Below are 72,089 nucleotides of genomic sequence, written 5' to 3' on the forward strand. Positions count from 1 at the left end.
AATGTCTGAGTGTTGGGAGTGTGACCCTGGCGCTCTGGAAGAAAGAAAAATAACAAAAAAAACTGGTGCCTTCTGCTTTGCTTAATATAACACATTTTAAATTATTTAAACTTTTACTTTTGATACTTAAGTAAATTTTTGCAATTACATTTACTTTTGATACTTACGTATATTTAAAATCAAAAACTTTTACTCAAGTAGTATTTTACTGGCTGACGTTCACTTCTACTTCAGTAACTTTCCCTTAACGTCTCTATATTTTTACTCAAGTATGACATTTAGGTACTTTTTCCACCACTGGAACATGTGCTATGTATGCTGGATGGAAGACTGATGTCACCGTCTGACCCTCATAGAAAAACACTAGGTTCAATCGGATTCTTGATGGATAGAAGTTTTCTGTCAGTCGGGCTCACCTACGTGAGCTGTATCATATTTTATTATGTTATGTGAACAAATGACAGCACCTGATTTGTTCTGCACTTAAACCAGGAAGCAAGAAAGTAAACAAAAACATTAATACATCCCCACATGGACACGGTATATAGAAAAGTTAATGTAAAGTACCAGGATGTAACCTGTATTGTTTTAAAGCCTATGAACCAGTCCATTTACAGAGTAATGTCATTTACTCACAACCCATCTTGATCATTGTCTTTAAACTGCAGCAGATTTAAAACATTTACATTTGAATCCTTTAGCAGCCACTCTCATGCAGATCGACTTTATGGTTGGTGCGCCCATGTTAATTAAGATGGCTCGGTGACACAACACACATCACAGTCATAGGAAGTCCATTTTTCCTCAATAAAGTAACTATCGGCAGTCAGAGCTAGTAAGACAGGTGGTAAGGCAAAGAAGAGGCCGTGGGATTCATCAACATACTCTTGTTCAAGTTGACATGCAATGAAATACCCTGAAAATGTAGGATTTGTCCGGCAAAGCCCCACTTCTTCTAATCTTCCAATTCTAATTGAAGTGTTCTGACAATCCCCTTCGACCTGTAGTTTACACATAGTGATGTACATCCACTGAAAAGGGAGAAAAAAAACTGCGTTGAGATTTGAGTCATAACACAATTCATTGGTCATATAAAATTGAAACAGTGAATTGACATCTTAACATATTGACGTTGCTCTGGATAACTGCATATCAGACCGTTCGATCCAGCAGGCGGTGTAATCATGTACTTGTTGGGTGCCCATTTAGATAAGAAAATACTGCCTAAACACAAGTGACCTTCGGTTAACACACAGTTTTATGATGTTTGACATCAAAAGAAGCAAGGCTTTAGGGCATTAGGCTTTTATTCCTGCCGAACGCAGCCCGGCACTAACACACCTGATTCAGATGTTCAACCATAGTCTTTAGTCTGGACCATGACTAACAGAATCAAGTGGGTTACTGCAGGGTTAGAGAGAAAGCCTGCACAACTAGTACTGCAGGGTTGGAGATAAAGCCTGCACAACTAGTACTGCAGGGTTGGAGATAAAACCTGCACAACTAGTACTGCAGGGTTGGAGATAAAGCCTGCACAACTAGTACTGCAGGGTTGGAGATAAAACCTGCACAACTAGTACTGCAGGGTTGGAGATAAAACCTGCACAACTACTACTGCAGGGTTGGAGATAAAACCTGCACAACTACTACTGCAGTGTTGGAGATAAAACCTGCACAACTGCCCACAGATTTGAAATGTGTTTTTCCTCATCCCTCTGTTAGGTTCTTATTTTTCAGAGTAAATTACTAACGGACACTAGAGAAGCTTAGAAACCAAGTTTAATTCTTCCCAAAAGGTTCGACATAGCTGTATTCAGAAAAAAAATGCACACAAGCACTGATATTTATCGATGTTTAACCCTTTCTCCTAGGCTGAGACTCCTCTTCCACAACCGAACAGATAATGCATCCCTGTTGCTAGACAGAACCTTAGTGATATCTGTTCTTCCTCACTTCATTTTAACTGACCTCTACCCCAAAGTGCTCACTCCTCCCCAACTCAAAGCTGTTATGGTTATTGATACTGTGTCTCTTCTCCTCCCAGAGGATCCCTGATGTCTGACAATAACATACCCTGACATAATGTAAACGGTAGTGACATTGTTAGTTTCTAAGATCTCCACCCGTCTCCCCTTATCAATGCCTGCCACATGTAATCACTTCCCTGCACTCAACACATTCCAAGCTTAGTGCTACACTATATACCTTCCTCCTATAACCCTTAACCTCTGGTGTAGACCCTCCACTATATACCTTCCTCCTATAACCCTTAACCTCTGGTGTAGACCCTCCACTATATACCTTCCTCCTATAACCCTTAACCTCTGGTCTAGACCCTCCACTATATACCTTCCTCCTATAACCCTTAACCTCTGGTGTAGACCCCCCACTATATACCTTCCTCCTATAACCCTTAACCTCTGGTCAAGACCCTCCACTAACCTCTGGTCAAGACCCCCTCCTATAACCCACCTCTATATACCTTCCTCCTATAACCCTTGACCTCTGGTCTAGATAACCTTCCCTAACCCTTGACCTCTAGTCAAGACCCTCCCCTATATACCTTCCTCCTATAACCCTTGACCTCTGGTCTAGACCCTCCACTATAAACCTTCCTCCTATAACCCTTGACCTCTGGTCTAAACCCTCCCCTATATACCTTCCTCCTATAACCCTTGACCTCTGGTCTAGACCTCCCCTATATACCTTCCTCCTATAACCCTTGACCTCTGGTCTAGACCCTCCACTATAAACCTTCCTCCTATAACCCTTGACCTCTGGTCTAGACCCTCCACTATATACCTTCCTCCTATAACCCTTGACCTCTACACTCCATCAGTGACATGAAGTAACATTTCATATTCTCAGAAACTAACACCTCTCAAACATAACATTTCATATTCTCAGAAACTAACACCTCTCAAACATAACATTTCATATTCTCGGAAACTAACACCTCTCAAACATAACATTTTTTTAATTCTTCATCAATTTAACATTTAACAGGATTTAACAGTTTTTACTTATGGTTATTAGTAACTTCATAAATGCGTCATTTGTTTTCTCTGCTACCGCACAGCAAGTGGTACTGGAGCGCCAAGTCTAGGACCAAAAGGCTCCTTAACAGCTTCTACCCCAAGCCATAAGACTGCTGAACAATTAATCAAATGGCCACCAGACTATTTACATCGACCCCCCCTCCCTCCATGTGTTTTTAAACTGTTGCTACAGTGTTTATTATCTATGCATAGTCACTTTACCCCTACCTACATGTACAAATTACCTCAATTAACCGGTACCCCCTGCATACAGCCTCCACATTGACTCTGTACCGGTACCCCCTGTATATAGCCTCCACATTGACTCTGTACCGGTACCCCCTGCATATAGCCTCCCCATTGACTCTGTACCGGTATCCCCTGTATATAGCCTCCACATTGACTCTGTACCGGTACCCCCTGTATATAGCCTCCACATTGACTCTGTACCGGTACCCCCTGTATATAGCCTCCACATTGCCTCTGTACCGGTACCCCCTGTATATAACCTCCATATTGCTTCTGTACCGGTACCCCCTGTATATAGCCTCCACATTGACTCTGTACCGGTACCCCCTGTATATAGCCTCCACATTGCCTCTGTACCGGTATCCCCTGTATATAGCCTCCACATTGACTCTGTACCGGTATCCCCTGTATATAACCTCCACATTGACTCTGTACCGGTTTCCCTTGTATATAGCCTCCACATTGACCCTGTACCGGTACCCTGTGTATATAGCCTCCACATTGACTCTGTACCGGTACCCCCTGTATATAGCCTCCACATTGACTCTGTACCAGTACCCCCTGTATATAGCCTCCACATTGACTCTGTACCGGTACCCCCTGTATATAGCCTCCACATTGCCTCTGTACCGGTACCCCCTGTATATAGCCTCCACATTGACTCTGTACCGGTACCCCCTGTATATAGCCTCCACATTGCCTCTGTATCTCTGTGTGTGGAGTAAAGGTGGTCTGGAGTTTTTTTTCCTTTGGTTGCACATGTGACATGCTGGTAGAAATTAGGTAAAATGGATTTAAGTTTGCCTGCATTAAAGTCCCCGGCCACTAGGGGCACCGCTTCTGGATGAGCATTTTCTTGTGGCCTTATAGAGTTGGTTGAGTGTAGTCTTAGTGCCAGCATCGGTTTGTGGTGGTAAATAGATGGCTACGAATAATATGGATGAGAACTCTCTTGGTAGATAGCGTGGTCTACAGCTTATCATAAGGTACTCTACCTCAGGCGAGCAATACCTCAAGACTTATTCTGTTATTGACAAAAAGACACACACCCCCACCCCTCGTCTTACCAAATGTAGCATCTCTGTTCTTCCAGTGCATGGAAAATCCCTCCAGCTCTATATTTTCTGTGTCGTCGTTCAGCCACGACTCGGTGTCCCGTTGGTAGGATAATCGTAGGTCATCAATTTTATTATCCAATGATTGCATGTTAGCAAGTAGAACGGAAGACAGTGGCAGTTTACTGGCTCGCCTACGAATTCTCAGAAGGCAGCCCGATCTGCGTCCTATTTTCCTCCTCTTCTCTTCACGTAAGTGACATGGATTTGGGCCTGTTTCCGGGAGAGCATATATCCTTCTCGTCGGACTCATTAAAGGAAAAAGATTTTTCCAGTTCGTGGTGAGAAGTTATTTTCGTCATAAGAGACGGTAACAGCAACATTATGTACAAAATAAGTTACAAAATAAGTTACAAACAATACAAAAAAAATAACAAAATAGCACAATTGGTCATGGGGCATGTAAAATATCAGCCATCCTCTTCGGCGCCATTTTGTGACACACCTTGTGTGTTAGTGGCGGACGGCTGGCTTGGTTCTCCAATCTATTCCGTTGTCTGTTCTCATCCACAACACCCTCTTGCAGGTACTACCTTCTTCATCTTCTCTGCTTCCTAAAGCAGGATAAGTGGAAAAAAGAGAACGAGTGGGGGTAAAAAGAGGCAGGGGTGTTAAACTGTACAGGCCGTGCTGGGAGTCATGATTCCTGTCCTGAAGGGCAAGTGGGCAGGCATCGCCACAGACACCTACGGCATAACGTTATATGGGCTTCTGTTGTTAATTTAAACTACCTCTGCAACTACTTATTGCCATACTTGAGGAACACCTTGTTTCCAAAAGGTTGTGTTTCACTTTGAGGACCCTATCTATGAGTGGCGATGGCCTCTAGTTAAGTAGACTGTGGACATGGGCTATAAATCTAAAGTAAGTGATTCCTTCTCGACATGGCTCCTCGTGTTTAACTCTGAAATAGAAGAAGTTACATTTCTACACACCTTTTATAGGAAGAGTGTTAATGTTCCCACAGGGCCATATCTCCATGTTACGTCGCTTGTTTTTGGAAGACAGACGGAAGATATAGGCCAACGCCTGTGCTAATTAGCTATCTTGGGTGTTCTGAACACCTCTGTGCAAGCCAACTGGGGAGGAAGCCATCTGGGGAGGAAGCCAACTGGGGAGGAAGCCAACTGAGGAGGAAGTCAACTGGGGAGGAAGTCAACTGGGGAGGAAGTCAACTGGGGAGGAAGCCAACTGGGGAGGAAGTCAACTGGGGAGGAAGTAAACTAGGGAGTAAGTCAACTGGGGAGGAAGCCAACTGGGGAGGAAGTCAACTCGGGAGGAAGCCAACTGGGGAGGAAGTAAACTGGGGAGGAGGCTAACTGGGGAGGAAGTCAACTGGGGAGGAAGTCAACTTGGAAAGATTATTTCTCGCTGACATGAAAGGGGTATATTAGCATTCGTTTTGAAAACTGTTTCGAAAGCGATGATTTATTGACGTTTCTAAACGTTAAAACACACAACGTCAGAATTGTAGTTTTCACAGAGCCAAATGTGGGCGAATGTAATGACTGAAAACCTTACATAAGAAGATGGTTCTCGAATGTTACCTGTCACCCAGTCATTTATGATGCAGGTCTACCACTTTATTTAGGCTTTTCAATGTCTTATAGGCCTATCATGCAAACATACAAAAGTTTCAATCAATCATTCACTTGTGTGTCATGCCTATAATTTCCACTCGGACATCACAGTGCCACCTCTCCCTGTCTTCTCTACCCCCTCCCTGTCTTCCTCAACACACCTCTCTCTGTCTTTCCCATTCTGAGACTGACTGATCTACAAATCACTTTGCATCATAAATAACTACTCAATATTTTTGTTTAGATCAGTCAGTCAGTCACAATTTACTCATGATACATCACGGCTTTGATGCTCTCAAACATGGCCACAATTCGCCTAAAACTGGGGATTTGTGCAGAATCAATGAGATAATAAGATACAGTTAATCATAACAGATAAGAGCTTAATATTTGATCTATTGTATAAACTATACAGCCAACATACAACTCAAACTTTGGCATAAAATAAACTACATGTCCACATCCTATCTTTTAAAGTGGGTTGATAGTCTGTGTTAGTTGTTAGTCTTTCAAAAATAGAAACCTATTTACAGAACATTTGGAATTGATGTGGACTGTTTCCAGGCAGCACAGTCACATTCATGCCTGATTATTTGAAATTTATTTTTTAAAGAAAAAACTATTGTGGACAGAGAGACTCATTGGACTGCACTGCGGAGCCGGAGTTGTCGAGTAGCTGAAGGGGCCCCTTGTCCCATTTCCTGCAATTGAAGTTGTGCCCTTCCATTCTTTAAACAAACACAGGAAGTGCTCTGCAGCCACATTTATTTACATACCACAGGAACTAAAGAACAATTCACTGACCCTGCTCAAGATCACTCCAATGGTACACTCTTAGAAAAAAAAATTGTTGTTTCCAGGTAGAACTCTTTAGGTTCCAAGTAGAACCTTTTGGGGTTCCATGTACAACCCTTTTGTCACGTCCTGACCTTAGTTCCTTTTTTATGTCTCTATTTTAGTTTGGTCAGGGCGTGAGTTGGGGTGGGCATTCTGTGTTTTGTTCTGTGTGTTAGATTTCTATGTGTTTGGCCTGGTATGGTTCCCAATCAGAGGCAGCTGTCAATCGTTGTCTCTGATTGAGAACCATACTTAGGCAGCCTGTTTCCCCACTATGGGTTGTGGGTTGTTGTTTTTGTGTGTATTGCACCTTGCAGAACTGTTTGTTTGTTGTGTTGTTTTTTTGTTCAACTATTCATATTTATTAAAAGTATTATGAATACTTACCACGCTGCACCTTGGTCCTCTTTCTCCTTCTCACGACGACAATCACCTTTCCACAGAGGACAGCAGGGTAGCCTAGTGGTTAGCGCGTTGGACTAGTAACCGGAAGGTTGCAAGTTCAAATCCCCGAGCTGACAAGGTACAAATCTGTTGTTCAGCCCCCGAACAGGCAGCTAACCCACTGTTCCCAGGCCGTCATTGTAAATAAGAATTTGTTCTTAACTGACTTGCCCAGTTAAATAAAGGTAATATAAATAAATAAAAACATGTAACCCAAAATGGTTCTACCTGTGACCAGAATGCTTTTTTACCTGGAACCAAAAATGTCCTCCAATGGGGTCACCCGAAGAACCCCTCTGAAACCCTTTTCTCTGAGAGTGTAGTAGACAGCAACCTCAAATGACTATATAATAAACTACACACCTATGGGAATCGGTTGAAATATCAGCGTTTACTTTTCTCAACCACATAAAACCATGGACACATAACAATAACAAGACAGCTAATACCACTAACAATATAGAACAAAATGACATATAGACACATTGAACATCTGTCAGTGGTTGGTTTTAATCAGTTATTCGGGTATAACAAAAACATAAATGCTATCCTGTCTGCCAAGGGTAAAAACAGCATTTAAGATGTTGGTGAGACTGACTGGGCCTCCACCAGTAGCACTCAATAATTGCCTGACAGTATGTCCCCTTGCTGTACATACACAACCTGACCCATGAACCAGCATGGGTGTGAACTTCCTAGCATCTCTTCCCCATCCTGTCTATCTATTGTTTTAGAAATGAACTATTGTGCTTTTTCCGGGCTTTCATGTCAGCAAGAGGTTTTAAATGAGTTAGAAAAGGTTGTCTGGAAAAGGGCCCAGTTCTCTGTCACAAATTGGAACCTATTTTTTTTTTTCATTTTTATTATTGCTTTTTGGGGAAGACATTTTTGTCCGTCCATTTAAAATGTAAATGAAGGCTTTATTCTCTCAATTTAAATGATATTAGTCGTTTCACATAACAAAATTAGTAACCAAATCAACAACTATAGACTATCGAAAATGAAAGAAATATAATATGACAAATTATTACAAACAAATCGTTATTTTCATATGAATTAATACATCGGGAAATCATTAAATGCCATGTTTTAGCGCTTTCATGTTTTTTGCGAGCTATACACTATTTGATGCAGGTCGGTTGTTGTTGTTTTTCAGCTGGAAGATGATTACCTGACTTTGTATAGGACAAACAAGCAGTCTGATATTACGTTTACTCAGCACGGGAGCCATCTGGAGAACAAGTCAAAACAATGAGGGTGCTGCTATTGTTTTGGTTTTCCACAACGGAACTTGCTTCAGCAGGAGACAAAAACCAACTGGGGGAGAAAAAAAAACGTTTTAAGTGTATATAGAAAACAGGATGCAGGAGCTTAATTGTACAATTCAAAGTCGCAACACGTTGTACTTTGGCAGGGAAAAGAGAGCTTCATTTGTCATCCGTTTGCCAATACGGCATAAATGTAGCATATCAAATATTTAAATCAATGGTTGTTGTTGGATTATGTGGGAATGATGCTTTTGCTAATTTTACTGCAAATCTCTGTCTGGGGAGCCACTGGAGCAGACACTGGCGGAGAAGAAACCGTGTGCACATCCCATGCCTGTTTCACTTTTCATATAGAGGGAGTCAGCTTCGAAGACGCTCGTATGAAATGTGTAGATAACGGGGGTTACTTGGTAACAACGAAAGACAAAGCTGAGGAAGCAGAGCTTCAATCAATCCTTACACAGATCGCCTTAAGGAATCGCAATTTGGACTACAAATGTTGGATCGGACTGCAATTACAGAAGGGGGACTGCATTATAACGGGCTTGAGTCTCAGAGGTTTTAAGTGGATATCTGGAAGTGAAACATCCCAATATTCCAACTGGGAGAAGGAACCTCGCAGCACATGCACAGAAGAGCGTTGCGTATTGGTATACTATTCTTTATCCGGTCGCAATGATTTAAAATGGACGGATGGATCTTGCAAAGAAAAGGCTTTTTACGCTTGCAAGTTCTACTTCAAGGGAATGTGTAAACCTTTGTTGTTGGCAGGAGGAGAGCAAGTGAATTACAAGCTCCCGTTCTCAGCAAATCCATTAAATGGGGATAATAACTTGACCGCGTTTCCATTTGGAACATATGCTGAAATAAGATGTAATGGCAATGACCACTTTTCTATTTGTAAGTTAACGGATGGTGTCTATGGCTGGACTATCCCCGGTCCGTTTTGCGCCACGGATAAACCGAGTTGTGGCTATAAAAACGGTGGATGTGATCATGTGTGCTTTGATAGTGACCCCGGTGGTATTCGTTGTGGATGCAAGGACGGTTATGTGTTAGGACAGGACAGAGTATCTTGTGACTTAAAGGGATATTGTCACAGTTCTCCATGTCAATACCAATGCGTAACAGGACCAACGGGGTTCTCCTGCGTATGCCCAAGCGGCTTCCAATTGGATAAAGACCAATTTGGTTGTATCGATGTCGATGAATGCCAAATGAATGCCTGCGACGGTAATCATTGCGTCAATACCCAAGGTAGTTACACTTGTAAGTGCAATAAAGGCTACAGAATGGTTGAGGGCAAATGCCACGATATAGACGAGTGCACTGAAACTAGATGTCCACAAATATGTCTTAACTCAGAAGGATCCTTCTCCTGCCATTGCATCGCGGGGTTCACTGTGTCTGAGGACGGTCATACTTGTATAGATATAGACGAATGCCTCAGTAATCGATGCGAGGACAAATGCACTAATACCATTGGTAGTTTCATGTGTTCCTGCCATCAGCACTTCCGGTTACACCCTAATGGAATCACCTGCATTCGAGATGTGACTGTTGTTTCCACTGTTGAAACGTCAAATGTTTATAGAGACAACGACCAACACGACGAGACCATTGACACTATAACCTTAACTAAGGTTCAATTACAGAACGAGCCTCAGTTCACCGACGGACCACCTCAAGGCACTATTACGCAGGACATTACGCGCGAGGAGCCATCCAGCAAAACCACTGGAACGAGTTGGTTTACGCATAATGGCTCTTTTTTGAGCTCGTGGTTGTTTATTGGCATTATTGCTTCTCTTGTTCCACTACTTCTTCTAATTGCAGTAACCTCTGGTATTGTCATGTTTCGATGTAGTCGTTCAAAAAGAGAAGCGAGGAAGAAAATCGCCACTGCTGACAGTTATTGTTGGGTGGCTTCTGGTATAGAGACTCAGTTAGAAAAATTTGACGGGTCACTTGAAAGCACGGCGTGAAATAGTGTCAACTCGGGAATGTAAAAACAATATAATTCTGACATTGCATTATTTACGAATATATAAATAAAACGTGTTCATAAAATAATGTTTTTTTTTTAAAGTATGTCTGAGATCCTTGACTGTGCTTCAAAAAAGCACATATTTTATAGGATCATTCATAAAGGTTACAAGGCATGTTTTTCATTACATCTGAAATGTTTGGTAGGCCTAATTTACTTGAATACTTCAAAGTCTTCAATTTACTTGAAATTATATGATACAATGTTGTATTTGAGCAATAAGGCGTGGGTGGGTGTGGTATATGGACAATATACCATGGCTAAGGGCTGTTCTTATGCACGACGTGGTATATTGACCATATACAGTACCACAAACACCCGAGGTGCCTTATTGCTATTATAAACTGGTTACCAACATAATTAGAGCAGTAAAAATACAAATGTTTTGTCATACCCCTGGTATACTATCTGATATAGCAGGGCTTTCAGCCAATCAGCAATCAGGGCTCAAACCATCCAGTTTATAATATTCTATATTAATATTATAATATTACACTGCCACATTTTAATAAAGTAGGCTTATCAATGAATGATTAGAATTATATTATTATATAATTCTATATATATAAAATATGAATACAAATAAACAAAAACCCCTCGTGTGCCAAAGGTCAATGCCAGTGGCAGTGAGCCACGCATGATAAATTTCACCTTCAATATTTGAGGAAGTGAAGTCACTTGTAATCTGCAATTGACAATAAATAATAACTCCAAAAGTTAAATAAAAACATTAAATTCAAGGCACATTTAAACCGTGTTGATGTCTTCACTATTATTCTAAAATGTAGAAAATAGTAAAAATAAAGAAAAACACATTTGACTGGTACTGTATATATAGATCAACTCAGGACCTGTGTGGTTAGAGTGTCCGCCCTGATATTGGAAGGTTGTGAGTTCAACCCCCTGCCGAGTCTTCACTTGGTACTCAACATTAAGGAGATAATGTAGATTGGAAGGTTGTGAGTTCAACCCCCTGCCGAGTCTTCGCTTGGTACTCAACATTAAGGAGATAATGTAGATGGGAAGGTTGTGAGTTCAACCCCCTGCCGAGTCTTCGCTTGGTACTCAACATTAAGGAGATAATGTAGATTGGAAGAAAGGCCCTGCAATAGGCTAGCGTTCTGTCTAGGCTGTGCACTTGTACATCAAGCTGTCTCATGCTACAGAAACAGGAGATAAGGCAGGAGCCTATATGAGCCGCTCTCCCACAAGCCAAGGCTACATACTAGCATACCTATGCTAACTATGGCCCCTGCTACATTGTTTACGATGAAATTATGTCCATTTACTTTGATGATTTGACTTCCTAAAAAACAGCAGTGTGCCTGACTGCTTCGCTACTGAATATGTGATGCTCCATAATATTGGCAATTAACTAACCTGTTCTTGGCAATACTTTCTTCATTCTCTATTCAGTAAAAAGTGTATGTTATAAATGTCAGTGTCCAGTTGCAGGTGGACATGGAGATTAGCCAAAAAACTAAGAATATTTAGAAAGATATTAAATCCACATTTTGTATTGAGTAAGAAATGCCGCTTGCATGTTTGTAGATAGATCTCTGTTTCGGTCGCACTGTGTGACAGTTATCACAGCTACAAAATTGGCTATATTGGCTATATCGTAAAAAATCATGAATAAAACATAAAAAAAATGTTTGGTCTTAATTTAAAGTAAAGCATAAGGTTATCAGTGTAGTTAAGGTAAGGTTTAAATCCAATTTTATCAAGATAAATTATAAATAGGCGGGGTTTAGACATTATCATGACTTTGTGGCTGTGGTAACGGGTGTATCGCATAGACATGACTAGTTCCTGCAAAGATGTTGGGAAATGCAAGATGCCAAGCAGCTAAAATCGGAGGGAACTCTTCACTTGATGGAAACGTGGATTTAATATCTTTCTGAATATTTTCATTTTTGGGGGAGAACCACCTGTAAATGGACAAGGACATTTATAAGATACACTTTATAAGAAATCGAGAAAAAAACCCACCAAGAACAGGTTAGTTGAACAATTCCTTGCGAGGCTTTCCATAGCAAATCTGCAACGGGTATATGTATTTATTATGGATCCTCATTAGCTGCTGCAGCTACTTCTCCTGGGGTCCAGCAAAATTAAGGAAGTTTATACAATTTTAAAAACATTACAATACAAGGCAAAGGGTGGCTACTTTGAAGAATCTCAAATATAAAATATTTTGATTTGTTTAACACTTTTTTTTGCTTAATACATTATTCCATATGTGTTATTTCATAGTGGTGTTATTTCATAATTTCAATGTAGAAAATTGTCAAAAATAAAATGTTAAAAACCCTTGAATGAGTAGGTGTGTCAAAAACTTTTGACTGATTGTAGGAAGGCTAACTGAAATGTAAATCCTCCTAACTAGCTGGCTAACGTTAGCTAGCTATGAGTAATGAGGTGTAGTGAGTAACTACCTCTTCCTAACTGAGGTCTTTACTTTGCAACTTCAGCGTAAAACAGGTAGAAAAATTATTTGTTTCCTATAGGTTCTGTGTGCTACAATCCAATTTAAAATGAGCTAGTTGATTCAGCAGCACCAATTATGATTGAACTTTTGTATGTTAATGAGTAAACCTTCAAAATAAAAGCCCGCATTTCAACACATTGTAATTTAAATAACTGATTAAAAATATTGCACTTTAGTCAGAATCCACTTTTATTGTGCTAATAAAACAATGCAATTAGTAATTGATGAAAAAAATGTATATGGTTTTAAAAACATTTTCTAAGAACAATAATAAAAAATACAATGTTGAGACTGGTATGTTGAGAATATTGGGCTATGGAGAAAAACCTTACTACCTGTCTCAGCCTCAGTGGGGTGGAAAATACTTAATATAATAATAATATATGCCATTTAGCAGACGCTTTTATCCAAAGCGACTTACAGTCATACTTGGTAGGGTCTCTACAAATCAAGCATGAACCCAATGTCACGTTAGCCTGTATTACCTTCTCGACGAATGTTCCCCTAGGAGGAATGTTCCCCTAGAGTCTGTCCAATGATATTGATTTCAGCAGTGCCCACGGGGAGATTTGAATTCAGCTTTCTCCAAACTTCTCCTTCTTCTTCCAGCAGCCCGTTTCACTTCCGAGAGAAATATCGAATTCCCCCGGAATAGCCTTGAACACTTTAATTATAATAAAAATTAAGAATTGTTGAAATACCATCCTGTATTAGTACAAAAATACACCTTAATGCAATATACACGCTCTCTGATGTGTCTTCATCATTATAGGTTTTACATTGGAGCTAAAAATGACAATCCATTTTCTTTGACAAAATAACAATGTTACAGTACTGTATAGTGAGCTGTTTAATGACATTTCACCGTTTTACAGTGTATTGACACCTCTGTAAACCAAACTGAAACACCATCTGATAGGCTCAACGCTCAGTGGGTTTCACATTGTCGTTTAAGAGGAACATCAACCCAAATGGTCTTTGGCACGTTGGGTGTGGCTTCTGATGTAAAATATATCACTAGCCACTTTAAACAATGCTACCTAATATAATGTTCCCTACATTATTCATCTCATATGTATACGTATATACATGTACTCTCATCTACTGCATCCTTATGTAATACATGTATCACTAGTCACTTTAACTATGCCACTTTGTTTACATACTCATCTCATATGTATATACTGCACTCAATACCATCTACTGTATCTTGCCTATGCCGCTCTGTACCATCACTCATTCATATATCTTTATGTACATATTCTTTATCCCCTTACACTTGTGTCTATAAGGTAGTAGTTTTGGAATTGTTAGCTAGATTACTTGTTGGTTATTACTGCATTGTCGGAACTAGAAGCACAAGCATTTCGCTACACTCGCACTAACATCTGCTAACCATGTGTATGTGACAAATAACAGAGGAGGAAAATGTAGAGAGGAGGGAGGAAAGGATGCCAGGAGGAACCCCTGTTCTGTGAATGAGTCATCGAGCCACGGAGCGGGAGGGGAGGACCGAGCCGGCCTGGAGGATAGGGGACATAGAGAGTCAAGGGATGCAGAGAGGGAGGAGAGGGAGGGTTGAGGAGGCAGAACTTGATTTGATTTGTGCATTGGATTTTTGCTCTCATTTAGTCTACAACCCTGCTGTCCACTTGTGTATGAGGACCTCTAGTGGTATACATTGGTACTGTTCCATTCGAAGTTGGCTTGTTCAGTCATTTGAAATTAGAACAAAAAAACGAATGGGGGAATGAAAACCTTATAGAATATGTACGTCTCCCAAGTCATTATATATTTGGAACTAGGTGATAAAAGCATAATAATATCATAAAACACTTTATACTGTTTTGATGGAAATCATTTATCTTAATAAATAGTTTGACAGTTTATCAATATGAATCAATAAAAACGATAGGATGGTTGATCAATAAGACGACACGTCATTTTTAATCAAGCTGTTCATTTATAATTCCAGTGACACAAAGTTATTGACGCTAAAATAAAGTGTAATTTAATTAAAATAGTGATTTGTTTCTCAGTAAACCGTTGAAACACAAAGCAGAGGACAATGTTCAATGTTGTTAAATGTGCAGTGTGTTCAATCAAGGAAGAATGTCGTGACAGAAGCAAAGCAAAAGTATCCTCTTGACTGAAGCATGTAGATCCAGCCATTTCACACGCACTGACGCAATCTCCCTCTGCCACTGTTGAAACAGACTTCTCCACATAGCCTCCTAGGGGAACATTCTTCGACAAGGTTGCCAAGTGGTCAGAGCGTTGGGCCGGATCGAATCCCGAGCTGACAAGGTACACATCTGTCGTTCTGCCCCTGAGCAACACTGTTCCCCGGGCGCCGAAGACGTGGATGTCGATTGTAGCAGACCCACTGCACCTCTCTGATTCAGAAGGGTTGGGTTAAATGCGGAAGACACATTTCTGTTGAATGCATTCAGTTGTGCAACTGACTAGGGATCATTCTTTCCCAGGATGATACGACAGCTGTCGTCAGTCTTTGACTGATAAAGCGTTATAGCTACAAACTCAAAATTGTGAGCAGTTTGGCGAGCTATCTAAACTCTTTTGCGAAACTTCGCTTGATGGCTATTTATTGATTTTAATATGAATTAGACGCACGCTTGCTAGTTAGCTAAATAACAAGTTGGTAAACGTTAGCATTTATTGTGAGCAAAACTATGGGGGACATGCTTCATTATTTAGTTTTGTATAAACATAAGGACATTTTTGTTAACAAAACAAAAATATGTAAAGTGTCTGTCACATGTTTCATGAGCTGAAAAAAAAGATCTCCGAAATGTTCCATATGCTCAAAAAGCTTATTTCTCTCAAATTTGGTGCGCAAATGTGTTTACATCCCTGTTAATGAGCATTTCTCCTTTGCCAAGATAATCCCCCCACCTGACAGGTGTGGCATATCAATAAACTGATTAAACAGCATGATCATTACACAGGTGCACCTTGTGCTGGGGACAAAAGGCCACTCTAAACTGTACAGTTTTGTCACACAATGCCACAGATGTCTCAAGTTTTGAAGCGCGCTGCAATTGGCATGCTGGTTACAGATAATTTAATGTTCTTTTCTCTATCATAAGTCTCATCCAATGTGTTTTTAGAGAATTTGGCAGTACGTCCAACCGGCCTGCTAAAAGTGAAAAAGGTTCTTCATGGGGCCATCGCTATGAACAGATATGCACCTCAGTCCATCAGGTAAGGGGTTGTCTATTTTGCGGGCAATGGTAACGTACTTAAGTACAAATATTTTAAAGTACTACTTAAGTAATTTTGGGGTATCTGTACTTTACTTTTACTCCACTACATTCCTATAGAAAATATACATTTTCCCCGACATCCAAAAGTACATTTTTATATTTTGAATGCTTAGCAGGACAGAAAAATGGTTCAATTCACACATCCCAGGTGCCCTACCTATCCCTACTGCCTCTATGGTGGACTCACTAAACAGAGAACATCCCAGGTTATCCCTACTGCCTCTATGGTGGACTCACTAAACAGAGAACATCCCAGGTTATCCCTACTGCCTCTATGGTGGACTCACTAAACAGAGAACATCCCAGGTTATCCCTACTGCCTCTATGGTGGACTCACTAAACAGAGAACATCCCAGGTTATCCCTACTGCCTCTATGGTGGACTCACTAAACAGGCATGTTTTATTTGTAAATTATGTCTGAGTGTTGGAGTATGCCCCTGGCTATCCATAATTACATTTTTTTTAAACAAGAATGGTGTCATCTGGTTTATTACTATAAGAATGTTAAATTATTTATACTTTTAATACTTATGCATATTTTTGCAATTACATTTACTTTTTTTTATACTGAATTACATTTTAAAACGAAATACTTAGACTTCTACTCAAGTAGTATTTTACTGGGTGACCTTCACTTTTACTTGAATCATTTTCTATTTGTAACATTCCTACTGATATTGCCCTAAACAGAAATACTTTACCCAAGTTCCCATTGCCATATCATAGTTCTTCAGATCCCCTAACAATACAGTTTGCAGGTCCACCTGAACCACGTTATTATGAAATGACACATCCATTCCTGGAACCGGAATCCAAAAGTGAGCCACCGATGGACAGTACCAGAAAATATGATCTCTTTATTGACTCGGTTTCCTTGTGGCAGTCTGCACAAGGCTGACTGTTCAATGCCCCCCAACACACTGAGTGGACAAAACATTAGGAACACCTTTTTAATATTGAGCTGCACCCCTTTTACCTTCTGAATAGCCTCCGTTCGTCAGGTCATAGACTCTACAAGGTGTCGCAAGCATTTCACGTAGATGCTGGCCCATGTTGACTCCAATGCTTCGCACAGTTATGTCAAGTTGGCTGAATGTCCTTTGGGTGGTGGACCATTCTTGATACACACAGGGAAATTACTGAGCGTGGAAAAACCCAGCAGCGTTGCAGTTCTTGATCCACTCAAACCGGCATGACTGGTACCTACTACCATGCCCCATTCAAAGGCACTTACATCTTTTTGTCTTGCCCATTCACCCTCTGAATGGCGCACAAGCCATTTCTCAATTGTCTCAAAGGCTTAAAAATCCTTCCCGTCTCCTCCCCTACTTCTACCCTGATTTTGAAATGGCTTTAACTGGTGTCATCAATAAGGGATCCTAATTTTCACCTTGTCAGTCTGTCATGGAAAGAACAGAAGTTCCTAAATGTTTTTTTAAATTATTTTTTGTAACAAGTTTGTTAATATAATAGCTTAAATTGAAACGGATTGATGTGTCATCTGTTTTCTACGTCTGTTCATAGACCCGAGGTATTCAGACATCAAAGACCTGTTCCCAACTCACTTTTACTTCATATGACATTGTTTTCAAACCTTTTGACTTGAAATAAAACAAATTATATTTATTTATACTGAATCATTTTCAGCCATTTATGATTTTAACGGACTAATTATTTAATTTCTTTAATTGTCTCGAACTTTTGTGGCAGAGCTGCGACGAGTTGGTTATAATTTGGTATTGAGCGTACACCTCCACATACACTGTTAGTTGCTTGTGTGACAATTTTTACCATCCTTGTTTACAATGTCCTTCATAAATATTATTCCCTTGTACATTTTCTTCCAATAATGTTTTTTTTCTTTTCTCTAGCAGTACATTGAAGTTGAACCATAATATTTGCTGCAATATTAGATCTGACTTTTCTGGAGGATGGAATTTAACTGTATAGAAAGGAGAATCATTTAAACAGAGATCCATTGTCAATCCACGACAATGTCAGGTTTTAATCTGTAGAAAGGCAAAAAGTCAGTGTTGCCCAGTAACAGCCCCAAAACATCACTGCTCTAGAGGAGATCTGCATGGAGGAATGGGCCAAAATACCAGCAACAGTGTGTGAACCTTGTGAAGACTTACAGAGAACGTTTGACCTCTGTTATATACCCTTTGTTGGCAATGACAAAGTATTGAGATAAACTTTTGTTATTGACCAAATACTTATTTTCCACCATAATTTGCAAATAAATGAATTAAAAATCCTACAATGTGATTTTTCTGGATTTTTATCATTTTGTCTGTCATAGTTGAAGTGATGAAAATTACAGGCCTCATCTTTTTAAGTTGGAGAACTTGCACAATTGGTGGCTGACTAAATACTTTTTTGCCCCACTGTATGATCTAAATTGATATTGTTTAAAGATAACATCTATCTTTTCATATTTATGCAAACCTGTCTAAAACTAAATTTAAGAATGAGAGTACTGTATGTTGAAGGCTAGGCGCAAATAACTGAACTGCTCACTTTTGTGTCTGTACGTATACAGACAAGGAGGCATACAAAGGTATGTCTATTGGTATATTATGCAGATCACATTTACCATCCCTTACCTCTTCAATGACTCCCATAGGCCTCTACACTATGGACAAGGTGAATGAAAACCATAAATCAGGACTTTTTTCACCACAAAAACCTATTGTGAAGGCCAGCATCCCAGAGATGCCTCTTCACTGTTGACCTTGAGACTGGTGTTTTGCGGATACTATTTAATGAAGCTGCCAGTTGAGGACTTGTGAGGCGTCTGTTGGTCAAACTAGAAACTCTAATGAACTTGTCCTCTTGCTCAGTTGTGCACCAGGGCCTCCCACTCTTTCTATTCTGGTTAGTCAGTTTTCTCTGTTCTGTGAAGAGAGTAGTACACAGCGTTGTAACAGATCTTCAGTTTCTTGGTAATTTCTCACATGGAATAGCCTTCATTTCTGTACACACCGGGATCTGCTGGCTGGAGCTAGTTTACAATGTATGGACTTCTAGAAAGAATAAGTCCTCAGACATCAAAAAGGAGGACCAAGGCACTTTTCATATACTTCATCAGAATGCTTTTGAGTGCTCCCTGACGAAGGCCATGCAGCCGAAACGCATCAATTAAAAAAAAACTTTTTCCATTGAACATGCCATAAAAATAAAGGCATTTTAATTCATTATTTGAATAGTGCCTTAGTCCTTTCATTTTTATGATCAATTTGCTCCTTTTACCAAAGAGCACACTGTCTACCAAAACCTACTATTGTGTACCTTAGCGGCACTTCACGTCCTCAACAGTGGTCCTGGTCCTCTGTCGACATGCCACACCACCTCCCATTGCACTGTATGTATCCTCTGTCGACATGCCACACCACCTCATTGCACTGTATGTATCCTCTGTCGACATGCCACACCACCTCCCATTGCACTGTATGTATCCTCTGTCGACATGCCACACCACCTCCCATTGCACTGTATGTATTAACACGTTTTAAAAAACGGCTGCAGGGCTTAGAACACAAAAGGGAAGGTTTCGGTAGAGCTGTGAACTCGCTCCTTTCATATTGAGCATCTATGTCAATGATTCTGAAAGATCTATTTGCATAAATAGTTAATTGATTTACTGTTGACCTCCAGTGAGTGTTTTTATTGTTGGGATTTATCCTAAATCGAAGAGGGATAATTGGATTCAGCATAAAGACAAATTCTTACTCGTAGCCAATAGTTAGGCCTACATAAAATAAATATAGGCACAGAATTGACCAAACAGTTCCATATCTTTAATAGATTGAATTCAAATATGTATCAATACTTATGTCATTTTACACAAATGTTAACAATCTCCTAACCATTGATGATACCATTGTCTCTGCCTCAACCCAGGTGTTATCCTGGACTGAACCCTCTTTCCACCACTACGTCTGTCGCTGAAACCCGGATCCATGCATTTATCATCTCCCGTCTCGACTACTGCAACTCACTAGTCTCCAGGCATCAACGCAAGCTCCCTCCATATGCTCCAAACGGTTCAGAACTCTGCAGAACTCCTCCCCCACACTGACATCACACTCGTTTCCCTTTAAGCCCCTCCCCCTTAGTTTCATTTGTCTTGTTTTCTGTTTAGTTTCCACAATGGTAAAAGCGACATTTATAATAAGTCCCATGTATTATTATAATAAACAGGGACACTATCAATCTCACCATCCAATGAATATATATATATGGATAAAACATCAAATACATTTAAGTGTTTTTGAAAATAACATACACCTGGTTACCTGCATTAAGTACCAACTTCAGTTCAGCAAAGGCTTTCTGCAAAACATAAGGCAGATTGTAGTTCTGGATGAGCCTTGTGAACAGAATACACTACAGTATCGTCCACATACAAGTGGAGGTTACAATTTCTTACAAACCAATAGTGTTTATATAGATAGTAAAAAGTACAGGGCCCAAAATCGACCCTCGGGGGGGCATCTTTAGTACTAAAGGAAACTTGTCAACACAATCGAAAGACTTCCACAGGTCTATAAAAAGGGCAGCACAATGTAATTGATCAGCAAAGACGTAGCAGATATAGTGCTATGATGAATCAGTTAAGTGTTCAATGAGGTGAAGCACTTCTCACAGTCGGGACAAGAGTACTACGACTTCTCTCCTGTACTCATTCGCTGGTGGTGTTTGAAGCTTCCCACATTCAGAACATTGATAAGGCTTTTTTTCCTGTGTGCACTCTCTTATGAACGGTTAGATGACTTGGTGAGGTGAAATCCTCCCCCACGGTTAAAGCAGGAGTGAGGTTTTTCTCCTGTGTGTTTTACTTGCGAAGGTTCAGGCTGTCCAGATGAGATTCTTCCACACCCGTCAGATCATTAGTAAGGCTTCTCCCCTGTGTGCACTCTGATGAAGTGTTAGATTGCTTGATGTGGTGAAGCATTTCCCGCAGTCAGAGCAGCAGTAAGGCTTCTCTCCAGAATGTTTCCGCAGGTGTCTTTCAAGATATGATGGGAATGGGAAACTCTTCCCACAGTCAGAGCAGGAGTAAGGCTTCTCCCCTGTGTGAGTTATCCGATGAGAGGTTAGATGACTTGATGTTGTGAAGCATTTCCCACAGTCAGAGCAGGAGTACGGTTTCTCTCCAGAATGTTTCCGCAGGTGTATTTCAAGATATGATGGGAATGGGAAACTCTTCTCACAGTGAGGACAGTGGTGAGGCTTTTCACCAGTGTGTGTTCGCTGGTGCACGTTCAAGCCACTCAGTTGCGAGAAACTCATCCCACAGACCGAGCAGGAGTACGGTTTCTCTCCAGAATGTTTTCGCATGTGTCTTTCAAGATATGATGGGAATGGGAAACTCTCCTTACACTGAGGACAGTGGTGAGGCTTCTCTCCAGTGTGTGTTCGCTGGTGCACATTCAAGCCACTCAGTTGAGAGAAACTCATCCCACAGTCAGAGCAGGAATAAGGCTTCTCTCCAGAATGTTTACGCAGATGTCTTTCAAGATACGATGGGAATGGGAAACTCTCCTCGCAGTGAGGACAGTGGTGAGGCTTCTCTCCAGTGTGTGATCGCTGGTGCACATTCAAGCCACTGCGTTGAGAGAAACTCATCCCACAGACAGAGCAGGAATAAGGCTTCTCTCCAGAATGTTTACGCAGATGTCTTTCAAGATATGATGGGAATGGGAAACTCTCCTCACAGTGAGGACAGTGGTGAGGCTTCTCTCCAGTGTGTGTTCGCTGGTGCACATTCAAGCCACTCAGTTGGGAGAAACTCATCCCACAGTCAGAGCAAGAGTAAGGCTTCTCTCCAGAATGTTTTCGCACGTGTCTTTCAAGATATGAAAGGAACGGGAAAATCTTCTCACAGTGGGGACAGTGGTGAGACCTCTTCACTTTGCTCACTTTCCGACGATGCTTGACTGAAGCAGGAAATGTCTCAACTTTGTCAGAGGAGTTAGGGGTCTCTCCTGTGTAAATGACAACAGAAGATCAAGTGAGCTGGTGAAACACAAATGCTTAATTTTTGCATCAAATTAAAAGAAAGTAATGTGCCCAATAAAGCAGTCCTGAAATGGTTTACTTACAGTAGGTTTCTCTGCTTTGGAACTAATGAGCAATCATTTTGACTGCATTCTAACAGTGTAATTTAATCAATTTCATATATGCTTTCACAATAACAACAACTTGGTTGTGTTTATGAACGTCTAAGGTAACATTAAAATATATTTACTTTATTTCAAACACAATAGCATATTCCTTTGTCAACTCTGTAGGAAATATATAATAATAAATAATAATATATGCCATTTAGCAGACGCTTTTATCCAAAGCGACTTACAGTCATGTGTGCATACATTCTACGTATGGGTGGTCCCGGGGATCGAACCCACTACCCTGGCGTTACAAGCGCCATGCTCTACCAACTGAGCTACAGAAGGAAACAAAACCACTAAAAACGTGTTCAATCAATTTAATTAACGGAGCGCCCTTTTGTTATGACTATGAAACAGTGTGTGTGTGTGTGTGTGTGTGTGTGTGTGTGTGTGTGTGTGTGTGTGTGTTGGAACAAGGTAAAAGCTTGTTTTTATAACGACAAAAACAACAAAATGCCCAAGATGCGCAGTCAAATGATAAACAATTTCCCGCTCACACAGTGTACTTTAAGCAGGTTAGAGTAGACTGATAGAACTGCTTGGATTGGGTGGACTGATATTAGGTTACATACCATTTTGAGATTTATAATTAGAAGATGCGGCCTAGTTTCCTGAAGCGGGTCACATGTCGCGGGTCACAACTTCACAGGAGAGCTGTTTGAACTTAAACTTTTTTGGGGGGGGGTAGAAATTCCTTCTTGAACGTGAACTTTCATGTGCCTTAAACTTGTATGCCATCTGTAAATACGAATAAAATTGTTAAATTATGAGCCTAGTTGGTTAAGCCACAGAAAAAGGACAGCAACCTTCCCGCTAGCCATGATTGGCTGAGGTAATAAGTGGGCTGGACATGCCGAGAGATGAGTTTGGATTGCTTCTGTCCATTTGAGCTGGTCAGTATGTGAAGGTAATCCTGTCTAACGCGGCTTTAAAAATAAAATTAAATGTATTGTTTATTAAAACTTAAGACTATGCAAGTATCCATTTCAATAGAACGTCACCACAACAACTATTTCAGGACACTCTCGTCTGAGTACCAAAGCGCAGAATAACGCTGGAGGGGATGGCTGACGTTTTACTGGCTCCTAACCAGCTGTGCTATTTTGTTCCGTCTTTTCGCATTGTTTTACTTATTTTGTACCTAAAGTTGCTGCTACCGTCTCTTATGACCAAAAATAACTTCTGGACATCAGACCAGCGATTACTCACCTCGATCTGGAAGAATAATGTTTCTTTAAAAACCCGTCCGACGGGAAGGATATACTGCTTTCTCAGGGGCCCAAATCCCTGTCATTTGCGATGCCGAAAAAATGGGGCGGAGGTCGGGCTGCCTTCGGAGAATTCGTAGGCGAGTGAGTAAACTCCCACTGCCATCCTTTCTTTGGCCAACGTGCAATCATTGGAAAATAAAAAGGATGTCGTACGATCATGGATGTCGAAATGGATGTCGTACAAGATTACACAACCAACTGCAATATCTTATATTTCACTGAGTCGTGGCTGAACGACGACACAGATAATATTGAGCTGGCGGGATTTTCTATGCACCGGCAGGACAGAGAAGCTATGTCTGGTAAGACGAGGGGTGTTTGTTTATTTGTCAAGAACAGCTGGTGTGCGATGTCGAATATTAAATAAGTCCTGAGGTAGAGTACCTTATGATAAGCTGTTGACCAACCTATCTACCAAGAGTTCTCATCTATATTATTCGTAGCCTTCTATTTACCACCACACACCAATGCTGCCACTAAGACTGCACTCAACCAGCTGTTGAAGGCCATAAACAAACAAGAAAATGCTCATCAAGAAGCGGCACCCCTAGTGGCCGCGGACTTTAATGCAAGCAAACTTAAATCCATTTTACCTCATTTCTACCAGCATGTCACATGTGCAACCAGAGGAGAAAAAAAACTCTAGATAACCTTTACTCCAGACAGAGATGCACACAAATCTCTCCCTCACCATCCATTTAACAAATCTGACCATAACTATATCCTCCTCATTCCTGCTTACAGGCAAAAACTAAAGCAGGAACTACCAGTGACTCGCTCAATATGGAAGTGGTCAGCTACAAATGGCATTGAGGAGTATACCTCAGTCAAACCCAGCAGCGAGCTTCCCAGTGACGCGAGCCTACCAGATGAGCTAAATGCCTTTTATGCTCGCTTCGAGGAAAGCAACACTGACGCATGCATGAGAGCACCAGCTGTTCTTAACAACTGTGTGATAACGCTCTCGGTAGCTGATGTGAGCAAGACCTTTAAAACAGGTCAATATTCACAAAGCCACGGGGCCAGATGGATAACCAGGACGTGTACTCAAAGCATGCATGGACCAACTGGCAAGTGTCTTCACTGACATTTTCAACATCTCCCTGACGGAGTCTGTAATACCTACATGTTTCAAGCAGACCACCATAGTCCCTGTAACCAAGAACACTAAGGTAACCTGCCAAAATGATTTTCGCCCCGTAACACTCACATCAGTAACCATGAAGTGCTTTGAAAGGCTGGTCATGGCTCACAATCAACAGCATCCTCCCAGATACCCCAAACCTACTCCAATTCGCATACCACTCAAACAGATCCACAGATGACACAATCGCACTCCACACTGCCCTTTCTCACCTGGACAAAAGGAACACCTATGTGAGAATGCTGTTCATTGACTACAGCTCATAGTTCAACACCATAGTGCCCACAAAGCTCATCACTAAGCTAAGGACCCTGGGACTAAACACCTCCCTCTGCCACTGGATCCTGGACTTCATGACGGGCCGCACCCAGGTGGTGAGGGTAGGAAACAACACATCCGCCATTCTGATCCTCAACACTGGGGCCCCTCAGGGGTGTGCTTAATCTCCTCCTGTACTCCTTGTTACCCACGATTGCGAGGCCAAACACAACTCCAACACCAAGTTTGCTGACAACACAAGTGGTAGGCCTGATCACAGACAACGATGAGACAGCCTATAGTGAGGTCAGAGAGACAACAACCTCTCCCTCAATGTGAGCAAGACAAAGGAGCTGATTGTGGACTACAGGAAAAGGTGGGCCGAACAGGCCCCCAATAACATTGACGGGGCTGTAATGGAGCGGGTTAAGAGTTAAGTTCCTTGGTGTCCACATCACCAACGAACTATCATGGTCCAAGACAGTTGTGAAGAGGGCACGACAACACCTTTTCCTCCCCAGGAGACTGAAGATTTGGCATGGGTCCCCAGATCCTCAAAGTTCTACAGCTGCACCATCGAGAGCATGAAAAGACTGGTTGCATCACCGCCTGGTATGGTAACTGCTCGGCGTCTGACCTTAAGGCGCTACAGAGGGTAGTGCGTACAGCCCAGTACATCACTGTGGCCAAGTTTCCTGCCATCCAGGACCTATATACTTGGCGATGTCAGAGGAAAGGCAAAAAAATACTGTCCTGTCAATGTAGATAGGGGGCTGCTCCCTCTGCTGTTTCCTGAAGTCCACGATCATCTCCTTTCTTTGGTTGACGTTGAGTGTGAGGTTATTTTCCTGACACCACACTCCGAGGGCCCTCACCTCCTCCCTGTAGGCCGTCTCGTCGTTGTTGGTAATCAAGCCTACCACTGTAGTGTCGTCTGCAAACTTGATGATTGAGTTGGAGGCATGCATGGCCACGCAGTCATGGGTGAACAGGGAGTACAGGAGAGGGCTGAGAATGCACCCTTGTGGGGCCCCAGTGTTGAGGATCAGCGGGTGGAGATGTTGTTACCTACCCTCACCACCTGGGGGCAGCCTGTCAGGAAGTTCAGGACCCAGTTGCACAGGGCGGGGTCGAGACCCAGGGTCTCGAGCTTAATGTTGCTAAATGCTGAGCTGTAGTTGATGAACAGCATTCTTACATAGGCATTCCTCTTGTCCAGATGGGTTAGGGCAGTGTGATTGCGATTGTGTCGTCTGTGGACCTATTGGGGCAGTAAGCAAATTGGAGTGGGTATAGGGTGTCAGGTACGGTGGAGGTGATATGGTCCTTGACTAGTCTCTCAAAGCACTTCATGATGACGGAAGTGAGTGCTACGGGGTGATAGGAAACTGAGCTAAATTACTTCGCTTTCTTGGGAACAGGAACAGTGGTGGCCCTCTTGAAGCATGTGGGAACAGCAGACTGGGATGTTCCCACATGTGTCAGTAATGTGTCAGTGTCAGTAAATGTGTCAGTAAACGCACCAGCCAGCTGGTCAGCGCATGAGGATGTGGCTGGGGATGCCGTCTGGGCCGGCAGCCTTGCAAGGGTTAACACTTTTAAATGTTTTACTCACGTTGGCTGCAGTGAAGGAAAGCCCTCAGATTTTGGTAGCGGGCCGTGTCAGTGGCACTGTGTTGTCCTCAAAGCGAGCAAAGAAGTTATTTAGTTTGTCTGGGAGCAAGACATTGGTACGGGCCGGGACTGGTTTTCCTTTTGTATTTCGTGATTGACTGTAGACCCTGCCACATACCTCGTGTCTGAACCGTTGAATTGAGATTCTACTTTGTCTCTATACTGACGCTTAGCTTGTTTGATTGCCTTGTGGAGGGAATAGTTACACTGTTTGTATTCGGTTATGTTTCTGGTCACCTTACCCTGATTAAAAGCAGTGATTCTCACTTTCAGTTTTTTGCGAATGCTGCCATCAATCCACGGTTTCTCGTTGGGGAATGTTTTAATAGACGCTGTGGGTACAACAACCGATGCACTTGCTAATAAACTCACTCACCGAATCAGCGTATTCATCAATGTTATTGTTTGACGCTATGCGGAACATATACCAGTCCACGTGATCGAAGCAATCTTGAAGCGTGGAATCCGATTGGTCGGACCAGCGTTGAATAGACCTGAGCACGGGCGCTTCCTGTTTTAGTTTCTGTCTATAGGCTGGGAGCAACAAAATGGAGTCGTGGTCAGATTTTCCGAAAGGAGGGCGGGGGAGGGCTTTATATGCATCGCGAAAGTTAGAATAACAATGATCCAGGGATTTGCCAGCCCAGGTCGCGCAATCGATATGCTGTGTTTTCAGATTAGCCTAAAATCCCCAGCTACAATAAATGTAGCCTCAGGATATGTGGTTTTCAGTTTACGTAGTCAAATGAAGTTCTTTCAGGGCCGTCAATGTGTCTGAGTGGGGCGGGATATACATGATTGTGATTATGATCGAAGAGAATTCTCTTGGTAAATAATGCGGTCGGCATTTGATTGTAAGGAATTCTAGGTCAGGTGAACAAAAGGACTTGATTTCCTGTATGTTGTTATGATCACACCATGTCTCGTTAATCATAAGGCATACACCCCCGCCCTTCTTCTTACCAGAGAGATGTTTGTTTCTGTCGGCGCGAGTGAGCCATGTTTCCGTGAAACAAAGAACTTTACAATCTCTGTCTAAATACTTATTTTCCACCATAATTTGCAAATAAATTCATTAAAAATCCTACAATGTGATTTTCTGGTTTTTTTTTCTTCTCATTTTGTCTGTCATAGTTGAAGTGTACCTATGATGAAAATTACAGGCCTCATCTTTTTAAGTGGGAGAACTTGCACAATTGGTGGCTGACTAAATACATTTTTGCCCCACTGTATATCCAATAGTTCCTCCCGACTGTATGTAATAAAAAATATATATTTTCTGGGATAACAATGTAAGAAATAACACATTAAAAAAAAATACTGCATAGTTTCCTAGGAACGTGAAGCGAGGCAGCCATCTCTGTCGGCGCCAAGTCTCTGACCTCCTCCCTATAGGCTGTCTCGTCGTTGATCAGGCCTACTACTGTTGTGTTGTCTGTAAACTTAATGGTGTTGGAGTCGTGGGTGAACAGGGAGTACAGGAGAGAACTGAGCACGCACCCCTGCGGGCTCCAGTGTTGAGGATCAGCATGGCAGATGTTTTGCTACCTACCCTTACCACCTGGGGGTGGCCCGTCAGGAAGTCCAGGATCCAGTTGCAGAGGGAGGTGTTTAGTCCCAAGATTCTTAGCTTATTGATAAGCTTGGAGGGCACTATGGTGTTGAATGCTGAGCTGTAGTCAATGAACAGCATTCTCACGTAGGTGTTCCTTTTGTCCAGGTGAGAAAGGGCAGTGTGGAGTGCAATAGAGATGGCATCATCTGTGAATCTGTTTGAGCAGTATGCAAATTTGAGTGGGTCTAGCGTTTCTGGGACAATGGAGTTAATGTGAGCCTTTACCAGCCTTTCAAAGTACTTCATGGCTATGGACGTGAGTGCTACGGGTCTGTAGTCATTTAGGCAGGTTACCTTAGTCCCTGTGTCCATGAACACAATGGTGGTCTGCTTGAAGCATGTTGTTATTAGACTCAATCAGGGACATGATGAAAATGTCAGTGAAGACACCTGCCAGTTGGTCAGCACATGCCCGGGGAACATGTCCTGGTAATCAGTCTGGCTCAGCGGCCTTGTGTATGTTGACCTGTTTAAACGTCTTACTCACGTCGACTACAGAGAGCGTGATCACACAGTCGTCCGGAATAGCTGATGCTCTCATGCACGCCTCAGTTGCTTGCCTCGAAGTGATTTGGCTCGTCTGGTAGGCTCGCGTCACTGGGCAGCTCACGGCTGTGCTTCCCTTTGTAGTCTGTAATAGTTTGCAAACTCTGTCACATCTGACATGCATTGTAGCCGTTGTAGTACGATTCAATCTTAGCCCTGTATTGACACTTCGCCTGTTTGATGTTTCGTCAGAGGGCATAGCAGGATTTCTTATAAGCTTCCAGGTTAGAGTCCTGCACCTTGAAAGCGCCAACTCTATCCTTTAGCTCAGCACGGATGTCGCCTGTAATCCATTGCTTCTGGTTGGGGTATGTACGTACAGTCACTGTGGGGACGACGTCCTCGATGCACTTATTGATCAAGCCAGTGACTGATGTGGTGAACTCCTCAATGCCATCAGAAGAATCCCAGAACATATTCCAGTCTGTGCTAGTAAAACAGTCCTGTAGCTTAGCAACCAAAACAAAACAAAACAGTCTGATTGTTTACATAACACTACCTCATCTATCACTGATAGTGATATTGTTTGTACTGTATATTTATATTGACAATATCTATTTCTACTATGCAATATTTATAAAATATTTTTATCTGGACACTTTAACTAGAATTGTTCCTTATTGTAGGCTACTACTATCTTTACTACACTACTCACTCTTGAGCACATGACCTCACATGTGAATAATTAAAGAGATGGGTGGGTCTAAGGCTTAAGGTGTGATTAATGGGTGTCGACAAAGGAGAGCTCTCCAGGAGGTATCAAAGCATTCAAAGGCCATTTTCTCAAAAGTGAGTTTACAAGGTTCGAAACAGAATTACTTTCCCATTGTTCCTCAACTGTAGTGTGTGATATACAATGTTGTAGCTCTACTTTTATCCCAATGTAAAAAAATAATATAATCCATTTCAAATGTTGTTTCATAAGACCGATTTGAGCTGGGTCGGTCACATGTACCAATACAGTAGAATGGACTATCCTGTTATTCATTCACAATTGGAGATTCCATAATTATGCATTGTTCACTTTAGCAATTATAGTGTTGAAGACCCACTCCAGCCTCCCTAGAGCCTAATGTAGCACCTGATTTCATTAACAATAGCACCTCAATAGGTGATCCAGGTGTACTCCGACTTAGCACAAATGTGTGTGTGCGTGTGTGGGGTCACATCAGATCTTCTTAAGAGCATATCTGATTTGTAACAATTAGTAGAAAAATATCTGAATTAGGCTGCCGTTTTGGGCCATTTGTTATCAAGTGGCCACTGGTTGGTGAGGGCAGCAGGTAGCCTAGTGGTTAGAGCTTTGGGCCAGTAACCGAAAGGTTGCTGGATCTAATCCCAGAGCTGGTAAAAATCTATCATTCTGCCCCTAAACAAGGCAGTTAACCATCTGTTCCCCCGGTAGGCCGTCATTGTAAGGATTTCTTAACTGACTTGCCTAGTAAAAAAAATTTAAAGGCGCAATTGTCCTACATTGCCCCTCTATTGTTCTCGCGAGAAAGAGGGGAAACCGATGATATCAGACCACCACCTTGAATTGCCAAACTCTTCAATTTTGCAATTGTTTGAAAAAAATCAAATAAAAACTATTTTGCTCAAAACCTCAAATGCACTGCATTTACAAGCATTTCGTTACACCCGCAATAACATCTGCTAAACATGTGTACGTGACCAATAACATCTGCTAAACATGTGTATGCGACAAATAAAATGTGATTTGACTTGGAATGTCTTCTTTTTTTTTAATAGCTGGAGTGGGACTTTAAACTGTGACGTCAACTAATGTGTTCCTGGATCCTGACGGGCCTAAAAAACTAGATCAAACCTGCTCTTACCATGATCAGATTCCCCAAAGTCATCCTTCTCCTCTTCTTTAAAGGTGACATTCAGCCCAAGTGTTTGACTGCTGTCTGCCAACTTCACTGACGCCATCTCTGGACTCTCTTCTGTGTAAATGAGAACAAGGAAAAGGTTCAACTATGTTGACTTGAGGAAATAAAATGGATACTAACACCATGTAGCAAAATGGTTGGCGAGCAACTAAATAACCCAAGTGTGTCCTTTTAAAATGCCTGGTGTCCCAACCCAACGTGTCCTAACCCCAGCCGTCCCAGCCCCAGGTGTCCTAACCTCAGCTGTCCCAGCCCCAGGCGTCCCAGCCCCACGTGTCCTAACCCCAGCCCCACGTGTCCCAGCCCCACGTGTCCTAACCCCAGCCCCACGTGTCCCAGCCCCACGTGTCCCAGCCCCACGTGTCCCAGCCCCACGTGTCCCAGCCCCACGTGTCCCAGCCCCACGTGTCCCAGCCCCACGTGTCCCAGCCCCACGTGTCCTAACCCCAGCCCACGTGTCCTAACCCCATCCAACGTGTCCTAACCCCAGGTGTCCAAACCCCAGGTGTCCAAACCCCACGTGTCCAAACCCCACGTGTCCAAACCCCACGTGTCCAAACCCCACGTGTCCAAACCCCACGTGTCCAAACCCCACGTGTCCTAACCCCAACCCCACGTGTCCTAACCCCAGGCGCCCCAACCCCAGGCACCCCGGCGTCCCAACCCCGGCCCCAGGTGTCCTAACCCCAACCCCAGGCGTCCTAACCCCAGGTGTCCTAACCCCGGCCCCAGGTGTCCTAACCCCAGATGTCCCAACCCCCACGTGTCCTAACCCTAGCCCCAGGTGTTCTAACCCCGGCCCCAGGTGTCCTAACCCCAACCCCAGGTGTCCTAACCTCACGTGTCCCAACCCCCACGTGTCCTAACCCCCACGTGTCCTAATCCCAGCCCCACATGTCCTAACCCCAGCCCCACATGTCCTAACCCCAGCCCTACATGTCCTAACCCCAGGTGTCCTAACCCCAGGTGTCCTAGCCCCAGCTCCAGGTGTCCTAACCCCAGGTGTCCTAACCCCAGCCCCAGGTGTCCTAACCCCAGCCCCAGGTGTCCTAACCCCAGCCCCAGGTGTCCTAACCCCAGCCCCAGGTGTCCTAACCCCAGCCCCAGGTGTCCTAACCCCAGCCCCAGGTGTCCTAACCCCAGCCCCAGGTGTCCTAACCCCGGGTGTCCTAACCCCAGGTGTCCTAACCCCAGGTGTCCTAACCCCAGGTGTCCTAGCCCCAGGTGTCCTAGCCCCAGGTGTCCTAGCCCCAGGTGTCCTAACCCCAGCCCCAGGTGTCCTAACCCCAGCCCCAGGTGTCCTAACCCCAGGTGTCCTAACCCCAGCCCCAGGTGTCCTAACTTAGCCCCAGGTGTCCTAACTTAGGCCCAGGTGTCCTAACCCTAGCCCCAGGTGTCCTAATCCCAGGCGTCCTAAGTGAAAAATAAGATAACATCTTAAAAATAATGTAACCAATCTGTCTCTGACTAAAAGTACGAAAACATGAAAACCAGCAGACACTTTGGCCCTTGAGAACCAGCAGACACTTTGGCCCTTGAGAACCAGCAGACACTTTGGCCCTTGAGAACCAGCAGACACTTTGGCCCTTGAGAACCAGCAGACACTTTGGCCCTTGAGAACCAGCAGACACTTTGGCCCTTGAGAACCAGCAGACACTTTGGCCCTTGAGAACCAGCAGACACTTTGGCCCTTGAGAACCAGCAGACACTTTGGCCCTTGAGAACCAGCAGACACTTTGGCCCTTGAGAACCAGCAGACACTTTGGCCCTTGAGAACCAGCAGACACTTTGGCCCTTGAGAACCAGCAGACACTTTGGCCCTTGAGAACCAGAACAACACTGGAGTAACAGCTGTTGATAGACGCCCAGGTGTAATCATTAGTGCACACGGTAGCAAACAGTTTGGCCTGATACAGATCATTTTGCAATGGACCTGACTGAAATGTGTCCAATAGAAACTAATTTACATTGCAGAACGTTTTAGTCATTTTATTTGCCTCTACACGTAAAGTTCTGAGCAATTATTTGATAATTCCATGATAAACCCTGCTCTGTTACCTGGGTAATCATCCTATTCCCATGATAAACCCTGCTCTGTTACCTGGGTAATATTACATCCCCATGATAAACCCTGCTGTTACCTGGGTAATCATCCTATTCCCATGATAAACCCTGCTCTGTTACCTGGGTAATATCAAATCCCCATGATAAACCCTGCTGTTACCTGGGTAATCATCGCATTCCCATGATAAACCCTGCTGTTACCTAGGTAATCATCACATTCCCATGATAAACCTTACTGTTACCTGGGTAATCATCCTATTCCCATGATCAACCCTGCTCTGTTACCTGGGTAATATCACATTCCCATGATAAACCCTGCTGTTACCTGGGTAATCATCACATTCCCATGATAAACCCTGCTGTTACCTGGGTAATCATCACATTCCCATGATAAACCCTGCTGTTACCTGGGTAATCATCACATTCCCATGATAAACCCTGCTCTGTTACCTGGGTAATCATCTCATTCCCATGATAAACCCTGCTGTTACCTGGGTAATCATCCTATTCCCATAATAAACCCTGCTGTTACCTGGGTAATCATTGCATTCTCATGATAAACCCTGCTGTTACCTGGGTAATCATCACATTCCCATGATAAACCCTACTGTTACCTGGGTAATATCACATTCCCATGATAAACCCTGCTGTTACCTGGGTAATCATCACATTCCCATGATAAACCCTGCTGTTACCTGGGTAATCATCACATTCCCATGATAAACCCTGCTGTTACCTGGGTAATCATCACATTCCCATGATAAACCCTGCTCTGTTACCTGGGTAATATCACATTCCCATGATAAACCCTGCTGTTACCTGGATAATATCACATTCCCATGATAAACCCTGCTGTTACCTGGGTAATCATCACATTCCCATGATAAACCCTGCTGTTACCCGGGTAATCATCACATTCCCATGATAAACCCTGCTGTTACCTGGGTAATCATCACATTCCCATGATAAACCCTGCTGTTACCTGGGTAATCATCACATTCCCATGATAAACCCTGCTGTTACCTGGGTAATCATCACATTCCCATGATAAACCCTGCTGTTACCTGGGTAATATCACATTCCCATGATAAACCCTGCTGTTACCTGGGTAATCATCCTATTCCCATGATAAACCCTGCTCTGTTACCTGGGTAATATCACATCCCCATGATAAACCCTGCTGTTACCTGGGTAATCATCCTATTCCCATGATCAACCCTGCTCTGTTACCTGGGTAATATCACATTCCCATGATAAACCCTGCTGTTACCTGGGTAATCATCCTATTCCCATGATAAACCCTGCTCTGTTACCTGGGTAATCATCCTATTCCCATGATAAACCCTGCTCTGTTACCTGGGTAATCATCACATTCCCATGATAAACCCTGCTCTGTTACCTGGGTAATATCACATTCCCATGATAAACCCTGCTGTTACCTGGATAATATCACATTCCCATGATAAACCCTGCTGTTACCTGGATAATATCACATTCCCATGATAAACCCTGCTGTTACCTGCGTAATCATCGCATTCCCAAATCTTCACTTCCTCTTCTATATCTTTTGTGATGATATTCAGCCGGAGAGTTTGACTGCTTTCTTTCACTGATGCCATCTCTCCTGCGGTGCCCAGGGAACTTATTTGTCACAATCAGGACCCAGTCAGTATAGGCTTGGGCTCAGTGTGGAAGGAGAGCGGCAGGCTGGTTATCCTCGCCGTCCTAAAGTAAAGACCAGATAAACAACCTGTAAAAGAAATTTGGTGGCTTGTTATCTAGTTAGCGCACACATTCATTGTTTTCTGAGGTAGCCAGTCATTTGATCAACGTTGCTATGCTAATTTAGTTTACTGTATTGGGGCCTCTGCTGGCTAAACTAAGAAATAAAGTCTAAAATTGCAAGGTAGCAAGCTATTATTCGGGTTTGTTTTTTAGCTGAACCAGTATACGGGCAGAGGAGGAGATAATGAATATATGCCGAGTCACAACTCTAGCCCAGTTAGGTTCCATTTCATTTACTGCCGCCGTGCCCGGAATGTACGTCCCAAAAAATGTCTAAATAAACATTTACGAGCGACAGGAAAATAATTGTCTGAAAAGGGTGCATAAGCCAAATTCATATTTTTTTGGCAAATCCAATAAGCGTTGATAGATTAGGTACATGGCATACTTGGTCTAAAATAACAGATTATTTCCAGACAAGGATTTTTTTTTTCAGTTACTTGTACATTTTTATTTAGACCATTTTTGGAACTACATACCAGGCATGAAGGTCGTAAATGACAATAGTTGCTCAACGAATCCCAATATTTTGGTAAGTAACAAACGTATATTGCCATTATAACACTTGCAGGGCGGTCTAATGGGAAAATGAATGGTAGCTAACTGGGGACTTCTCCTCTGCCCAGGAGGTGTATATTCATTGTTTTACAACAGAAACAGTTTACTGTTACCTGGGTTTACTCAGTTTATCTATGCATAGTCACTTTACCTCTGTAAAGTATATTACCTCAATTACCTCGACTAACCAGTGCACCCGCACATTGACCCGCACATTGACTCTGTCTGTACCAGTACCCCCTGTATATAGCCTCACTATTTATTATTTTGTTGCTCCTTAATTGTTTTTCTATTTCTCATTTTTTACTTCGGCTTATTTTAGTAAATACTTTAACTGCATTGTTGGTTAATTAGGGGCTTGTAAGTAAGCTTTTCACTGTAAGGTTGATCACCTGTCGTATTCGACGCTTGTGACAAATACAAATTAGATTTTTGTTTAATTGCCAAATGAACACAGATCAAATCGAGCGAAACGGGTAGGGACCCTAAGCTACCTAAATTAGTTCAATGTAAACTCGTTTTCGTTGCGGAACATTTTCCCGTTTTGAGTAAACTGTTTGTTGCAACACGTTTCACAGCGGACGAAACGTTTATCTACCAATCGGCGGTATGAATACCTTCCCAAGTAATGAAGCAAAACAAAGCAAACGAAACTGGGAAGGACATAACTGAATTTGTGCAGGTTTTAAGTCACCATTTCCCGCTAGCTACAGCACATTTGGTTCAGCTAACGTTAGGTCGTTACATATTTCCCCATGTTGTTATTAGAAAACGGACGTGTTGATCGTTTTTAATGTCTTATTTGTTCACTTTAGCTACGAGTTAACATTAGTCCGCTAACTGAAGGCCCTGTCTGGCCATTTGCCCTGCTGCAACACACTTCTCTGTAAGGTTCTTACCTGAGGCCTTGCTTCGCTAAAACGGAATCAAATCAAATTAAAAATGCTTATTTTGAATCAAGTGTTTATTGTTCAACGAATAAATGGTTATTTACGCGTGGATATCTATTCCAAAAGGATCGCACACAAACGAGATGGCAATATGCGCATTTTTCTTTTTCGACAGACTAGGCGTGTTTCAAACACACAAACGTAGACCGACGGTCGCCACCTGTGTGCTGGAGTGTGAATCACATATAATACTTACTCAGGTTGTGGTCATTTCATTTATAACAAAATGTGAGACTGGATCATTCTCATTCGAAAGTGTGAAGTCCTCAAACGAAACAATATTTTGATTACACATTAAAGGTTGTGACTTTAGCCAGGGTATTCCTAACCATCAAGTTCTCTAAGGCTGTGTTAACACAGGTAGCCCAATTTTGCACTAATTGTTCTGTTGACCATCGGATATGTTAGACAGAGGCGATTAAACATGTTTTTCGGCTACTTCTAAATTGCACCTCATTTCATACATAAAATATGTATATGGGGCGGCAGGTAGCCTAGTGGTTAGAGCGTTGGGACAGTAACCGAAAGGTTGCTAGATCGAATCCCTGAGCTGCCAAGGTAAAAATGTGTCGTTCTGTACCTGAACAAGGCAGTTCCTAGGCAATCATTGTAAATAAGAATTTGTTCTTAACTGACTTGCCTGGTTAAACAGAATTGTGACCATGTTTCTTGGCCCAAGCAAGTCTCTTCTTGTTATTAGTGTACTTTAGTAGTGGTTTCTTTGCATCAATTTGACCGTGAAGGCCTGATTCACACAGTCCCCTCTGAACAGTTGAGATGTGTCTGTTACTTGAACTCTGAAGCATTTATTTGGGCTGCAATTTCTGGAGTCTGGTAACTCTAATGAACTTATATAACCTCTGCAGCAGAGGTAACTCTGGGTCTTCCTGTGGCGGTTCTCATGAGAGCCAGTTTCATCACAGCGCTGGATGGTTTTTGGGACCGCACTGCAAAGTTCTTGACATTAACCGCATTGAGTGACCTTCATGTCTTAAAGAAATGATGGACTGTCGTTTCTTTGATTATTTGAGCTGTTCATGCCATAATATGGACTTAGTCCTATTTGGTATATGGCCATCTTCTGTATACCACCCCTTCCCTGTCACAACACAACTGATTGATTCAAACGCATTAAAGAAGGAAAGAATTTCCACAAATGAAAAAAAGTTTAACAAGGCACACCTGTTAATTGAAATGCATTCCAAGTGACTACCTCATGAAGCTGGTTGAGAGAATGCCAAGATTGTGCAAATCCCTCATCAAGGCAAAGGGTGGCTACTTTGAAGAATCTAAAATATATTTTTATATGTTTAACACTTTTGGGTTACTACATGATTCCATATGTGTTATTTCATAGTTTTGATGTCTTCACTATTATTATCCAATGTGGAAAATGGTAAAAATAAAGAAAAACCCTTGAATGAGTAGATGTGTCCAAAACTTTTGACTGGGACAATACCGTTAAAAAGTTTGGGGTCACTTAGAAATGTCCTTGTTTTTGTCCATTAAAATAACATAAAATTGATCAGAAATACAGTGTAGACATTTTTAATGTTGTAAATGACTATTGTAGCTGGAAACGAATTATTTAAAATAAAAAATACATGAATATCTACAAAAGCGTACAGAGGCCCATTGTCAGCAACCGTCACTCCTGTGTTCCAATGGGACGTTGTGTTAGCCAGTCCAAGTTTATCATTTTAAAAGGCTAATTGGTCATTAGAAAACACTTTTGCAATTATGTTACAGTAGCACAGCTGAAAACTGTCATGCTGAGTAAAGAAGCAATAAAACTGGCTTTCTTTTAGACTAGTTGAGTATCTGGAGCATCAGCATTTGTGGGTTCGATTACAGGCTCAGAATGACCAGAAACAAATAACTTTCTTCTGAAACTCCTCAGTCTATTCTTATTCTGGGAAATGAAGGCCATTCGATGTGAGAAATTGCCAAGAAACTGAAGATCTCATACAATGATGTGTACTACTCCCTTCACAGAACAGTGCAAACTGGTTCTAACCAGAATAGAAAGAGGAGTAGGAGGGCCTGGTGTACAACTGAGCAAGAGGACAAGTACATTAGAGTGTCTAGTTTGAGCAACAGACACATCACAAGTCCTGAACTGGCAGATTCATTAAATAGTACCCGTAAAACACCAGTCTCAACGTCAGCAGTGAAGAGGTGACTCTGGGATGCTGCTCTTCTTGGCAGAGTTGAAAGGAAAAGCCATATCTCAGACTGGCCAATAAAATTAAAACATTAAGATGGGCAAAATAACACACAGTGGACAGAGAAACTCTGTCTAGAAGGTCAGCATGCCGGAGTCGCCTCTTCACCGTACAGAGCATTTGGAAAGTATTCAGACCCCTTCCCTTTTTCCACATTTTGTTACATTACAGCCTTATTTTAAAATGGATTAAAACATTTTTTAAATCAATCTACAAACAATAACCCATAATGACGAAGTGAAAACATATTTTTAGAATGTTTAACAAATTTATACAACATAAAAAACAGAAATAACATATTTACATAAGTATTCAGACCCTTTGCTGTGAGACCTGAAATTGAGCTCAGGTGCATCCTGTTTCAATTGATCCTTGTGCTGTTTATACAACTTGATTGGAGTCCAATTCAATTGGAAATTATTTGGAAAGGCACACACCTGTCTATATAAGTTCCCATTCTTGACAGTGCATGTCAGAGCAAAAACCAAGCCATGAGGTCGGGGCACAGATCTGGGGAAGTGTACCAAAACATTTCTACAGCATTTAAGGTCCCCAAGAACACATTTGCCTTCATCATTCTTAAATGGAATAAGTTTGTAACCACCACGACTCTTCCTAGAGCTGGCCACCCGGCCAAACTGCGCAATCGGGGGAGAAGGGCCTTGGTCAGGGAGGTGACCAGGAACCCGATGGTCATTCTGACAGAGCTCCAGAGTTCCTCTGTGGAGATGGGAGAACCTTCCAGAAGGACAACCATCTCTGCAGCACTCCACCAATCAGGCCTTTATGGTAGAGTGACCAGACGGAAGTCACTCCTCAGTTAAAGGCACATGACAGCCCTCTTGGAGTTTCCCGAAAGGCACCAAAAAACTCTCAGACCATGAGAAACAAGATTCTCTGGTCTGATGAAACCAAGATTGAATGTTTTGGCCTGAATGCCAAGCGTCACATCTGGAGGAAATCTGGCACCATCCCTACGGTGAAGTATGGTGGTGGCAGCATCATGCTGTGGAGATGTATTTCAGTGGTAGGGACTAGGAGACTAGTCAGGATCGAGGCAGAGATGAAAGGAGCAAAGTACAGAGAAATCTTTGATGAAAAACCTGCTCCAGAGCGCTCAGGACCACAGAATGAGATGAAGGTTCAACTTCCAGCAGGACAACGACCCTAAGCACACAGCCAAGACAACGCAGGAGTGGCTTCGGGACAAGTTTCTGAACGTCCTTGAGTGGCCCAGCCATAGCCCGGACTTGAACCTGATCAAACATCTCTGGAGAGACCTGAAAATAGCTGTGCAGCAACGCTCCCATCCGACCTGACAGAGCTTGAGAGGTTCTGCAGAGAAGAATGGCAGAAACTCCAAAAATACAGGTGTGTACTTATGTAAATGTGATATTTCACTTTATTTTGTAAATCAATGTGCCAAAATGTTCTAAAACCCTCTTTTTGCTTGGTCATTGTGGTGGTATTGTATGTAGATTGATGTGGGGAAGAAAAAAATCTATTTAATCAATTTTAAAATAAGGCTGGAACGTAACAAAATGTTGAAAAAGTCATGTGTCATGTGTATGTAGATGAGAGGAGTATTATACAGCAGCTGAGCCTAAATGCCGAAATTGTGGTGGTGAACATGCACCCGAATTTCTGAAGTGTCCTGTTGAGAGACGTTGAGAAGAGTGGAAGAAAGGAGTGAAGTGGAAGAAGTAATGGTAGTAGAGACACAAGATCATATTCCTTGTCAACAGATGGATTGCATGTTGCATGTTAAGGTGGACTTTGTTGTGTTAATTTCTTTTGTTATCAACTGCATCGCGCGCAAACGGAGAGAATCTGAGAAAATAAGCATAATTGTGAGTGCTGCTGAGCGTTTTGGGGGACTCGGGAATACTGTTGATGAATGCTCCGTCTGTGTAAGGATGGGATTTGAATGTGACTGAAGTGGGATGGTTGTTTGATTTATTTATTAGTATATTTTGCATTATCCCCCCCTACCCTTCAGCAATGGAACACATGATTGTTTGTTTTGTTTCAATAACCCGTAGAGTAGGTGGCGGCAATACACCAATAGGTGTAGTCTGCCATAAAACCTCAAAGAAAGAAGTACTCGGTCAGATCTTTTCAGTGGAGAGGAAGATGGCGGAAGAGGATGTTGAGTTCGAATTTGGCACCGAATGTTCTGAATGGACAACAGTAGTAACGGAAACTGAAGAGAGAAAAACATGGTAATTGTCTAAAACTGGAACTGTAAATGATAACGAATCACTTCTTGTTGGGATGCGTTTGTTGGGTACCTCGCTTTGAAACGTCAAATTGTGAAGTATGCGCTTGGAAAAGTGGAGTCTGTTAGAGTGACCAGGAGTGGTCTTAGTTTAATTAATTGTTATTTCTGAAGAGCAGAGGAAGATTGCAGTGGGCCTCAAAAGAATCTGGACAACAGAAGGTTTGTGTTTTGAACTTCGAAGTAGAGACACCCATCAAAAGAGTCATCTCAGGGGTGACGCCGGATGTTCAGGTTGAATACCTGAAAATAATTCCTGGTGTGGTTGGTGCCCGGCGTCTGACCCGCAGGGTGAATGGAGGAAAAATAAGAAAGTATGTCAATCCTGTTGTTTTTTTGATAAAGAGCAAATACCTAAGCATGTAAAGCTTGGTTATTGTTATGTTCTGTTAATTGCTGATGTCCCCTTTAAGAATGGCGCAACCTTGGTCATGCGCAGTGTTGTTCTATGTTATTCTGGAACCAACTCGTTTTAGTAAATGTGAAGCTCCAGTTAATTTCTTTGCATTCAGAGTCTTTCTTATTTTATAAATAAGTAATTAGAGCTAAGACACTACAGTTATGTAAGAGCTTTCGTCCCCAGACCACTGCAGTGTAAGAATTGTGAAGGATTTGATCATGTTTCAAGTGTGTGCAGACGAACAGAGTGTAATATAAAAGGACGAATGTGTTGCATTTGTGGTGGGGATCACGATCCCAAGTTCCCGGAGTGCCCTGTAAGGGTGAAGGAAATTGAGGGGGCAAAAGTTAGTGGTCAATTGAATCTCTTGTGCGGTTGGTGATTTAAAATAATTGAAAAATCAAGTGATGCTTGTGGACACACCAAAGCCTATAGTACATGTTTGCTGCCAGACTAAATATACCCTGTGTGTTAATTATTTTATTTAACTAGGCAAGTCCGTTAAGAACAAATGACGGCTTACTCCCAGATGACACTGGGCCAATTGTGCGCCGCGCTATGGGACTCCCAATCACGACCGGATGTGATACAGCCTGGATTCAAACCGGGGACTGTAGTGACACCTCTTGCACTGAGATGCAGTGCCATAGACCGCTGCGCCACGACACTGCATTGCAATCTTAAAAAGCAGCAATTACATTATTTGAACACATCTAGCAGTACAATCTCCTTCAGACACACTGCTTGCAAATGACGCACGTCCATCACACAAGGTTCAGGTTTATCAATTATTTTATCAATAATTTTTCGTTCACATTTTAGAACGCTCCAAAGCAATGAATGTTCCTTACTCTTCTGATTGAGTCTCACACCATCCGTGGGGATATAGCGCCATCTACTGTACACATACTGATATTAAAATATATATATATATTTTTTAGTTCATTGCCACGGTTATAAATTGTACGCACAAGTATCAAAGAACTCGAAGAAACTAGATAGTATTGTGGCTGCAGCAGAAAAGTTTTTGCGACTCAAGGATTGTACATCGAAAGACTTGCAAGGGGCACTGGCACCGGAAGACCCGCCCATGTTCCCCTTGAGCATGCGTATGGATCAGACCAGTTTTGAACAGAAAAGCTGTTCGATTTATTAATTACATTTTTGTAGTTTTTTGGAAGTTCAGTTGTTTTGGGGAATCCTGTTTCCGACCCGCATAGTATGTGGCGGGGTGCACATTAAAATGTGTGATCGCCAATATACCAGGCATAGAAGAAGAGGTACTCTTAATTTCTTTCTAAAGAAGAAGAAGAAGTAGTAGCTGCTACCGGAAATGAGTATTTGCTTGCGATCAGTTCAATTTGAGCATGGCGATGAGAGCATTTCCACGAGTTCGACTGATTTAAGATTCATACATGCTTAACGTTAATATGGTGAGTTATTCAACGAGCTATATACAGGTTTGTGCAAAAAAACTACTAGATATGCGTTTATTCGGTATGGATATGATGCACGCTAGCGAGTAGTTAGCTAACGTTAGCATGTCTTGTGAACAAAATGGGGGACGTGCTACTTACTATACATGGTTTTATTTTTTGTTGTGTGTAAATATGAACACGTTGTCTTAACCAAATAATGTAGCTTCAAATGACATAGGCCTATTGTTAAAATGATGCTGTAAAGGTATACACCCTAACATAATTCTCAACTCCATGATATGTAGCGATGAGTTCTGGCATTGTCCAATACTTTACCTCCGAATATAAGTCTTCACACAGAATGGAGTTGTTGTGTTTTTTAAACGACGGGTTGCAGCACCCAAAGAAAATGACTCCTCATCGCAGGACGAACAAAGGTACATAGTATCGAGATACCGACTCGATCCTAGTATGCAAAAAGAAAAAAAAAGGCCTCCCGCTTGCTATTTGTTGCTTCCTTCGCCCAAGGCTATACATTCCTTTTCCTTTAAGACGTGATTTGCGTCTGGCGGGGGAACCACCACCCAGAGAACCGCAATAAGGCCGAAGTAAACTATCTCGCCATGGGTTACGTTTTTAACTTTGACAACATCGGGCTGAAAATAACCTTACCACAATATAGCCGGCTTCACCCAATACCCAAAACTTTCCAGTCCACAAAGGCATATGTATAATCTCCAGCTCTACCAGACCTAAAGTGAAATGTGACCCTCACTATCAAATATTCTGAATCTAACGTTTCTGCACCATATTCCTGCTGTGTCGACAGTGATGGATTTCATGTCAGTCCTCTGGAACTTGGGTATATGGTGCGGTTGTGTTGAGGTTTATTTGATAGGGAGACATATCACTTTACATCTGGTAAGTAGAGTACCTAGAGATTATACATAAGCATTTGTTTAAAATAAATGTTATTTTGGTGACGACGGCTATATTGTGGTAGTTTATTTTCCACCGCCAGCCACCAGAACGATGCACAACTTGGGGAGTTGTGCATTAGACTCCAGTTGTTTCCCAAAGCTAGGTTAATTTGAAACACGAGTAAGGTATTTCTCACCATATTGAACTCTGCCACCTTTCAGCTAACTGCTGCAAGTTTAAAATTTTTTTTTATGAATTTGATTTATTTGGCCATTTTTCAAAACGTACCACACAGGTGGACACAATGAATTTAAAATAATTTGAAGATGACACCGTGATACACCAAATAATTTAGTTTTAAGAATTATGTACGTGATTTATTCATAGCTTCCATTTTTGTTATTGAATTTGATGTACTAGGCTATATTTGAGGCAATACCAACTGTTCCTTACAGGGTGTTGCTTTGTTGAAGAGATGCCACTCCCTAAACGGCCTCACCCACTGGGAAGAAAATGGATCGCTGGCATTAAAGCAGAACTGAACTCGAGAACCTACTTGTTGAAAACAGCATGTGTGACATCGATATTAGTCAGAAACATTTATTCCAGTGTCAAAATTCACTTGAAAGTGCAAGTAGGTTTAATTTTGGTAAAGGAATGTCAGTATCCTCCAAAAGTGATATTTGAGTACGAGAGGTCATCAGGACTTAGTTACGGGTTGGGTTTTGATTTCAACAATGCCCACTAATATGGGATACACAGCTGCGGATTGCGTGATATCCAATCCTACCACAGGACAAAGACCGTTAGCCAGACAACAGGGCTTTACTCTTAACTTTTTTTTCTTAAAAAAAATATTTTTTACAAGGAGCACATGTGCACCTAAATTGAAAAATGTAGGGCTACACAAAGACATTAAGGAGCACAATTGAAAATATTTCAGGTAATCAAGCTAGAATAATGCTAGAATCGTTACTTTTGTATATAAAAATTCCAGGTCGCACAGCAAAATATTTAGGCGTAAATGCAATGAAAATGGTCACCCTGTACACCCCTGGACAACACATTGTACATTTTTGAACTTGAGAAATACTGCACCAAACATCTTAGCTAGATATAAAATTGTGACTAAAACATCCTTGAAAAAAAACCTTATCTGTAATTAATTGACATCATATATCCTTTACAAACTGACTTTATGAAATGTTCCTTGTAAAAATAAATAAAAATCTGGACGTTTTTTAAAGAACCCAATTTATAGTCCCATTGTTGCCGGCATAGGCCCTAAGCTTTTATTTATTACCTCCCGTGCACACGCTGGCAAGTTTAGAAGTGAGAGCAAATCCCGGGTGTCCCGGGTGGACCTCTATTTAATAAATCCATTGAATATACACCATCCATAAAGAAATCCTTGATATAATTCAGTCTCTGGTCTGGCTGTGCCATCAACATAAAAGCAATGGTTATTTGGTTCATTAAACAGAAGACTCACTTACCTGATCAGTCAACACACTTATTTTATAATAGTCTAATAATATAACAGGATAAATACAGATAAAATATAGCTGACACCATCTTTAGTGGTGCTGCTTATTTATTATTAGGGGAAATAAACCCACAACAAAATGTAAGGTAATGGTGAGCTTATAGAAAATGAGTTAAGTCATTCTCTCTGAGAATTGTAGAACTGCTGCATCTTGTCACACACAGGAAGATTTGGTCTGGTTGTTGTGGCAGTCCGTTAACCACAACGGACGTTACTGAAGTCCAGAGACTTCAACTTTTTTTTTTTTTTCATGTCTCTGCGACAAAGGAACTCCGTCGCAGCAACAATCGTGACTTTCCACCGGAGTATAAGTTAAATGTTGTTTTGAGTAACACTTGAACATTGTCTACAGCAGGGGATCATCAACTAGATTCAGCTGCTGGACAATTTGTTCTTGAGTGGCTGGTCAGGGGGCGGGAATATAATTAGTCAACTGCACATTGATCACAAGGCAAAACGGATAATATTTGACACAAACAATCATTTCAAACCTTGTTTACATTTGTATATGATCGATCAAATATCTATTATGCGTGGGAATACTTGAACAGATTTCCAAAATTTAAAGTCACGTGGAGGTAATATACTGGTGTTTTTAGTAGTTTGTTCAACAATAAACATAGAAATAATAATCTAATCATGGGAGGTGGGGAAATCTGTCCAGCAGTCTGCTAGTTGGGGAACCCTGGTCTACAGAGAATAGTCATGTAGTTAGATCATGGGAGGTGGGGAAATATGTCCAGCAGTCTGCTAGTTGGGGAACCCTGGTCTACAGAGAATAGTCATGTAGTTAGATCATGGAAGGTGGGGAAATCTGTCCAGCAGTCTGCTAGTTGGGGAACCCTGGTCTACAGAGAATAGTCATGTAGTTAGATCAAGTATAAACTGGCCTTGTTGGCAGAATAGATTCAATGCATGATTTAATATAATTCACCAATACATTTCTTGGTAGTCCCAACAAATAATTGCTGTTAGGTTTTAAATCACAGCTGGCCTGGAACATTGTTTGCTTCCTCCAGCCATTCGGGATGGACTGTTTCAGTTGGGTAAAGCATTGGCAGGCAAGCTGTCCTAGCTACGTTTCATTACGGGTGGTACAGAACAACGCATTTCCCCAACACATTCTTGAAGTCTTCAAAGGACAATGGCCATGCCGATAGCGTGTCCCCCCCCCCCCAACTGGTCGTCGAGAACACCACCGTTTCTGTTCAGTTGAACGCTGCCGTACTTTGTTTCGTACTGAACACAGCTCATGCACCATACCGCCACAGACAGGAAGCAGACAAGCAGTTGAAGGGAGTCTGTGCGAGCCAACATTGGCATCCATGTTTTAATTTAGCATCTTAACAATTGGATGAAATGATTTCCTGGCCACCGGTAGGTGATGCCACAGCCTACAAAGTGGGAAAAGCGTTTCTGAACAGGTAGACAGACACGGGGGTGTCGAACGATGTCTATAGTAGGTGGGCTAATGTTAGGATCTCTGTCTAGCTGTATATCTGTCAACCTAGACGGGTCTGTCAACCTAGACGGGTCTGTCAACCTAGACGGGTCTGTCAACCTAGACGGGTCTGTCAACCTAGACGGGTCTGTCAACCTAGACGGGTCTGTCAACCTAGACGGGTCTGTCAACCTAGACGGGTCTCTCCTAGTGATGCACTGATATGACATTTTTGGCCAATATCCAATATTTTCCTTGCCCCCCCCCCATAAAAGATACCGATATTTACAATTTTAGCGGCCTTTAAGCATTCTAGTACAGTTAAATAGTAAAACACACATGGACCAAGCGGTCTAAGGCACTGCATGTCAGTGCAAGAGGCGTCACTACAGTCCCTGGTTCCAATCCAGGCTGTATCACATCCAGCTGGGATTGGGAGTCCCATAGGGTGGTGCACAATTGGCCCAGCGTCATCTGGGTTTGGGCCAGGGGGAGGCCATCATTGTAAATACAAATTTGTTAAATAAAGGTTACAACCACACTGACCAAACGTTATTTTGTTGACATTGACGTATGTCCCCATTACCAGTAGGACATAATCATAACCTAGGTTACATAATCAAAACTTATTTCTTTCACTTATTTGCTGTGCTGTTTTTTGTTGTTCAGTCGTTTCATTCTTACCCAGGATTTCATCATGTCAAGCAGTGAAGTTTCAGCTCTCTGTCTGTCCGTGGCCCCTCTCTCCTCTCTCCATCGGTGCGCACTGTCACTGTGTCCATTTCCATCTTGTCCAGCTGTGTAGGTAACATTTCATGTAAACCCGGTTTCTTGTCTGCATCGAAGTAGAGGTACTTGCATCAAGCATGGTGGCGACACAGTAAAGGGAGAATGTCACCGAATCGCTTGTTCACGGTCTGCGTCGGTGTTTTTGTTGAGCAGGCGTTTCAGTGCCATGACAGAGGGTATCACGTCTGCTGCAGACACAGTTGATGAGCTTATTTCTCAAGTCAGTTGTTCGAGTGGCGTTAGGGATGTGTTCATGTTTCCCAAGTTTCAAACATGTTCTCAAATGCCATTGAAATGGCATCAGCGGTATGACAACCAGCATATTCATGAGCAATACGACTATCCTAAGTACGAAATCCTCGACGACCCACTGTGCTGTCAGACTCAGAATGCTCATGGGGCTGATATTGCTCGTCCAAATGTCAGTCGTGAGGCTAATAGCAGTGACGTAATTACCGTGTAACTTCGGTAGGGCAACATCTGAAAAGTAGTGCACTTGGTATTAGGGTTGCACATTTTGTGGAACATTTCTGTGGGAATATATGGGATTTAAAGCAAATTAATATTAATACCATTTAAATGTAATGTATTTAGCTTTGGATATATTTACCATATCATATGGAGACAAACAGACCTTTTACCTCATCATACATAAGTAAACATGATTGACAAATTATTAAATAGAAATGAACTATTTAGTTACGCATTGAACTTGAATTAAACGAGTCGAATGTTCACATGATTTCACTGAACAACAAAAGAAAGGGAATATTGAAGGATCCCCAATGATCCATCGCATCTCCCAAAAACATTTTCAACGTACATCTGTAAAATTATGATCAAGAAACTAAAGCTTTGGTTGTCTTCCTCTCAGGTTTCCATGTCTTCTCCCTAGACCTCCTCAATGTCCACCTCTTGATCATCAGACTCTGAGGCCTCATCGTCACTGTCACTTACCAACCTTGTTGAAGATAGCTCGTTGTCAGGCTCAAAAAGCCTCAAATTTGCCTGGATTGCCACCAATGTTTCAACCCCTGTATTGGTCAGCCTGTTGTGTGCTTTGGTGTGTGTGTGTGTGTTCACAAACAAGGACCAGTTGCGCTCTGAGGCGGCAGATGTTGGTGGGATTTGGAGGATGATGAAGGCAACAGGGGAAAGAGCCTCAGATCCACAAAGTCCTTTCCACCAGGTGGCTGATGAGATATGTTGGCACGACTGCCATATTGCATCTCCATCCTAAAGCCGTTGCTTGGAAGTGGACTTCACCAGACTACCAAGAACCTTGCCCTCGTCCAGGCCAAGGTGGTGAGACACGGTAGTGAGGACACCATAGGCCTTGTTGATCTCTGCACCAGACAGGATGCTCTTGCCAGAATATTTGGGGTCCAACATGTACGCTGCGTTGTGTGTATGGGCTTCAGGCAGAAGTCTTCACGCTTTTTGATGTATTGATGTATAAACTGCAGTTTCCTCTGCCTGGAGCAACAGTGAAGTGGGCAGGGCAGTACGGATTTCTTCTCTTACATCTGCAAGCAGAGTCTGAACATCAGACAGGATGGCATTTTCTTCCTCAATCTGTGAAATGGCTACTGCTATAGGTTTCTGGCTGCTTACCACTCTCTCCCAAAATACATCATCCAGGATGATCCTCTTGATGGTGCTGTCCATATCGGCAGACTGTGATATGGCCATTTCTTGGAGAGACTCCTTCCCTTCCAGGAGACTGTCAAACATGATATCAACACCACCCCAACGGGTGTTGCTGGGCAGCTTCAATGTGAATGTGGTGCTCTTATTCTTCTCACTTTGCTTGGTGAGGTAGATTGCTGCTATAACTTGATGACCCTTCACATACCTAACCATTTCCTTGGCTCTCTTGTAGTGGGTATCCATTGTTATCAGTTCCATGATGTCCTTGAGGAGCAGATTCAATGCATGAGCAGCACAGCCAATAGTTGTGATGTGAGGGTAGGAACTCCTCCACTTTAGACCAAGCAGCCTTCATGTTCACAGCCTTGTCTGTCACCAGTGTGACTACCTTCTGTGGTCCAAGGTCATTGATGACTGCCTTCAGCTCATCTGTAATGTAGAGACCCGGTGTGTCTGTTGTTCCTTGTCTGTGCTCTTGTAGAATCCTGGTTGAGTGGTGGAGATGATGTAGTTAATTATTCCTTGCCCACAAACATTTGACCACCCATCAGAGATGATTGCAATACAGTCTGCCTTCTCAATGATTTTCTTGACCTTCACTTGAACTCTGCATCCAGCAAATGAGTAGATAAAGCATGTCTGGTTGTAGGGGTGTATGCTGGGCGAAGAACATTCAGAAATCTCTTCCAATAAACATTGCCTGTGAGCATCAGAGGTGAACCAGTTGCATGCACAGCTCGAGCAAGACATTCATCAGCATTTCTGACTACTTTCCTCCATTGAGTCAAAAAACCTTCTGATTCCAGGAGGATCATGAGCTTGTTGCTATCGATAAGGTGTCTGATTAATCATTTTCACCTCGAATAGAAGTAGAGGGACAGAGGTTGCTTGTCGTGAGCGGAACTTTATGCACTTTGCCAGATTCTGCATATTTTTTGCATTCTTCACACATGATTTGGCACAGTGTTTGAAAATGTACACAGCTTTTCCTTCTACATTAGCTGCAGTGAAATGTCTCCACACATCAGATAGGGCCTGTGGCATTTTTCTTTAAAGATGAGAAAAAATGTATAGAATTCCATGTACAGAAATAGTTAAGCAGTTAGATTAAACAACTCCTTTTGTAAGATAAATGTTTTAAAATTAAACATGTATGGAAACAGGTGAATTAACACTCAGTTAGCAGGCTCAAGCAAGCTAAAAGCCACATGGTAGCAAAAACTAACTTGCTGAAATTGTTAACAAGTTAGAAATTATTTAAACACACTGCTGTAGGCTACTATTTACTAGTTAACAAAACATAGTCCATTATAAAATATTTTTAATCCCACCCAATATTGTAATCAAAACTTACCACAAAGCATGTAGTGTGGGCTCTATAGCATCTCATTTGTGTGAAAGATCTTGAATCAGCTGTACATGTGATGGAAGAATGCAGAGGGTTGCAATTCCATTGAATTGAGGATAGTTTAACCAAAATATGCCACAAGACCTAGAATTGCCTTGTGTATCCCACAAAAAAGGTTCACTGTTATAAGCAAACTTTTTTTTATGAATTTAACTTTTCTGGCGCGACTTCTCTCGACAACATCAGGTGATATTGCAGAGCTCAAAATACAGAAATAGTCATAATAAAACATTAATAAAAATACAAGTGTTATACATCTGCTTAAAGATGAACTTCTTGTTAATCCAGACGCTTTGTCAGATTTCAAAAAGGCTTTACGGCGAAAGCATACTATGCGATTATCTGAGGACAGCGCCCCGCTTACAAAAGCATACAAACATTTTCCAACCAAGTAGAGGAGTCACAGAAGTCAGAAATGGGGATAAAATTAATCACCTACCTTTTGAAGATCATCTGGTTGCAGTCACAAGAGTCCCAGCTACACAATACATGTTTGTTTTGTTCGATAAAGTCCCTCTATATCCCAAAAACTCAGTTTTGTTGGTGAGTTTTGTTCAGTTATCCACTGGCTCAAAGGCGGTCAAAACATCCTAATAGTACTGGTAAAGTTCATCGAAACATGTCAAACGATGTTTATAATTAATCCTCAGGTTGTCAATTGTCGAATCTAGCATATTTCAACCGGACAATAGCGTGTTCAATAGAATGGAAAAAGAATGAAGGGCATGCACACAGTCACATGCGCAAGTCAGCACTGCATGATTCTACAGTGCCTTGACAGAAAACAAGCCTGAAATAATGTCTAAAGACTGACATCTAGTGGAAGCCATAGGAAGTGCAATCTGGGTCCTAACCCATTAGATACTCAATAGGCATTGAATTGAAATCCACCCACATCAAAAAGAATCCCACTTCCTGGATGGATTTTTCACAGGTTTTTGCCTGCCATATCAGTTCTGTTATACTTACGGACATTATTTTAACAGTTTTGGAATCTTTTGTGTTTTCTATCCAAATCTACCAATTATATGCATATCCTAGCTTCTGGGTCTGAGTAACAAACAGGCAGTTTGTTGGGTATGCTTGTCATCCAGATGTCAAAATACTGCCCCACAAGCTCAAAGAAGTTAAGCAGAATTCCCCAAATTCCCTTAACTACCCATGGAAAATTTCTTCTTTTTTTGTGTGTACTAGTGCTCGACCAGTCGGTGAAAGCCAACATCACCCACGACCGAGAACGGTTGATTGTCAAGGGCAATGAGTTCTATCTTGGCGTTTTTAATCGATTTCACCTTAGAGTTGTCTCGCTGAAATGTTCTTACTCTTTCAAATGACTGCTGGACTTGTTGACTGCTCGATCCACACAGCAGACATTGTGGGCTAGGTTAGGAATGCTATGTTGCACGTGTAGCGCAACATTTTACATGGCGTCATGTACCTACGTGATATAGGATTGCACGTCAGCTTTGACATCGGTTTTGCACATGTTAAACTAGACATCGGACAGACATAGACACCGATACCAATGTTGGCATTTGCAGATGATATTGTCCGATTTCTGATATGTTCGCCGATATATTGTGCATCCTTACTATCAACCTAGACTGCTTATCAACCTAGACTGCTTATCAACCTAGACGGCTTATCAACCTAGACGGCTTATCAACCTAGACGGCTTATCAACCTAGACGGCTTATCAACCTAGACGGCTTATCAACCTAGACGGCTTATCAACCTAGACGGCTTATCAACCTAGACGGCTTATCAACCTAGACGGCTTATCAACCTAGACGGCTTATCAACCTAGACGGCTTATCAACCTAGACGGCTTATCAACCTAGACGGCTTATCAACCTAGACGGCTTATCAACCTAGACGGCTTATCAACCTAGACGGCTTATCAACCTAGACGGCTTATCAACCTAGATTATGGTGAAAATGAGATGGCTTTATGAAGTGATTTCTATCTCTGGCGGGTTGATTTGCATTTGAAAGCCCCGCCAGTATAAGTAAGTCTGCTGTCGCACCGCCAGAATCACTTTGGAGGGGCGCCTGCCTGCCTGCTGAGATTTCTGGGTATGGTGAAAATGAGATGCATTTAATTTCCCCATTGTAAAGTCTGACTGGTGGCCCACATTAGATGGAATGCATTAGATTGAATGCATGGAAAAAATTGTAGGAGACTATTACCTCGTGCGATCATGTTTCTAATCAGTATAATGATAGTGAATGTTTGAGTGTACTGACTACTTTTTTTATAAACTCAGTTGGCTTACATTGAGTTTTCTTTGTGTGTGTGTGTTCTAATTTTAAGGACAGCGGGACATACTCATCCTGCTCCTCTCCTTTGATGCTGGAAACAGCACTTTGACAGATCTTCATGTGAGCACAGGCGCAGAAGAAAGGCTAGAGAAGACAAGTTTTTGTATCTCTGGCGAGTTGATTTGCATCTAAAAAGCACCAGAATCGCTTTGGCGGGCCGCCTGCCTGCTGAGTGCTAATTGGGGATTGTGAGAAATTTTGAAGAGTCATTTACCAAACTGACTATTGCCTTGTTTACCACGTGAGAAAATGAGTCCAGAGAGGGAAACATTGTTGGATGACATAGCACTGAGTTTATGGACTTTAACCGAGGATCATTTACGTTATCTATGCGAGCGGTGTGGAATATGTGGCCGAGATGGGTCTGAAGTCAAAGGAGAGAGTAGACGCTCACTGCGTTGTAAAATACTGGAGGAATATTGTGAGAGTGCTGCTTTAACAGAATCTGAGGAACAAGGAATGTCTCGGTTACTACAACTGAAAGAAGACATCACCGGAATAGAGGAAGAGGCTAGCGTTGTCCCCACGATTCCCAGCCAATCAGCGACAGCGGGCAGCTCCCAAGCATGCTGCGATGGAGAACAGAATGAAGAGGGAGGGGGTTGGTTTCCCAACAGGAAGCTGGAGGCAGAGCCAGTTCCACACTGGCTCATTATACCACAGCAGGGAGTGAGAGTGAGGGGGGTGAGTATTCCGTTTATAAAGACTTGACATGCGTGAACGGCTGGATCTGAATCAGGAAGGTTAACTGGGCCTCTGCAGCGTAGGTCCTAGCACATCAGGACTGTTAAAGGGAACTGGAACATAGAACCAGTGTCTCTGTTTTACCATATAAGTGAACTTGTTCACTCACAATTTCACACACTAACAAACAGGGTGAGGAAAACTGTGACAACCGACTGCTACCTTGCTGCTTAACAACCGACTGCTACCTCGCTGCTTAACAACCGACTGCTGCCTAACAACCGACTGCTACCTCGCTGCTTAACAACCGACTGCTGCCTAACAACCGACTGCTGCCTAACAACCGACTGCTGCCTAACAACCGACTGCTGCCTAACAACCGACTGCTGCCTAACAACCGACTGCTGCCTAACAACCGACTGCTGCCTAACAACCGACTGCTGCCTAACAACCGACTGCTGCCTAACAACCGACTGCTGCCTAACAACCGACTGCTGCCTAACAACCGACTGCTGCCTAACAACCGACTGCTGCCTAACAACCGACTGCTGCCTAACAACCGACTGCTGCCTAACAACCGACTGCTGCCTAACAACCGACTGCTACCCTCGCTGCCTAACAACCGACTGCTACCCTCGCTGCCTAACAACCGACTGCTAACCTCGCTGCCTAACCTGCTTAAAATTTGAGTTCCCCTTCGGTGTGTGTGGTGTTTTTTTTTTTTTTTTTTTTTAGAACAGTGAAAATTAACCCAACTCACCTCTTTCTTTCAAGTCTGATACCAAATGTACAGAGTCACTGGGTCCTGGTTGTGACGGTGGGCAGCAGGCCCCAGAGATGGCGTCTTGGCAGACTCTAAAGAGGTTAACGGTGCTGCTGGAGGACTGCAGGTTTATGCCGGGCCAGAGAGTCAACATCAAAGTAGAAGAGGAGGAGGAGATGATTTCTGTCTTTGCTGATGATGGTATGAACAGAACAGAGTGCATTGAATGTGTTTAGGGCATGTTTTCAGTTTAAAAAAAAAACATTTTTATTTATAAATGATGTATTTGACCCTGAATCCTTGGGTGTCTTGTCCAATCGCTGGAAGGCAACTACAGAGGAGTTGGGGAAACACATGCTCTACAACTTAACCTATCCTAAAGTTATTGATTCCTAGATATAGTAGAACTGTCTGTGGGGTCCCCAAAATACTCAATACAAGTAGTATTTATGCTGTTTAATGACTCTTTTATTTTTATTTAACATCTACTGCTAAAATGCCAACTATGTTCAACAATTGATATGGTACAACTTTTTTTTTAAACAATTATTTATCCTTAACTTAACTAGGCAAGAACAAATTCTTATTTACAATGACGGCCGAGGAACAGTGGGTTTAACTGGTCTAGGAACAGTGGGTTTAACTGGTCTAGGAACAGTGGGTTTAACTGGTCTAGGAACAGTGGGTTTAACTGGTCTAGGAACAGTGGGTTTAACTGCCTGTTCAGGGGCAGAACGACAGATTTTTACCTTGTCAGCTCCGGGATTCGATCCTGCAACCGTTCGGCTACTAGTCCAACGCTCTGAACACTAGGCTACCTGCCGCCCCCAAAATATTTTTATCTACTGCTAAAATACCAACTGTGTTCAATTGATATGGTCTAACTTGTTTCAGCAGCTGACCTTTTTTTTCTTCTGTTGTCATTCGTACAGGAAAAAGCTCAAGACCCCAAAAAGAGTCCTCAAAACCCCCAAAAAAGAGATCTCGCAGTTCTCAACGTGAGAAGAGCTCCACAAAACAATCGCGTCTTAAACGGCACCTGCACTCTGGAGAGACGCCTCCCCGCTGTTCGGGTAGCGAAGAAAGTTTCTCTACTGTGACATTGTCAAAGACACCCAAGACAGTCCATCCTAAAGAGAAGTGTCAGAACTGCTCTGACTGCGGGAGAAGTTTCTCTTCGACAGGATGTATCAGAAAACGCATGCCGTCGTTCCATTCAGGAGAGAAACCCTTCCACTGCCTAGAGTGTAGTAAGAAGTACACTAGATCAGATCAGTTGAAAGATCATATGGTTATATGCTCTGGTGTGAGACCTAACCAATGCCCTGACTGTGAAAAACAATGTCAGGAAGTATCACATGCTGTAGTAAAAAGTTCTGATCCTAATCACATGTTAGTACATTCTGGAGAGAAATTGTATCAATACCTTAACCGTGAGGAGACTTGCACAGCATCAGACCATACTCAACAGTTGTACACACACACTGGAGAGACGCCTTACCGTTGTTCAGATTGTAATTCATATTTCGTTAATGCGTTACAATTTAAGAGACATAAGCAAGAGCACACTGGAGAGAAGCCTCACCTCTGCTCCAAATGTGATCGTTGTTTCTTTATAGAAGAGGATTTAAAAGCACATGAGACGATTCACACAGAGAAGCTTCACCCCTGTTCTGACTGTGGGCAAACATTTTCTACAGCGCGGTATTTAACTAAACACAAGCGGATACATTTAGGGATTAAGCCTTTCCGTTGCACGCAATGTGACAAAGGGTACACCAATTCAGATCAGCTAAAAGTTCATACGATGACGCATACTGGGGAGCGACCGTACCAATGTGGTCAATGTAAGAAGAGTTTCAAAACCAAGCCGCATCTTAAATACCACCTGTTAATTCATGAGGTAGGGATGTTTCACCACTGCCCCGACTGTGATCAAAGGTTCTCCGCTGAGGAAACTTTAAAGGAACACGTGCAGTTACACATGGGAGAGAAACTTTTCCACTGTCTGCAATGTGAGAAGAGGTACAGTACTTCAGATGGATTGACAGAACATATGATGACTCATACTGATTCTGATGGGTCACCAAGTACCAGAAATGTAGGAGAACAATGTCAGGAAATGCATGCCGTCGAAAAAAGTTTAAATATTAATCAACGCCTGCAGGAACATTCTGTAGAGAACCCTCACCCTCATACGTGTCCTCACTGTGAGAAGGGTTTCTCAAAACAATCGTATCTTAAAGAACACTTGCTTTTACATGCTTGCGAGATAACCTCTCGTACCCTGGTAAGGTATCCGACTTCCAGAAGATTAAAAGATCATCAGGCAAAGTCGCATATAGAAAGGCCTTGTGTTTGTTCTGACTGTGGAAAGAGCTTTGCTCAACTACGCAGTCTTACTAGGCACCAGAAAATACACACGGGGGAAAAGCCTCACCAGTGCCTCATCTGTGAGAAGAGTTTCTACAGGAAATCTCATCTTCAACAACACTTGGCAGTACATGCGGGCAAGAAACCTTACCAGTGCTCTCATTGTGAGAAGAGTTTCTCAAGACAATTACAACTTAAGATACATATGTACTCGCACACTGGAGAGCAAACTTACCATTGTGCCGATTGTAATTCATATTTCCTTTATGCGTTACAATTCAAGAGACATATGCAAGAGCACGCTGGAGAGAAGCCTCACCTCTGCTCCGACTGTGGTCTAACCTTCCTTATCGAAGAGGACTTAAAAGCACATGAAAGGATTCACAGAGGAGAGAAGCCTCATCACTGCTCTGACTGTGGGCGAAATTTCTCCTCGGCGGGATGCTTAAATCAACACAAGCTCTTACATCTGGGACACAAATCTTTCCAATGTGAGCAATGTGACAAGACGTTCTCAAGATCAATTCAGTTGAAAGTTCATATGTCACGACATACCGGAGAGAAACCATATCAATGTTCTGAATGTGATAAAAGTTATTGTCTTTCCAACCTCTTACAAAAACATCGGAGTATAACGCACAGGGGAGAAAAACCTTACCTTTGCTCTGACTGTGGAAAGTGTTTTGGTTACCGACACCAACTCATAGTCCACCAGCGAATGCACACTGGGGAAAAGCCCTTTGTCTGCTCCGAGTGTGGGAAACAGTATTCCAATACATGTGGCTTGAAGATACATCAGCGAACACATACTGGAGAGAAACCGTACCAATGTCCCGACTGTGATCAATGTTTCATCCGGGTAGATTCCCTTAAACACCATCAATCATCAACGCATACAGGGAAGTGGCCTTTCAACTGCATTATTTGCGGGAAAGGTTTTTCGTCGAGCTGTGAGCTAAAAGGCCACATGCGCAGTCATAGTGGCGATAAGCCTTATCAATGCCCCGTCTGTGAGAAGCGTTTCACGCTCGCGGGAACCTGTCGAAAGCACCAGAAAACTCACACCGTGAGAGAGAAACCTCACGCCTGTTCTGAATGCGAAAAGAGTTTTGTAAATGTACAAAGACTAAAGGTACACAAGAGAGTACATACTGGTGAGAAGCCATACCACTGCTCTGACTGTGGGAAGAACTTCACTCAATTGACAAGCTTAAATAGGCACAAGGTCAAACAACACAAAGGGATATAGAAAAAAATCAGACTGCCTCCTGAGTGGCGCAGTGGTCTAAGGTACTGCATCGCAGTCGCTGTGCCACGAAATATTCTGGGTTCGAGTCCATGCTCTGTCGCGACCGGGAGACCCGTTGGCCAAGCGTCGTCCGGGTTAGGGGGGGGGGGTTTAGCCGGCAGGGATATCCTTGTACCATCGTGCCCTAGCGACTCCTGTGGCGGGCCGGGCGCAGTGCATGCTGACACGGTTGCCTGGTGTACGGTGTTTCCTCCGATGGTGCGGCTGACTTCTGGGTAACTTCTGGGTAGAGAAGCAGTGCGGCTCTCGACCTTCGCCTCTCCTGAGTCTGTACGGGAGTTGCAGCGATGAGACAAGACTAACTACCAATTGGGGACAAAAAGGGGTAACAAAAAATGGAGGGAGACTGAACATGGCCAAGGAAAGTATCACTGTACTGCTACCATCCAGTTCCTTCAAAGTCCCGCTCCTTGACTTTTTCCACATTTTGTGTTACAGCCTGAATTTTTAAAATTGATTTAATTTGAGACTTTTTGACACTGGCTCCATGTCAGTGGAATTATGCTTTGGTAAACATTTTATATTCATTAAACATGAAAAGCTGAAATGTCTTGAGTCAATCATATTCAACCCCCTTTTTGTTATGGCAAGTCTAAATAAGTTCAGGATGAAAAATGTGCTAAAGTTTGCATGGACTCACTTTGTATGCAATAATAATAGTGTTTAACCTGTTTTTGGAATGACTGCCTCGTCTCTCTCTTCCCCCCCACATACAATTATCTCTAAGGTCCCTTTGTCGAGCAGTGAATTTCAAACACAAATTCGACTACGAAGACCAGGGAGGTTGATCTATTGATGGATGGGGAAAAATTGAGTATTTTGATTATTCCTTTGAACATGGTGAAGTATCAGTACACCCAGTCACTATGAAGTGGTAGGTGTCCTTCCTAGCTCAGTTGCCGGAGAGGAAGAGAACCGCTCTGGGATGAGGCCAACGGTGACTTTAAAACAGTTACAGAGTTTAGTGGCTGTAATAACAGAAAATTGAGGATGGATCAACATTGTAGTTACTCCACAATACTAACCTAAATGAAAGAGTGGAAAAAAGAATTCCTGTACTGTACAGAAATATTCCAAAACCTGCATCCTGTTTGCAACAAGGTACTCTAGAAATACTTCCAAAAATGTGGCAAAGCAATTAACATTCTGTCATGATTTTCAATACGACGCATTACTGAGTACCACTCTCCAAGCATAGCACAGGATGCATGTTTCGGGAATATTTTGGCTGTATCATGTTATGGGTATGCTTGTAATTGTTAAGGATGGGAGTTTTTCAGGATTAAAAAATAGATATACCCAATGGAGCTAAGCAAAACCCTTTACGACAACCTGGTTCAGTCTGCTTTCCAACAGACACTGGGAGATTAATTCACCTTTCAGCAGGACAATAACCTAAAACACAAGGTCAAATATACACTGGAGTTGCTTACCAAGAAGTCGGTCAATGTTCCCGAGTGGCTGCGTTCGTTTTGACTTAAATCTGACAGGATCTGAAAAATGGTTGTCATGCAATGCTCAACAACCAATTTGACAAGAGCTTGAAGAGTTTTGAGGCAAACGTTGAACAATCCAGGGGACGTACACAGAACGACTCACCGTTGTAATTGCTGCCAAAGGTACTAATACAAAGTATTGACTCGGGGGTGTGAAATATTTTACGTAATTTGATATTTTTGTATATCATTTTTCAGTAACGTTGCTTGCATTTCCAAAGCCACGTTTTCACCTTCACATTTCTGGGGCATTGTGGGGAAAATATATGAAATCCATTTAAAAAACACTTTAACAAAATGTGGAATAAGTCATAGGGTAAGAATACTTTCTGAAGGTACTCGATATGGACTTCTACGTTGCTACCTTGTTTACAGTACCTTTGGTACTACCTAAAGTGCACATCAACCATGTTGTTTTGTATGCTATTGCTCCCATGGTTGACGAGGCTGTATCTGAACTACAGGAACATTTATTGACCTGAAATTAGTATTGAATGTAGGTCAAACAAAGTATACTGTATGTTCTTTCTATAGAGTGCATGCAAATAATGGATTTAAGTCATATGTACTTTGGATGGTGCCCATATTGATTGTTCTGCTTACCAATATTGGGGCATCTGGATAAGTGAAAATCTGTCTTTCAATATAAAGCATATTGACAAGTTAAGTTGAGAATATATTTTTTATAAGTAGGTCATTCCCTTTCACTAAATAGTTAGACATTCAGTCGACGTTCCTACCGGTCCTAGACTATGGCAACATCCTCTATATGAACACAGCTGCCACTTCATTAAAGCCCTTAGATGCAGTTTATCTTAGCACATTGCTTTATTACGGGCGACAGGTTTAATACTCGTCACTGCGTTCTCTACCAGAAAGTTGGTTGGTCCTCTTTGATGTCACGTAGGTTGATACATTGCTATGTTTTAATTAGTAAAGTCCCATTTTTTTACAAAAAAATCCAACTGTGCCAAACACAATTACTAACCTTAAGACCTACCGAGTTACTAAGCCCAGTCTTGGGGATGGTTAACTCTGGGCATTCCTTTGGTCTCTACAGCTTTCTGATTTCTATCTAATTATTATTATTTTTTCTTTTGCGCACGGTATTTGTGGATCAATCTTCAAGATGTTAGAAAATGTGATGTTTTAAAGCCTCTGGAAATGCATAAAGCTTTTTGAGGACCTTTTTATTACTGATGAATGTGTGAATTCTGTTATGACCAAGTTTTTCTTTCTGTTTGTATTGTTTTGTATTATGTAGTTCAGGGCTCATCTGTAAAAGACACCTTGGTCTCAGTATGACTTACCTGATAAAAAAAAATGTGTAGTTAATTAAGGTGAGTTATTCATCACAGTGGAGACGCTGTAGTCTGCATAAAAAAAAAAGTAGAATATGTAATGATTTAAACTACACGATGTAACAACGATTAGCTCCACGACGTAATGATAAGTTACAGGACTCATTTCACCTACAAGCTCGACTGTATTCAGTCTAACCCCTTCAGAACGCAGTCTTAACCTTTTATTTTTTTATTTTCAACTGTTAACAACGATGATTTGACTAAGCTAAGGCTAAATAATTTTCCACCTGTCCTACTGCCACACTAAAGAATGCCAATAAAAGGTAGAGCTTAAATCTAACACTGTTGTTTTTAGTATAATTAATTGCCTCATTGTTCTATATCCATATATATATATTTTTTATAGATTAGTTTTAGATTTTATAGATTTATTTTATCATTTTGAAGGACTGAAATCTGTTTTGACCTATTTGAAACTTGATTTAATTGTATGTGTTCTGTAGCCTGGCTCCTAGTCTGTCCTGCCACTCGCTGTCATATGCCAAACATGCTAGCAGAAACAGACTGGCTTCATGTTCTGCACTTTTTAAAATTTTAAATGTGTATTTTATGCCGGCCCTATTTGAACATTTTTAAAAGAATTCAGCTACAGATGTGGAATCACTGCATTTTCAAATCAAAAAAGACACTACTGTTCAAAAGTTGAGTCATAAATGTCCTTGTTTTTGAAAGAAAGAGAATTGTTAAGTTAATAACAAAAATTGATCAGAAAGTAGACATTGTTGTAAATGACTACTGTAGCTGGAAAGGGTTGATTTTTATTTTATTTTATGGAATACCTACATAGGTGTACAGAGGCCCATTATCAGCAACCATCCTACCTGTGTTCCAATGACACGTTGTGTTAGCTAATCCAGGTTTATCATTTTAAAATGGCTAATTGATCATTAGAAAACCCTTTTGCAATTATGTTAGCAGAGCTGAAAACTGTTCTGATTTAAAGAAGCAATAAAACTGGCCTTCTTTTAGACTAGTTGAGTATCTGGAGCATTGCTTTAGTGGGTTCGATTTACAGGCTCAAAATAACCAGAAACCAAGAACTTTCTTCTGAAACTCATCAGTCTATTCTTGTTCTGAGAAATGAAGGTCTATAACCAGAATAGAAAGAGTGGGAGGCCCCGGTGCACAACTGAGCAAGAGGACAAGTACATTAGTGTCTAGTTTGAGAAACAGACACCTCACAATTTCTCAACTGTCAGCCTCATTAAATAGTATCTGCAAAACACCAGTCTCAACGTCAACAGTGAAGAGGCGACTCCAGGATGCTGGCCTTCTAGGCAGAGTTCCTCTGTCCAGTCTCAACGTCAACAGTGAATAGGCGACTCCAGGATGCTGGCCTTCTAGGCAGAGTTCCTCTGTCCAGTCTCAACGTCAACAGTGAATAGGCGACTCCAGGATGCTGGCCTTCTAGGCAGAGTTCCTCTGTCCAGTCTCAACGTCAACAGTGAAGAGGCGACTCCGGGATGCTGGCCTTCTAGGCAGAGTTCCTCTGTCCAGTCTCAACGTCAACAGTGAATAGGCGACTCCGGGATGCTGGCCTTCTAGGCAGAGTTCCTCTGGCCAGTCTCAACGTCAACAGTGAATAGGCGACTCCGGGATGCTGGCCTTCTAGGCAGAGTTCCTCTGTCCAGTCTCAACGTCAACAGTGAATAGGCGACTCCGGGATGCTGGCCTTCTAGGCAGAGTTCCTCTGTCCAGTCTCAACGTCAACAGTGAAGAGGCGACTCCGGGATGCTGGCCTTCTAGGCAGAGTTCCTCTGGCCAGTCTCAACGTCAACAGTGAAGAGGCGACTCCGGGATGCTGGCCTTCTAGGCAGAGTTCCTCTGTCCAGTCTCAACGTCAACAGTGAAGAGGCGACTCCGGGATGCTGGCCTTCTAGGCAGAGTTCCTCTGGCCAGTCTCAACGCCAACAGTGAAGAGGCGACTCCGGGATGCTGGCCTTCTAGGCAGAGTTCCTCTGTTCAGTGTCTGCGTTCTTTTGCCCATATTAATCTTTTTGTTTTATTGGCTAGTCTGAGATATGGCTTTTTCTTTGCAACTCTGCCTGGAAGGCCAGCATCCCGGGGGAAGTGAATGACTCCGGCTGATTGTAACACAACTACTTCCTCTAGAGACGTGGATTCTGATCAAAGCTACATTTTGTAGTTTGTCATTACCGTATATATATTTGGTGCAAGTTGTCATCTCATCCCTTGTTGCAGGATGAAGAACCACGCATCCAAACAAGTAGTCATCTCATCCAACAGGCTTCCCTTGTTTCAGGATGAACAATCACCCATCTCATACCAGAACTACTAGTCTCTGTAAGAGTAGCAGGTAGCCTAGCGGTTAGTGCGTTGGGCCAGGAGCTAAAAGTCACTGGTTCGAATTCCTGAGCCGACAAGTTGAAAAATGTTCCCTTGAGCAAGGCACTTCATCCTAAATGTGCTCTATGGGTGCTGTATAACTGACCCTGTAAAACAACACATTATCTATCTAGTGTATGTGACAAAACCTTTTTTCCTGGCTGCTAGATGGCACTGTTGACCCATCCACACAACACATTTATCTCAGATTCAGATTCTGCGTCCCTTGGTCTGTTGAATGTGCTCCAGGGTGGAGGATGCCCTTAAAGTTAGGGTGAGACACTGGTAAGCTAACCCTGTTTCAAACATGTTGGGGTTATAAACTGGTCAGCTCACCCTGTTTCAAGCATGGGGGTTATAAACTGGTCAGTAACCCTGTTTCAATCATGGGGGTTATAAACTGGTCAGTAACCCTGTTTCAATCATGGGGGTTATAAACTGGTCAGCTCACCCTGTTTCAATCATGTTGGGGGTTATAAACTGGTAAGTTCACCCTGTTTCAAACATGTTGGGGGTTATAAACTGGTCAGTAACCCTGTTTCAATCATGTTGGGAGTTATAAACTGGTCAGCTCAAGGTCATTAAGTTCATTTGCATAATTAAAATGAGTGTTTTGTAATGGTCAGTTTGTTTATATTGGTCTGTCTCATTGATGCGAGGTTCAGGGATTACCTGTGTGTGTGTGTTCTTAGTGACGTGATGAGCTCTAATCCACCTTTAACCCAGCGCCCAAAGAAGCTATCCATCAGTGTAATGTCAGTCCTCTCTTTCCTTCCTGTGGAGTGAAGCCTGTGTGTAATGTCAGTCCTCTCCTTCCTCCCTGTGGAGTGTAGCCTGTCAGTCCTCTCTTTCCTTCCTGTGGAGTGTAGCCTGTGTGTAATGTCAGTCCTCTCCTTCATTTCTGTGGAGTGTGTAATGTCAGTCCTCTCCTTCCTCCCTGTGGAGTGTAGCCTGTCAGTCCTCTCTTTCCTTCCTGTGGAGTGTAGCCTGTGTGTAATGTCAGTCCTCTCCTTCATTTCTGTGGAGTGTGTAATGTCAGTCCTCTCCTTCCTCCCTGTGGAGTGTAGCCTGTCAGTCCTCTCCTTCCTTCCTGTGGAGTGTAGGCTGTCAGTCCTCTCCTTCCTTCCTGTGGAGTGTAGCCTGTGTGTAATGTCAGTCCTCTCCTTCATTTCTGTGGAGTGTGTAATGTCAGTCTCCTTCCCTCCTGTGGAGTGTAGCCTGAGTGTGTAATGTCAGTCCTCTCCTTCCCTCCTGTGGATTGTAGCCTGTCAGTCCTCTCCTTCCCTCCTGTGGATTGTAGCCTGTCAGTCCTCTCCTTCCCTCCTGTGGAGTGTAGCCTGAGTGTGTAATGTCAGTCCTCTCCTTCCCTCCTGTGGATTGTAGCCTGTCAGTCTTCTCCTTCCTTCCTGTGGAGTGTAGCCTGTCAGTCTTCTCCTTCCTTCCTGTGGAGTGTAGCCTGTCAGTCCTCTCCTTCCTTCCTGTGGAGTGTAGCCTGTCAGTCCTCTCCTTCCCTCCTGTGGATTGTATCCTGTCAGTCCTCTCCTTCCCTCCTGTGGATTGTAGCCTGTCAGTCCTCTCCTTCCTTCCTGTGGAGTGTAGCCTGAGTGTGTAATGTCAGTCCTCTCCTTCCCTCCTGTGGATTGTAGCCTGTCAGTCTTCTCCTTCCTTCCTGTGGAGTGTAGCCTGTCAGTCTTCTCCTTCCTTCCTGTGGAGTGTAGCCTGTCAGTCCTCTCCTTCCTTCCTGTGGAGTGTAGCCTGTCAGTCCTCTCCTTCCTTCCTGTGGAGTGTAGCCTGTCAGTCCTCTCCTTCCTTCCTGTGGAGTGTAGCCTGTCAGTCCTCTCCTTCCTTCCTGTGGAGTGTAGCGTGCCTGTCCTCTCCTTCATTTCTGTGGAGTGTGTAATGTCAGACCTCTCCTTCCTTCCTGTGGAGTGTAGCCTGAGTGTGTAATGTCAGTCCTCTCCTTCCTTCCTGTGGAGTGCAGCCTGAGTGTGTAATGTCAGTCCTTTTAGTTTCTCCAGTCTAGTTTTGCAGTATGTATACAACTCCCACAATGTCCATCTACATTTTCAAGAAATAACGTGTTTTTTTGTTGTTCTACAGTCATATTTTTTTATTGGCATTTTTTCCCACATTATTTTACAATGATCACAGTCTGGAAATGTGTGAACAAAAGAGTGGCACTATTGCAGAGTGGCAGGAAGCAGGGTATCCTCTCAGCTGGGAGTGTCCTACACACTGCTGGGTATGCTGTGGTGGCCATGTTACTTGTTCTAGATGATGATGATGTTGTTCTATCTGCTGCGGGACACATACAGGGCTACAGTACATCAAAAGGGAGTAAGACCGCTGAGCGGTTGAGCCGGACATAATCAGCGGTTGATGAGCCAACCATCAATGAGATGATATGAGTTGGTTTGAGCATGGGGCTACTAAACCCTCGGTTGTGGGTTCAATTCCCCACATGGGACATGTGGGCTCACGTGACTTTAGAAATTACCATTACTGCTAATCTCGGTCAATGATAATGCAAAGTAACGTTGCATTGCAGGCGTGAGCCTTATGTTCCCAACACAGTTGCACATTGTACCTTATGGGAGTTTCTGGGAGGAAGATGACAGTGTTTTTGGATAAGGGACTTCTGACTTGTATGTTTGTTTTACTTTCGTTTAGCATGAAAAACAACAACATTAACTACAGAGTGTCTCACGTAGACAACACTGTCACACCACTGTCACATGGCAGAAACAGCATGTAGTGGAGCATTGTCCTGCTCACGTAAAGCAATAGTTGTCGTGGTATCTGAGTAATGATGTAAATACAGTTTATATAAAAGAAGATGAGCAAGACGGAAACAGAGAACTGCACAGCTGAGCTAAAGCCATCTAAGAAGCACTGTATACTTTAGGAGGAGAGATAGAATGGGGGGTAGGGGAACAACTAGGAGAGGCAGAATGGGGGTAGGGGAACAACTAGGAGAGGCAGAATGGGGGTAGGGGAACAACTAGGAGAGATAGAATGGGGGTAGAGGAACAACTAGGAGAGGCAGAATGGGGGGTAGGGGAACAACTAGGAGAGGCAGAATGGGGGGGGGTAGGAGAGGCAGAAGGGGAACAACTAGGAGAGGCAGAATGGGGGTAGGGGAACAACTAGGAGAGATAGAATGGGGGTAGGGGAACAACTAGGAGAGGCAGAATGGAGGGTAGGGGAACAACTAGGAGGAGAGAGAATGGGGGTAGTTGGAACAACTAGGAGAGGCAGAATGGGGGTAGTTGGAACAACTAGGAGAGGCAGAATGGAGGGTAGAGGAACAACTAGGAGGAGAGAGAATGGGGGGTAGGGGAACAACTAGGAGGAGAAATAGAATGGGGGTAGGGGAACAACTAGGAGGAGAAATAGAATGGGGGTAGGGGAACAACTAGGAGGAGATATAGAATGGGGGTAGGGGAACAACTAGGAGGAGATATAGAATGGGGGTAGGGGAACAACTAGGAGGAGATATAGAATGGGGGTAGGGGAACAACTTTAGGAACAGACAGAATGGGGGGGGGGGGGGGTTGAAAGCATGTTGTCGCTGCAGCTTAGCCCAACATCTTTGTGGCACGCTGGTTGGCCTCGTCAATCCTGGTCTTGTTGGAATCAGCCTGAGGAGAGAGGGATACGTTTGGGATGATGTGAAATGATACAAGCAATATCAATTGTAAGTAGACTGTCAACTCAGCGCATGGCTGACCATCTCTGACACTGAAAATGTATTGATTGTCATCGTTATGATCGTGCACCTTGTCCATGATCCTGTCGATCTGCCGGTTCTGGGTGTCGATCTCGTTGCCCATGTCCAGGGCCATGTGACGCAGGTTACCGATGATACCGCCCACCTGCTCCAGGTTCTCATCCATCTCATTCTCCCGGGCGTCGTCTGTTACCCTGGAAACACACATTGGATAGTCCATAAAACTGTCAGTAGATTTCGGCGTGGCAGAGGGAGTCCATATGCACACCAACTCCTCACCTGCGGATGAAACCTCCACTGATGGCCATCTGTTCACGTTCGTCCACCACACGGGCCCCTGGCTGACTGTTAACCACTCCATCCTGGTTGGCCCCCCACGCCTGCCCTCCCCCCTTTATCCTGCAGGGACACATACCAGTCAGGAGGGGGGAGGGGAGGAGGGGGTGGAAACTTTCATTTGATGTAATAGATCCATTATACGACACAAGTAATGTGTCATGACAGCACAGCAGCACAACAACACAGCATGCCAATGGTAGATATCTATCGATCTATCTATATATCTATCTAAGGTTCATATATACAGTGGGGCAAAAAAGTATTTAGTCAGCCACCAATTGTGCAATTTCTCCCACTTAAAAAGATGAGAGGCCTGAAATTTTCGTCATAGGTACACTTCAACTATGACAGACACAATGAGGGAAGACAATCCTGAAAATCACATTGTAGGATTTTTAATGAATTTATTTGCAAATTATGGTTGAAAATAAATATTTGGTCATTAACAAAAGTTTATCTCAATACTTTGTTATATACCCTTTGTTGGCAATGACAGAGGTCAAACGTTTTCTGTAAGTCTTCATAAGGTTTTCACACACTGTTGCTGATATTTTGGCCCATTCCTCCATGCAGATCTCCTCTAGAGCAGTGATGGTTTGGGGCTGTTGCTGGGCAACACAGACTTTCAACTCCCACCAAAGATTTTCTATGGGGTTGAGATCTGGAGACTGGCTAGGCCACTCCAGGAACTTGAAATGCTTCTTACGAAGCCACTCCTTCGTTGCCCGGTCGGTGTGTTTAGGATCATTGTCATGCTGAAAGACCCAGCCACGTTTCATCTTCAATGCCCTTGCTGATGGTAGGCTTTGTTACTTTGGTCCCAGCTCTCTGCAGGTCATTCACTAGGTCCCCCCGTGTGGTTCTGGGATTTTTGCTCACCGTTCTTGTGATAATTTTTACCCCACAGGGTGAGATCTTGCGTGGAGCCCCAGATCGAGGGAGATGATCAGTGGTCTTGTATGTCTTCCATTTCCTAATAATTGCTCCCACAGTTGATTTCTTCAAACCAAGCTGCTTACCTATTGCAGATTCAGTCTTCCCAGCCTGGTGCAGGTCTACAATTTTGTTTCTGGTGTCCTTGACAGCTCTTTGGTCTTGGCCATGGTGGAGTTTGGACTGTGACTGTTTGAGGTTGTGGACAGGTGTCTTTTATACTGATAACAAGTTCAAACAGGTGCCATTAATACAGGTAACGAGTGGAGGACAGAGAAGCCTCTTAACGAAGAAGTTACAGGTCTGTGAGAGCCAGTAATCTTGCTTGTTTGTAGGTGACCAAATACTTATTTTCAACCATAATTTGCAAATAAATTCATTAAAATTCCTACAATGTGATTTTCTGGATTTTTTTCTCCTTCTGTCTGTCATAGTTGAAGTGTACCTATGATGAAAATTACAGGCCTCTCTCGTCTTTTTAAGTGGGAGAACTTGCACAATTGGTGGCTGACTAAATACTTTTTTGCCCCACTGTATGTGTTATGTTATACAGTATATGTTAGATCTATCAATCAATAATTGATCCAAGTACTGATCAGTTCAGTTGTAGTGTATTTACTGTCTAAGTGGTGGATAGAAAGTGGTCCTTTATAGACCTGTAGATAGAAGAGACGGACACTAACAGGACATAAAGTAGACAACACAGACAGAAGCCAGCGGACAGACAGGGAGACAGGAGGACAAACACGCAGTAATGTGTGTAAAGGACACAATTATACTGAGTGCAAGAAACTCAGTATAATTGCAAAAAACATTAGGAACACTTGCTCTTTCCATGTCATAGACTGACCAGGTGAATCCCGGTGAAAGCTACGATCCCTTATTGATGTTTCTTATTAAATCCACTTCAATCAGTGTAGATGAAGGGGAGGAGACAGGTGGTTAAAGAAGGATTTTTAAGCCTTGAGACAAGTGAGACATGGATTGTGTATGTGTGCCATTCAGAGGGTGAATAGGCAAGACAAAATATTTAAGTGCTTTTGAACGGGGTCCGGTAGTAGGTGCCAGTCGCACCAGTTTGAGTGTGTCAAGAACTGCAACGCTGCTGGGTTTTTCCACGCTCAACATTTTTGTGTGTGTAATCAAGAATGGTCCATCACCCAAAGGACATCTAGCCAACTGGACACAACTGTGGGAAGCACTGGAGTCAACATGGACAGCATCCCAGTGGAACGCTTTCGACACCTTGTAGAGTCCATGACCCCCGATGAATTGAGGCTGTTCTGAGGACAAAAGGGGTCATCTGAATGTATACTCAGCGTAGACAGACAGACAGACAGACAGACAGACAGACAGACAGACAGACAGACAGACAGACAGACAGGGAGACAGGAGACAGACAGACAGACAGACAGACAGACAGACAGACAGACAGGAGGACAGACAGACAGACAGGGAGACAGACAGACAGGAGGACAGACAGGGAGACAGGCAGACAGACAGACAGACAGACAGACAGACAGACAGACAGACAGACAGACAGACAGACAGACAGACAGACAGACAGACAGACAGACAGACAGACAGACAGACAGACAGACAGACAGACAGACAGAGGACAGACAGACAGACAGACAGGAGGACAGACAGACAGACAGACAGACAGACAGACAGACAGACAGACAGACAGACAGACAGACAGACAGACAGACAGACAGACAGACAGACAGGAGGACAGACAGACAGACAGGGAGACAGGAGGACAGACAGACAGACAGACAGACAGACAGACAGACAGACAGACAGACAGACAGACAGACAGACAGACAGACAGACAGACAGACAGACAGACAGGGAGACAGGGAGACAGACAGACAGGGAGACAGGAGGACAGACAGACAGACAGACAGACAGACAGACAGACAGGGAGACAGGAGGACAGACAGACAGACAGACAGACAGGGAGACAGGAGGACAGACAGACAGACAGACAGACAGACAGGGAGACAGGAGGACAGACAGACAGACAGACAGACAGGAGACAGACAGACAGACAGACAGACAGACAGGGAGACAGGAGGACAGACAGACAGACAGACAGACAGACAGACAGACAGACAGACAGACAGACAGACAGACAGACAGACAGACAGACAGACAGACAGACAGACAGGACAGACAGACAGACAGACAGACAGGGAGACAGGAGAGACAGACAGACAGACAGACAGACAGACAGACAGACAGGGAGACAGGAGGACAGACAGACAGACAGACAGACAGACAGACAGACAGGGAGACAGGAGGACAGACAGACAGACAGACAGACAGACAGGGAGACAGGAGGACAGACAGACAGACAGACAGACAGACAGGAGACAGACAGACAGACAGACAGACAGACAGACAGACAGACAGACAGACAGACAGACAGACAGACAGACAGACAGACAGACAGGGAGACAGACAGACAGACAGACAGACAGACAGACAGACAGACAGACAGACAGGAGGACAGACACCCTCTGGTTTTAGAGAGAAAAGGTGATATGGTAAAGAACAGAAGAAGAGCACCATTCTAGGAAGTGCAGTTCGGTTGAACCTTATAGACATGTTTAACTACAGCATGTAATAATAGCTTTGAAATACAACTTTTGTGGGCTTCTAGACACTAGCGAGCAACACAAACTAATTTCATGCGAAATAACGTGAACTCAACATCCTGAAACGCATTCAGTTCCTTCTATTTCAACACACACATGAATCATGCACAACAACGTCGATCCGAGACCTATCATGTCAGGTACTAATTCTGAATTAATTATTTGAACACTTTGCTTGAGAGGAAATCTTTAAATGTAAAGTTCAAGTTAGGTGCACAAATCTCAAAACAGACATTTTGACTGTTACTTTGATTACAGTTTTTCCTCAAATCACGTCCAAGTAATTTTGGGATCTGTGTTGAAACATATCTAATTTAAAGACCCTCGCTCCCTTTGGACTCGTTGTGGAGTTTGATCTGTAGCCATTTCCTGTAATGATTGTGTTTTCGCTATCCATTGTAACTAATATTGTGTTTGTAGGGCTATATGTTGTAACCTAATTGAATCTATAACCGTATGTTATCCATTCATGCTTTTTTATATGTACTATTGATGTTTGTAGACCGACGAGCAAAATCATGAAACAGTCAGCCAAGATTACAAACACCTGTGTCCTTCGAAACCCTATTTAAAACCTATATAAACCCTATTTAAAACCTATATAAACCCTATTTAAAACCTATATAAACCCTATTTAAAATATAAACCCTATATAAACCCTATATAAACCTATTTAAAACCTATATAAATATTTAAAACCTATATAAACCCTATATAACCCTATATAAACCCTATATAAACCCTATATAAATCATATATAAAACGTATATAAACCCTATATAAAACCCTATATAAACCTAATATAAAATCCTATATAAAACCCTATATTAACCCCTATATAAAACCCTATATTAACCCCTATATAAAACCCTATATAAAACTATATAAACCCTATATAAAACTATATAAAAACCTATATAACCCTAGATAAAACCCTATATAAACCCTATATAAACCCTATATAAACCTATATAAAACCCTATATAAACCCTATATAAATCTTATATAAACCCTATATAAACCCTATATAAAACCCTATATAAAACCTATATATAAAACCATATATAACGAGGGCACGTGATAGAGAACGGGGGACGGGGGAGAAGGAGAGAGAGGGAGAACAAAGGAAAGGAGACAAATAGAGACTGTGACTAAAGAGACAGAGACATTGGACAGCACTACCAACCCAACACAGGCTAGATTCCAGGGCCTGTCACCACCGGTATCTACTTGGCAACACATGGACCTAATTGGCCAAAGCTTTGCCGAGTCAGGTAGCCCAGTGGTTAGAACGTTGGGCCAGTAACCGAAGGGTTGCTGGATCGAATCCTTGAATTGACAAGGCAGTTAACTCACTGTTCCCCAGTAGGCTGTCATTGTAAATAAGAATTTGTTCTCAAC

At 42.6% G+C, this 72,089-nt stretch overlaps 4 protein-coding genes across 6 annotated transcripts in view; 2 read left to right on the plus strand and 2 right to left on the minus strand.

The window, feature by feature from the left end:
• The first annotated feature begins 8,212 nt into the window (after window positions 1–8,212).
• On the plus strand, window positions 8,213–10,442 carry LOC124002139 (complement component C1q receptor-like). The gene is given in 2 exon segments (XM_046309442.1): window positions 8,213–10,178; window positions 10,181–10,442. Coding segments are annotated over 2 exon segments (1,518 nt in total). The 5' UTR covers window positions 8,213–8,773; the 3' UTR covers window positions 10,294–10,442.
• A 9,700-nt stretch (window positions 10,443–20,142) lies between these two features.
• On the minus strand, window positions 20,143–43,088 carry LOC124001197 (oocyte zinc finger protein XlCOF6.1-like). 3 transcript variants are annotated; one of them, XM_046307810.1, is made up of 4 exons: window positions 42,948–43,088; window positions 34,517–34,747; window positions 30,877–30,987; window positions 20,143–22,347 (listed from the first exon to the last, which is right to left on the minus strand). In XM_046307810.1, exons 2-4 carry the CDS (start codon window positions 34,614–34,616, stop codon window positions 21,242–21,244), a joined length of 1,317 nt encoding a protein of 438 aa, XP_046163766.1. In that variant the 5' UTR covers window positions 34,617–34,747; window positions 42,948–43,088; the 3' UTR covers window positions 20,143–21,241. The 3 variants fall into 3 exon arrangements, with proteins under 3 accessions (XP_046163766.1, XP_046163767.1, XP_046163765.1); XM_046307811.1 differs by lacking the exon at window positions 42,948–43,088 and adding an exon at window positions 36,240–36,427 and having other exon boundaries at window positions 34,517–34,722; XM_046307809.1 differs by lacking the exon at window positions 42,948–43,088 and adding an exon at window positions 36,240–36,427.
• On the plus strand, window positions 42,285–54,371 carry LOC124002288. The gene is made up of 3 exons (XM_046309665.1): window positions 42,285–42,626; window positions 52,681–53,372; window positions 54,147–54,371. Exons 2-3 carry the CDS (start codon window positions 52,938–52,940, stop codon window positions 54,369–54,371), a joined length of 660 nt encoding a protein of 219 aa, XP_046165621.1. The 5' UTR covers window positions 42,285–42,626; window positions 52,681–52,937.
• Window positions 54,372–66,133: 11,762 nt separating this feature from the next.
• LOC124001135 (synaptosomal-associated protein 25-B-like) overlaps window positions 66,134–72,089 on the minus strand; it is an 87,174-nt gene continuing 81,218 nt past the window's right edge. Inside the window, exons 6-8 of the mRNA XM_046307715.1 lie at window positions 67,033–67,152; window positions 66,803–66,947; window positions 66,134–66,664 (exon numbers count right to left, since the gene is read on the minus strand). Coding sequence (XP_046163671.1) covers window positions 66,602–66,664; window positions 66,803–66,947; window positions 67,033–67,152 — 328 coding nt within the window. The 3' untranslated portion in view covers window positions 66,134–66,601. The remainder of the gene's footprint in view (window positions 66,665–66,802; window positions 66,948–67,032; window positions 67,153–72,089) is intronic.

Source organism: Oncorhynchus gorbuscha, linkage group LG17 (genome assembly GCF_021184085.1).
Source record: "Oncorhynchus gorbuscha isolate QuinsamMale2020 ecotype Even-year linkage group LG17, OgorEven_v1.0, whole genome shotgun sequence".
In the NCBI taxonomy this organism is placed as follows: domain Eukaryota; kingdom Metazoa; phylum Chordata; class Actinopteri; order Salmoniformes; family Salmonidae; genus Oncorhynchus; species Oncorhynchus gorbuscha.

Bases quoted from the DNA above. Each gene is read 5' to 3' on its own strand.
- LOC124002288 (XM_046309665.1), top strand. From the start codon at position 52,938: ATGAGTCCAGAGAGGGAAACATTGTTGGATGACATAGCACTGAGTTTA. The intron at 53,373-54,146 runs GTGAGTATTCCG...CTTTCTTTCAAG, and splicing joins AGGGAGTGAGAGTGAGGGGG to TCTGATACCAAATGTACAGA.
- LOC124001197 (XM_046307810.1), bottom strand. From the start codon at position 34,616: ATGGCATCAGTGAAAGAAAGCAGTCAAACTCTCCGGCTGAATATCATC. The intron at 30,988-34,516 runs GTAACAGCAGGG...TCATTTACACAG, and splicing joins GGAATGCGATGATTACGCAG to AAGAGAGTCCAGAGATGGCG. The intron at 22,348-30,876 runs GTAAGAGCAGGT...TCATTTACACAG, and splicing joins CTTTGGGGAATCTGATCATG to GAGAGACCCCTAACTCCTCT.